Source organism: Macrotis lagotis, chromosome 1 (assembly GCF_037893015.1).
Source record: "Macrotis lagotis isolate mMagLag1 chromosome 1, bilby.v1.9.chrom.fasta, whole genome shotgun sequence".
Lineage (NCBI taxonomy): Eukaryota > Metazoa > Chordata > Mammalia > Peramelemorphia > Peramelidae > Macrotis > Macrotis lagotis.
Genome location: NC_133658.1, coordinates 899,691,880 through 899,763,968, shown reverse-complemented (window position 1 = coordinate 899,763,968; position 72,089 = coordinate 899,691,880). Strand labels below are relative to the sequence as shown.

The 72,089-nt window shown below is 43.9% G+C and overlaps 1 protein-coding gene and 1 long non-coding RNA gene across 2 annotated transcripts; both read right to left on the bottom strand.

Annotated features, from left to right (window-relative positions):
• Positions 1-20,375: 20,375 nt before the first annotated feature.
• On the bottom strand, positions 20,376-49,336 carry LOC141509340 (uncharacterized). Its single transcript, XM_074218804.1, is given in 9 exon segments — positions 20,376-21,061; positions 23,870-24,382; positions 24,384-25,663; positions 31,184-31,297; positions 38,875-39,001; positions 41,854-41,948; positions 45,418-45,510; positions 47,360-47,799; positions 49,271-49,336. Coding segments are annotated over 7 exon segments (2,523 nt in total). The 5' UTR covers positions 47,667-47,799; positions 49,271-49,336; the 3' UTR covers positions 20,376-21,061; positions 23,870-23,875.
• Positions 49,337-55,914: 6,578 nt separating this feature from the next.
• Positions 55,915-57,387, bottom strand: LOC141491599 (uncharacterized). Its single transcript, XR_012469662.1, has 3 exons — positions 57,232-57,387; positions 56,852-57,092; positions 55,915-56,175 (listed from the first exon to the last, which is right to left on the bottom strand). It is a non-coding gene; the product is annotated as an uncharacterized LOC141491599 (long non-coding RNA).
• Positions 57,388-72,089: the final 14,702 nt, after the last annotated feature.

Below are 72,089 nucleotides of genomic sequence, written 5' to 3'. Positions count from 1 at the left end.
CTATCTACTACGTCACCTAATCACCCAAGAATAAAATTTCTCACAAGTTTTGTAGGGCTTTGGAGAGAATCAATAATGAGGGAGATGCTCTACTTTTAGTAATTTAGTAATTTATAAAACAATATCATAGATGATTGCCTTTGAACCTAGTGTGAATTAAGATTTTTTTTTTTGCAAGGCAATGAGGTTGAGTGACATGCCTAAGGTCACACAATGTGTGTTAAGTGTTAAGATTAAGAAGTAAGCAGTACCTGGGTTCAAATCCAGTCTCAGACACTTAATAATTACCTAGCTGTGTGGCCTTGGGCAAGAAGTAAGTGGTGGGGCAGGGCTAGGGCACTTGTTCTTGAAAAATGTTCTCACCTTCTGATACATATTCTCACTATTGCAATGGTAAGCTTATGATCCTATTCCATGTGGCTACTCATCCCATTACCTATGAGCTGAATGTTTAAAAGCCTAATACATATGCAAAACACTTAAAAAAACTCCAAAGTGCTGTTTAAATGTTAGTTATTAATGATGTCCTTATGGGAGAAACCAGACAGCAGATGTCAGAGAAAGGGAGGCTAGAGATGCCAACTATTTATTTATCGGTAGTCAAGTCACAGAGATTGGGTTGGCTTAGATTTTCACTTTGAGCAAGACCCCATTTGAAGCTTTTTGGTTTGTCATTTCCTTCTCCAGTTCATTTTATAGATGTGGAAGCTGAGGCAATCAGGGTGAAATGACTTGAACAACCAGCAAGGGTTTGAAGCCAGATTTGAACTCGGGAAGCTGAGCCTTCCTGACTCCAAACCCTGTGCTCTATCTTAGCTACCTCAGACATTTGACATTTACCAACTGTGTGACTCTAGGCAAGTCATTTAACCCTGATTGCCCCCCCCCCCAAGGTATCTATTCTCATTATATTTTGAACAAGTTGCCCTATTCATTTGTCACTAGGCTGGCAAAAAGAGTCACCATTCTTTCCCTTGGAAGTGAGTATATTTATTCAAGGATGATTCTAGGGTGAATGGATGGAAGATAGATAAAGGGGACAGAACAACCTTTATAAATTCTTAGCTGAAAGAAGATGCAAAGGGCCAGGTCCTACCACCTGGATCCATATCAAGTCCAAAGCAGCTCTGAGACCCAAGGAGAACCTCAGTCAGTAACACATTCATAGATTGCCTGCCCAGTTGCTAGAACTGAAGTGCCACTGAAGTGTTCTTTGGTTAATAACACATTTTCAGATTGAAGAAAGACACTTATTTGAAAAAGAGGAAAGGATCAGAAGGGGGGGGGTAGGCAGTCCTGTCAAAATGCAATGAATCCCTCAGAAGTGACTGTAGAAGAGAGCAAATTAATGAAATCTAAATGATGATTGAAGCATAATATTTTCACTTTTTCATTTTTAAATGGTTCTTTTTGTTCTACTTCTCTTACAACATGACTAATATAGAAAAATGTTTTATGTGATTACTCACATACAATCTATATCATATTGCTTGCTCTCTTGGAGAAGGGGAAGGAGAAAAAAGATCTTTCAGGAAAAATGAAGTTTGGAAATTGTAATTGGAAAAAAATAAAATACTATTAGAGCTGGAAAGAAATAACTGTGAAAGTCAGGGTTGGGGGGAAGGGGAGAAACATTGATTAAGTGCCTATTGTGAGACCAGCATAGATTCTTTTTTTTTGAATAGCATCAGTTTATTTTTTGAGACAGTTATTTTAGAGATGATGGTTTATAAGCTCACTTTTTAAAATGTTATGAAAAGTGGTGGAATGAGAAAATTAGGTATCAAGTTTTTTGTTCTAGATTAAATGCATCTATCATTAATTAAACTGTGAGGCTTTGAAAACAAACGAAATGAGAATGACTAGAAGAATTATGAATTGTTAAAGTTCTTGGGAATCTTCAGCATTTTGCTTTGGAAAATGTCCTGTATTCACTGTGGATTTAATTCTAATTATCCAGGGGCAGCTGTACCAGCATAGACTCTTTTTTTTGTTTGTTTGTTTTAAATTTTTTTTAATTCTCATTTTGTACAAATGTTTTTTTTACATTAATAAAATATTCTTGTTTACAAGTAAACAAAATACCCCTCCCCCCCATGAATATAGATAGACTTGCTTGGGTGAAAAAAGTAAAGGGGAGAGAAAAAAAATTAAAATAGCATAGACTCTTGATAAGCACTTTGCAGACATCCTCCCATCTGATCCTCACCGTAATCTTGGGAGACAGACCACAAGACAGACTCCTGTTTTCTCTCCCTCCAGGATCCACAGGTATTCCCCTTACTCTGAGGTTTCTGTGATAAGGAAAAAGAGCTCTCTATTTTCTGACTTATGGGCTTCCCTACAGGCGATCCCTCTCCTGGGGTTGAAATAACCAACGGCAGGGAAAATCTAGGAGGAAAATGAATTAGCTTAGTGTACCAAGCGAAAGAATGAAACCCTGTCTTCTAAGAATCAAGAGGCCTTCTATCCTTTTCAGAGTTAACGTGGAGGTTCTGACTCCTGGAGCTTCCACTAACTTATGTATTACACCCTGTAGGGGTTGGGGGGGGGTGTTCAGAGATATGGTTCTTGACTTTTTTAATAGAGATTCCCTCTTCCTATCAAAAAGAGCTTCTAATTGGCCCTGGAAGCCAGAAGGGGGGTCTGATCTCAAAACACCGGGGATCCTGCATGAAAAGGAGAAAGCACATTCAGAACCCTGGAGATGGGGTCCCTTGCTTAGTAAATGATCCAAGCACCAGACTAAAAACTTAAGGGGAGAAGAAGGGTCCCATGCTAATAATATTTCCCCTTATGACAGAAGCTCCCTGATTAGCCAAGGGGAAGCCAGCGAGACTGACTCCCCACATTGCCCTAATTTCCAGACAGGCAGGTTATAGACGCCTGCAGCCGAGAACAGAAAACCCCCTGATACACAGAGCATGCAGTGTCTGGCTAGTCTCCTAGATCAGGAAATGTACTTTCAACGCCCTCTGGGATCAGTTAAAAAAATCAAAACTGCTGAGAACACTGGGATAGTGTGAAAGAGCTACCTAAAGAAACAGCTGCCAGGAATTAATGTTCCCATTTGTGGAGAACTGTTGTTCTGTTATACTGGAAGAAAGATTCATCTCAGAGCTCAGTCCAGATACCTTAGTCTTCAAGGAAGAGAGAACAGGATAGAAAATTCTGAGTGTTGGCACAAAGGGGCCTGGATGGGCACAGAGTCCCACTGCCCACCCCATCCTGACTGGCTATTGTAACACCCAAGGCAAGTATCACAAAATGTGACCAGGGACATGATGATGATGAGAAGCCGTCAAACTAATTTTTAAAGATAATTTCAATTGGACAGAGCTAGGGGAAGAGACCTCAGATGTGGGAAGAAAGAGGGCATGGGGAGCAAGCTGCCAGAACATCATCCTAGAGTGAGGGACAGACAGAGGCTCCCTGTGGGTAGAGACCCCCAAGATATGGCTGCTATGGAGGCTTCTGTAGGTGGATGGAGTGGGCAGGGTCAGTGAGGACTTCATCCTGGCTGAGAAATGGTCCATCTGGCAACTTCCTTTCCTTCTAAATTTCAGGCTAAAGTTCAAAGAAAAAAAACTGGATCACTCTGCCCTAGTTACCAGGTTACCAGGCAGAGGTGGTTGGCTAAGGAGATGGGGTAAGCTCAAACAGATAATACAGCCGCTTCCTTATAGCAACGTGGGAATACGCCTTCTTCCCCCCTTTCTTTCCATTTGAATTCCTCTGGCTCTTGGGAGAACTCTGAGGAAAACTAGCTTGGGCACCAGAAACCTTAAAGGGACAGAGGATGACAAAGGGACTGTTTCAAGGGAAGCTTAAGAATGCTGCCCATTTCCTGTTTTACAAATCACAGAATAGTTTTTGGGGAACAGACCACAGAAATGCCCTCTTCTCACCTTGAAAAGATTAAGAATGATTGCTGAAACATGGGGGTGATGATCAACCCTGATGGACTTGCTCATCCCTTCAGTGCAACAACCAGGGACAATTTTGAGCTATCTGCAATGGAGAATACCATCTGTATCCAGACAAAGAATTATGGACTTTGAACAAAGACCAAAGACTATTACTGTCAAATTAGAAAAAAAAAGCATTATATTATTATGTTATTTTTCTCACAGACTTTATTTTTCTTCCTTAAGGATATGATTTCTCTGTCATCACATTCAACTGAGATCAATGTATAACATGGAACCAATGTAAACACTTAACAGAATGCCTTCTGTGGGGGGTGGGGGAGGGAAGCAAGAATGGGGGAAAAACTGTAAAACTCAAAATAAATAAAATCTTTCTTTAAAAAAAAGAATGACTGCTGAACCCTCAACAGACCACAGTGATATCAATACTTATGGTTACTATCCTCTAACGCTAACCCTGGATGAGAAGTGGTCCTTACCCAACAAAACCATGCTCTTGTAATTCTCTAGCATCACCTCCCTGTACAGATCCCTCTGGCCAGGGTCCAGCCATTTCTCCTTTTCCTGGGTGAAGTCCACAAACATATCCTTCAATGACATGGATCCCTGGAACACCAACAGCATTCTTACTCATACCTTTTTCCTTGCCAAAGCTCCACCCCACCTTTCTCCCCCTCTATTATTGCTAATGAAAGGATTCTGTATCTTGTGGGAAGTTGAACTAAATAAAAACTTCCAAAGAAGAAGAATAGACTAAACAACCTTCAAAATTCATTCTAATTCCAAGGTTCTAAGATGGGGCTAGTTGGAGAGTACAGTAAAAGTGGAAGCAAGGGAAACGAAAAGCACATTAGACTAATGTGGTTTTGATTTTCAAACCAAGAAGGGATTAAGATGAGAAAGAAAACTGGAGACACATATTATTATTAATGGATATTGTTATATATATTGAACATACTGTCTAAATTATAGGAAAGGCATTATAGCAATATATCTTAAAATATACTCATTAGGACCTAGGAAGATATAGAATAGAAATTCAAGGATAGTTCAACATTAGAAAGACAATTATCACAAGAAATCTTATTTTTAAAAACTGCTAAGATCCCATGATTACGTTGATAGAAGCAGGAAAGAATTTTATAAACTAGTCATAATTTTTTTTAAAAACACTAAAAAGTTCAGAAAGGAAAGATTATTTCTTCAGATACAATCAAATTTATTTAGTTAAAATTATGTTCAAAAGCTATGTGTAATGTGGAGAAACACAAAAAGCTTTCCTAATAGAATAAGAAATAAAAAAGGATGCTATCATATCACTATTATTATTTGACATACTACTTGAAATGCTAACTATAGCAATAAGAAGGAAGAGAAATTAAGGAAATAAATATTATCAAAGAAAAAAAATTTTAAAAATGATAATTTTAGAAAACTTTAGAGAATCAAAATGAAAATAAATCAAGATACTAAATAAATTCAGCAAAATAGCAGATACAAAATAAACTCACAAAACCATTTATGTTTCAGTATTAATAATAAGATTCAGGAAAAAGAGAAGAAAAGAGAAATACCATTAAAATGCCAATGAGATTCATTAAATTGTTGAAGGTTAGCTTAGCATATCTTACATGAGGCTTAACAATAAAACTATTGGGGAAGCTAGGTGGCACAGTAGATAGAGTACTGGCCCTGGAATCCAAAAGACCTGAGTTCAAATGTGACCTCAGACACTTAATAATTACCTAGCTGTGCAAGTCACCTAACCCCATTGCCTTGCAAAAACAATAAAACTATTATAAAAAAAAGGAAAAAAAAACGATTCAAGATGAATTTGGTTTTCATGGCTGGTATGAGCCAACAAAGTAAAAATGTTGTCTCTTAAATTAATTTACAAATTGAATACTATAGCAATGAAACTGTCAATGGGATATTTATGAAAATGGACAAAATAATAAAGTTTATTAGGAGGAACAAAAGATCAAAAGTATCAAGAAAATTCAATGATAGAGTATCCACCCTGGAATCTGGGCAAGTCAACCCCATTGCCTTGCAACCCCCTCCCACAAAAAAGAAAAGAAAAGAATGAAAAAGCAAAGAAAGAAGGGGTGAGTATCAAATTATATGAGAAGTAATTGTCAAAACCAATTGAATTGGATAAAAAAATAGAAAAGATGGTAAACAATAGATTAGCTAAGAAAGATTTTGAATACATAGAGCATTCAATGAGAGTATATCACAGTTTAGGCTTTGATAAATCCAAGAAACCAAAATACTGGTCCAGTTGGACCTTTGGACAGAACTAGGTAGTAATTTGGTAGAAAATTAGTTCAGAGGGGCAGCTAGGTGGCACAGCGGATAAAGCACCAGCCCTGGAGTCAGGAGTACCTGGGTTCAAATCCGGTCTCAGATACTTAATAATTACCTAGCTGTGTGGCCTTGGGCGAGCCACTTAACCCCATTTGCCTTGCAAAAGAAAAAAAAAAGAAAATTAGTTCAGACCAAATGTAGACCACATCTTATACCATATACTATGATAAATTCCAAAAGGATGCATAACCTAAATTTGAAAAGTCCATTCTTCCTCAAATAAAGGGAAGGGAAGATTGCATCTTTCAGAATGGTAGATAAAGAAAAATTCCTAATCTGCCACCATATGGTGATTAAATATTTAAAAAATATAAAACCGCATAACTCTGATATTTAAAAAATATACAGATGAAAGCTATGCAGCAACTACAATCAAAGGTATAGACTGCAAAAGAAAAAATTAGAGGAGAAATGAAGGTGGTACCTTTCATAGATATGGTTAGAGGGAGAATTCTTAAGTAAAGATTAGAGGAGGTCATAAAAAATAAAATGCACAATTTCAATTACAGAAAATTTAAAAGTTTTTATATAGACAAAATTAAAATACTTTATATAGAAAGCACCTTATTTGATACCACACAATATGTGGTAGGTATTACAGTTATATTTATCCTCAATTTATGAATAAAGAACCTGATAAGACCTTTCAAATCAAATCAGCATTCTGTGACACTAAATGACTTCAATGTAAAGGTGGGAAAAGGTAAGGATGAGGAGAAATATAAAAGAAAAGATAATGTGAAACAAGAAATGGGATAAGACTTGTAGATTATATAGAATTCCTTAAACCTTTACATCATGAATACCTTTTTTTCAAAAAACATGTTGAGGGGCAGCTAGGTGATGCAGTGGATAGAGCACCGGCCCTGGAGTCAGGAGGACCTGAGTTCAAATCAGACCTCATACACTTAATAATTACCTAGCTGTGTGGCCTTGGGCGAGCCACTTAACCCCATTGCCTTGCAAAAACTAAAAAAGAAAAAAAAAACCTGTTGAAGGAGCTAGACATGACAATCATCTGATAGTATTGCAAGGAGACATTGCTGATATGAAAGTCCTAGAGTCATCTCAGCTAGTCATCTCAACTCCAGGGCTGGTAATAAACTTTATTATTTTGTCTATTTTCATAAATATCCCATTGGCAGTTTCAGTGCTGTAGCATTCAGTTTGTAAATTAATTTGAGAGACATTTTTACTTTGTTGGCTCATACCAGTCATGAAAACCGAATTCATCTTGAATCAATTTCTTTCCCTTCATTTATTTATTTATTTGTTTGTTTGTTTGTTTGTTTGTTTATTCATTCATTTGTTTGTTTATTCATTTATTCATTCATTCATCCATCCATCCATCCATTCATTCATTCATTTGTTTATTCACTTATTCATTCATTCATTTATTTATCTATCTATCTATCTATCTATCTATTTATTTATTTATTTGGATTTTTTTTGCAAGGCAAATGGAGTTAAGTGGCTCGCCCAAGGCCACACAGCTAGGTAATTATTAAGTGTTTGAGACGGGAATTGAACCCAGGTACTCCTTGACTCCAGGGCTGGTGCTTTATCCACTGCACCACCTAGCCGCCATCCTTTATTTTTTTATAATAGCTTTGTTGTTTTGTTTTTGTTTTTGCAAGGCAATGGGGTTAGGTGACTTGCACAGCTAGGTAATTATTAAGTGTCTGAGGTCACATTTGAACTCGGGTATTTCTGACTCTATCTACAGTACTCTATCTACTGTGCCACCTAGCTTCCCCAACATGAGTGTTGCACCTGGAATCAAGAATACCTGAGTTCAAATTAGGCACCAGACATTTATTAGCTGGGTGACCCCTGGGCAAGTAACTTCCACCAGTTTGACTCAGTTTCCTCAATTATAAAATATGCTAGAGAAGAAAATAGCAATCCACTCCATTCTCTTTGCCAAGAAAATCCCAAATGGGGTCACAAAGAGCCAGATGGTGAAAATAACAAATAAGAATTAGCTCTTTGCTCAGAGTCAGACAATGGATTCTTTAGAGCTAAGTTCAGAACTTAGAATAACCAAGAAGAAGACTAATGAGAAAAATATGTTATGTACAATTAAAAAGACTTAAGCATGATTTATTTAAAAAAGATATTGAAAAATTTTCAAAACTGAAATGAACTACAGAAATAACATCAACATCCAGCAGTTTAAGCAATATAAATTAAATGCCAAGACAAGGAGTCCAAAAAAGTCCTGAAAGTCTTGTTTGATCATAAATTTCTTCCATTTCCATAGATCTGACAAATAACGTATTTCTTGGTCTGTTAATTGGTCTATGGTGTAACACTTTATGTCTAAATCCTGTGCCCATTTTGATCTTAGTTTGATATAGGGTGTGAGATGTGGGTCTATGAAATATTATTTTTTTTCCAAGGCAAATGGGGTTAAGTGACTTGCCCAAGACGACACAGCTAGGTAATTATTAAGTGTCTGAGGCTAGATTTGAACTCAGGTCCTCCTGACTCCAGGGCTGGTGCTCTATCCACTGCATCACCTAGCTGCCCACCATCCTTGATTTTTAAAAGAATTTTTTTTATATACTTACTGATATATCACATTTGATTTAGTCATCTCTCTAGCTTTGGTTCCTGAATTGGGTCTTTGATCCTGCACCCCTTGCAGCACTTTTTAGATGGGATTGATTTCTCTCTTTGACCTTAGCCTGGGATACCTGGGAGCTTAAATGGACTTCTACCTCCTAGGGTAGAAGTCCCCCACATCTTAGTGCCTGGTTCTGTCCTTTGGGGTCAAAGAGAACAGAGTCAGTCCCTCCTCAGCGTGATGGCTCTTCAAATACTTGAAAACCTATTTTTTCCCTCCAGATTAAAAACACCCAATTTCTACAAATGATACTCAAAGGTGATCAAGTCAAGACCCCTCACCATTCTGGCTGTCCTCCTCTGGACATTTCTGGCTTATCAGTGCCCTCAATGTTCTGACATACTCAGTACCCCAGATGAGGTCTGTCAAGGTCAGAGAACAGTGGGATCATCCCGTCCGTATCATAGAAATCATGACCTTCCTAACATATCCTAAGATGGCACTGATCTTTTTGGACTGCCCCTGCTAACCCCCACTGAGCATTCATTCATTCTACAAAAATGCTCCAATCTTCTTCAGAACATCTATCTGAAAGTTGTCTATACATGGCTCTTCCAATGGTGTTTATTTTTTGTAGTCGAGTATATAACTTTTCATTTATCCTGGTTGACTCCATCTTATTGGATTGATCTGAAATCTTGAGCCTGCCACTCTCCTTTTGGAGTATCCCTCTGCTAGGCAGTATGCTAACTAGTCCTTCTAGATTTGTGTCATCTGTTTATTTGATGATTATATATCAAATTATACAGTCACTGCAGTTGCCCGGGGAGATCTTGTCCCTGATTGATGAGCATGTGGTGGGACGAGAAGGAAAGAGGGAGTTAGGACATGAAGACATTTTTGCTGTTGTTGTTGGGAGGGGGGAAGGGAGTCTATGAAGACTTTAAATGTCAAACAGAGCATTTTGTATTTGATCCTGGAAATGATAGGGAGTCCTGGAATTTATTGAGTGTTTATTGAGAAGGGACTGACATGATCATATTTGGGATTCAGATATCTTCTCTTTACCAAGACACATACAGGGACTATATAAATTACATAACATACTTTATATAAAGAAAAATCACCCTAAATAACTGAAGAAATACTAATTGCTCACGAGTAAGCTGAGTCAATATAATAAAAATAAAGACCAAACCAAATTAATATCAAACTATTAGATATTATATAGAGTTAGAAAAAATAATGAAGAAATTCATCTGAAAATACAAAGAGGTCAATGCTCTTAGAGGAAACATGGGGAGGTGGGAAGTGTGAAGGAAGGGCATTTAGCAGGACCACATCTCAAACTGCAGTGATAGTCATCCAAATAGAAATAAGACAAGGAATAGAAAATAGAAGACATGTAAAGTGGAAGTCATCTGTGGAAGAGAATAGGTATAATCACAAAGAGAAGTAAATGAGCACAGTAGTAGGCTAATAATCCCAGACACCAACTACTGGAGGGTAAGAACTCATTCAAGAATTGTTAAGAAAATTGGAAAACAGATTCTTTCTGGCAGAAACTAGTATTAGTTAGAACAGTATTTCACACCATGAACTCCAAATGAGTACATAAGTTAGAAATAAAGGGTGAAATCATAAACAAATTAGAGGAATGAGGGAAAAAACCTAACAAATCAACGACCTTTCAAAATCATGAACAAATAATAAATAGAAAGCAAAAAAGACTAAATGGGCAATTTTGATTATATGAAATATAAGTTTTTGTACCAATAAATTCAATTCAGCTAAAATTAGAAGGGAGTAAAGTAACTGGAAGGAAATTTTTGCAAGCAAGTTTCTCTGATATACAGGAAACTAATTTAAACTTATCACAATAAGAACCATTCCCTCAATTGAAAAATGATAAAACAAGGAGCTTCCCCAGGAAGAAATCCAAGCTACCAACATACACATTTATCTAGCTAACTAGCTACAACTCTGAGGTTCCACCTCACAGCCATCAGATTGGAAAAGTAGACAAAAAATAAAAATGAAGAATGCTGGAGGAGTTGTGGGAAAACAGGGATGATAATGCGCTGTAGTTTTGACTTGATCCTCGGCTTATGGGTAGCCAAGCATGGCTTCAGGAAGCAATGCTCCAAAAAGTTATTAAATCAGTTATTACTGGATATTATAGATCCAAGGTAAATGGAAATATATGTTCAATAGTCCTTGATCTCTCAAGGAGCCACATTTTTGCGTATATTTAACAATTTCGTGTTTTAAGAATTTATTTTGGGATAAAAGAAATAAACATTTGTCCTTTATCTGATACTATTTTCTACAGTGAGTACCTTTCTACAAAGAACCCTGTATACTATGTTTTGGAGAAATCCCTAGACATGAGCCATACTTAAGTTATGTTTAAGAAACTGTCACTGAGAAAACTTCTATGAGCTGATGGAAAATGAAGTAAATAGAACCATTTGTACACACTAACAGCAATATTGCATTGATGATCAACTCTAAAAGACTTAGCTATTCAGATCAATGCAACGATCCCCAACAATTCGAAAGGACTCACATTGAAAAATGTTATCCATTTCCAGAGAGAGAAGTGATGGACTCTGAATGGTAAATAAAAACGTTTTTTTCTCCCTGCAATAAGGCAAATGTGGAAATAGATTTTGCATGACTTAATATGCAAAAATGGGTATTGTATTTCTTGCCCTCTGAATGGGGGAGGAGGGAGAGAATTTGGATCTGAAAATAATTTTTCTTTTAGAAAATTTAAAGGGGCGGCTAGGTGGCGCAGTGGATAAAGCACCGACCTTGGATTCAGGAATACCTGGGTTCAAATCCAGTCTCAGACACTTAATAATTACCTAGCTGTGTGGCCTTGGGCAAGCCTCTTAACCCCGTTTGCCTTGCAAAAACCTAAAAAAAAATTTTAAAGAGAAAAGAAGGAAGGAAGGTAGGAAAGGAAGAAAGAGAAGGAAGGAAGGAAGGAAGGAAGGAAGGAAGGAAGGAAGGAATTGTTCCTGAAATTCTGGGATGGTGATGATGAACCAGAAAGAGTGAGAAAACAAAATCTTTCTCTTTCTTTTTGGGGTTAGGCTCCAAAAATGATGTGAGTCCATGGAAAGGTACTCCTTGACAAAATGAAAAGTATATTAAGTCCCCATGATGATAGGAACTCAAAGCAAAACAAATCAAGTTACCCCCAAGGAGTTTATTTTCTAATATGTCTCTAGCCCTAATTTCCCTTATTTGTAATGGGAGATAATTTGTCTACACTTAAGACCAAAAATAGGAAACATAAAAAGCTAAATTTAGATACCAGTAATTAAGATCAGGGTAACAAAAACCTTTGAAGGGTTTCATAAAAGGTTAGGTCTAGCCCACCCAACCTTATTGAGAATAAGATTTTTTTTTTAGATTTTTGCAAGGCAAACGGGGTTAAGTGGCTTGCCCAAGGCCACACAGCTAGGTAATTATTAAGTGTCTGAGACCGGATTTGAACCCAGGTACTCCTGACTCCAAGGCCAGTGCTTTATCCACTATGCCACCTAGCCATCCTGAGAATAAGATTTTCAATAGAGAACATTCTCCCCAACAAGATATTCATGGTTAACTGTCTACACAGGTCATGACTGGATGGTATAGACTAAATCTCCAGTCCTTCACCTTCTGTCTTTCTCCTCTTTGGATATTTGCTGCTCTTCCCTCATATCTTTCTACATTTCCCTTTTCATTCGGCAATACCCTCTCCTAGCAAAGCCTACTCATTGTGCTCTAGACACCGTGACTTCACGTAAGTCTCTGCCTTACCACGTCCAAGAGGTCAGAGCCTGCTCTGCTTTTCCACATGAATCTGTGGACTCTATCCTGAAGCCTTGGTAAGAGGTTGGATTATCTCCTAGGATGAATGATGGTCTCTAAGGTCTTCATCCTCTATCTTCACTTCCAGGGGTTGGTTCAATCTTGTCAGGTGACCAAAATGGGCATCCTCCAATACTGGAACAGCATTTCTTATAGGTGGCAATTCTGCTTGGTGGTGGGGTGAAGGCATGGCAAGGATTCAACTCTGAGACATTCCAAAATGGGTTTTTCTAAGGAATTCAGCATCTTTAGCTACAGACCTAGGACCTTGAATAAACAGACAATTCTTGAGATAGAAGAAAGGATCCACAAGAGGAGCACCAAGGAATCTCTAGTAAGCCCTCATAGAACTCCTTCTCTCTTAGTTTCTTGGTCATACATGGAGATATAGGTATATACATGTCAAGGAAAACATGTGCAAGTGGGCAAATGAGAAGACACAGTTCCCAAGGAAGATACAGGTTTATGCACACTCTAAGGCCCTAGCTTTCAGGTCTTTTCTCAAGGGATAAGGGCACAGAGATTGACCAACTCATCCAGTTTCTCAGAATCAGATTTCCCCAGTGGGCTCCCATTTAGGATTCCATAATTAGACACAAACAACATTCTGGTGAGGGCCTGGAGAAGGAAGATAGCAATCATTTATACTAAACATTTATAAAGAAATTTTGAGGGAAAAAAAGGAAAGAGAATGTCTGGAATCTCAGAGAAGGAAAAGAAGAGGAAGAGGAAGGGAGGGTTAGAAAGAGAAAAAGAAGAAAGGGGAAATGGAAGAAAAGAGGGGAAGAAGAAGGAAGAGGGAGAATGAGGAGAGGAGGGAGGGGAGGAGAAGAGGGAGAGAAAATGGGAAAGTGAAGAGGGGAAGGGGAAGAAAGTAAAGAAGGGAAGAGAGGGAGAGGGAAGGGAAAAGATGGGAAAAGAAAATGGGAAGAAGGAAAGGGGATGGGAGAGATAGGAGGAAAAGAAGAGAAGAGGGAGGGAAAGAGAAGGGGAAATGGGAAGGGGAAGAGAAGGGGGTAAAAGAAGGGGAGAAGTGAGTAGGGAGAAAGGAAAGGAAAAGAGGGAAAGGGGAAAAGAAAGCAGGAGGAGGAAAGGGAAGGAAGGAAGGGAGGGAAAGGACAAAAAAAGGAGGAAAGGGGGAATGATGGAGCTGTGAGAAGAGGATTGAAAGAAGAGGTGAAAGTGGGGAGAAGGGGAGATGAGAAGAGGGAAGGGCAAGAACAGGGTCACTTCTGGGGCTCAGCCTAACTCTAAGAGCACAGGCTCAGGTTTGGGATCTCCACCCCGGAACCCCCTACCCCAAGCACACAAACTCCACTGCGAGTCACTTCATGTCCCGGATCAAATAAAAGCAGCCTGATGAACTATTATTCCTGGAATCCTTTGGTCATCTCTCAGTAGCTTCAGAGACCACGGAGGGGTCTTTTCCAGTTTCGGGTATGGATGATCACCTCTGGATTGAGGAGGCAGGAGATGGGATTTAATCCTTGGAAGGCAGGAATGGGGGTGCGCTGAGGGCTGGAACCTGGGGCTGGAGTCAACTGTGAAGGACCATAAATGTCGGGGTCTCTTCTACTATACATGGGAGGCAGTAGGGAGTCACTGATGGTCTGGGAGCAGGGGAATGCCTGGAAAATTAATCTGGAAGTTTTAAATTGCATCAGACTTCTCCCTACCTTTCCAGGCATATTGCTTCTAATCAGGGGAGAGTTGATTCACTTCCTCTTCTTCCCTCCCTCCTATTTGCAGGATCTCTTGTCACAACAGGTTTCCTCATCTTTGGACAAGCCCCGGGTTATGTCGACAGGAGCTCCCTCCTTGCCCCTCCCTCGCAGAATCCTAAACTTCCTTCAAGGCTTCCTTCATGACCAACAGAACTTGGCCATCATGGAGCCAGTCTCCCTTTCTTAGTTTACCTTTTGTCTGGTTCACCTCCCGACTATTGGCAACATCCTTCTTAGACCGCCGGCAGGTTCCTCAGCCGGATTCAGACCCCTCTGTTTAGCTGAACATCATCAGCCCCGGACCTTTTAGTTCCCCTCATTCCTCTCAGAGTGACCTTGTCAGCTCAATGAGCTTAACCCTCTCACTTAGGAGTGTCGTCCTCTCTACTGGCTCCTTCTCTTCTGCCTGCAAACATCCTCCATCCTCAAAAAATGCTGGCTTGGTCCTTCTATCCCAGCTAATTATCACCATCCTAGATCTGCCCTTTGTAGTTAAACTCCAAAAGACTGTCCACAATTGCTGTCACTCTCTTCTTAACCCCTTATGCTCCAGCTTCTGGCCTCACACCATGCCAATGACACTGCTCTCTCCAAAATGACCACTGATCTCTTAGGTGCCAGATCCAATGGCCTTTTCTCAGTCCTCGTTTACCTTGATCTCTTTACAATCTCTGACACTGTGGATCATTGAGACTCTCTTCTCTCTAGGTTTTCATGACACTTCTCCATCTCTCTGTCTCTCTCTCTCTCTGTCTCTGTCTCTCTCTCTCTCTGCCTCTCTCTCTCTCTCTCTCTGTCTCTCTCTCTCTCTCTTTCTTTCCTCTTCCTCCTAAGTCTGACACTCCTTTGTCTCCTTTGCTGAATCTTTATCCAGGTCAATCCCAGATCTCTGCCTCTCTGTCTCTGTCTCTCTGTCTTTGTCTTTCTGTCTCTCTGTCTCTCTGTCTCTCTCTCTCTCTCTCTCTCTCTCTCTCTGTCTCTCTCTCTCTCTTTCCTCCTAACAGTCTGACACTCCTTCTTTGCCTCCCTTGCTGGATCTTTATCCAGGCCAAGCCTGTGGATTCCCCCCCCCCCCCAGCAGTGCTGCCCTCTCTCCATGCCACTCCACACGATGCCCTCACTAGCCCCCATGGATTCCATTTCATTCTTCTGGAGCAGTAGCTAGAGTGTAGGGTCTGAAGTCAGGAAGAGTTGCAATCCAGGCTCAGTGCCAGGCAAGTCACTTAACATGGTTTTGGGACAGGAGAGGTCTGGTCCCTGAGTCCTGAGGCTCCCAGGTGTCCTAAGGCATATTGGTCTCATTCTAAGAGAAGCAGCAGCAGATAGGAAGGGGATGCTAGCTAGGGAAGTAGCAACAAGGAACTGTAACAGTGAGGAGAGTTCCAAGCAGGACATGGCAGGACTGGGCAATGGGAGTCACACAGGCTGGAGACAGTGGGCAGTGATGGAGCTCCAAAGAGACAGAGCAGGACAGGAGGGAGCCACAGACTCAGCGACCAGACAAGGATCAGGAACTGTAAAGCAATGACATGACCCCAGAAGTAGAGCCTAACTGGGCCTTCCAACTTGTTTTGTGAGTCATAAGGACTAGGCATGTTTGGGGAAGGGGCTCATCTCTCTGGTGACCTTCTGACATGAAGCCAGAGTGGTGCTAGAAGTCTGGAATGATTGTTTAGTTCCCTGGGGACACCTGAATGTGCAGTTATTTAACTGATTGGGAGTGGCCCCTCAGGTGGCACTATAAGGCTAAAGTGACTGTGCAGATCCCAGAGGAATGTAGGGATCACCAGAAGGATTGTCTCTTAAGAATCCCAAGTTCAAGGTGGGGCAGCTAGGTGACACAGTGGATAGAGCACCGGCCCTAGAGTCAGGAGGACCTGAGTTCAAATCCTGCCTCAGACACTTAATAATTATCTAGCTGTGTGGCCTTAGGCAAGTCACTTCACCCCATTGCCTTGCAAAACCTCCCCAAGAATCCCAAGTTCTTTTTGAGAAGATAGGAGATAGCTCGCAACTCCAGGATGTACACAGATTCAAAGAGGTGCTTGGGGGAAGTTCAGTCTTGGGGCTTGGATAGCTTTCTTCTGTATTTCTGGTTTTGTATAACTTAAAAGTTCTATATCTCATTCCTTGCTAGCTTGATGCTTGCAGGGGGACTGAGAACCACCCCCCCCACCCAGATAAGAACTAAAAATGCACCCAATTCCATTGTTCTTAAGGACTCTGTAGAAACCAGCCAGAACAATTTTTTTTTTTTTTGCAAGGCAATGGGGTTAAGTGGCTTGCCCAAGGCCACAAAGCGAGGTAATTATTAAATGTCTGAGGTCTAATTTGAACTCAGGGACTCCGGACTCCAGGGCCGGTGTTCTATCCACTGTACCACCTAGCTTCCCCCCAGAACAAATTTTGATGTCTAAAAAAGACTGGACCCGGTATCTGTGACTCTAATGCCTCAGAAATGGGTCACGGAGACAAATAAAATACTGTAATATAGCAAACATTTATTAACTGTCTTATTGTTCTGAGAACTGTGCTCAGTACAGCAGAAATACAATGTTTAGATAAGATACACCCCCAGCCCTTAAGGAGCTCACAATCTAGTTAAGGGCTGGGACATCAACACAAGAAGCCAAAGTACACAATATCACACAAGGGCTTTAGAGTAATGGCATCCCAACTCAAATAGAAATGGGCCGCAAAGCTACACCTAAAGATCCCTGCTGGCCTTAGGGATTTAGCTTTATAATGTTTTATCTATACTTTAGGGTGGCTTGATTTGGTCAAATATCTCAATTATATCATCTACTTGGGGCGGCACTCAGGAGTCTTGGACATCTCCACCTTGAGGTTAAGAGAATTTTAGAACAAGGTGTTGTATGAGGTCAGAGAGAAGGTTGTGACCGTCTTGAAGGTGTTTGATTTGGCCATTCCAGACTCAGAATAGGCGACACAGAGGCCTGGGGTATTTGAAGCCCAGAGCATCCTGGGTGGGTGGTGGGTGGAAGAATCAAGTGTGTAAAGGGGAACACCACGATAGAAGCCTAGAAAGCCTGGAAGAGCTGCCGAGGTCCTCAATTACCAGGCCACTGAACCATTTTTGTGGAATGAAGCCCTTTGGCAATCTGGTGGCCTAATTTTAAACATTTTGAACTGAAGATGTCAAATTTCAGAAGTTAGTGAAAATGGAAGGTTTTTTGCATCTCAATTCATGGCCCCAAGCCACTAAAGTCTATCCATGGTGGACCCCAGGTGAAAAACTGCGGTGTTTTTGGAAACAGGCTGGACTTCGGCCTGTGGTCGGCAGGGGGCACTCTTTGATTAACTAGGAATGACTGTCACTAGATGAGTGTGAGTAGGGTGGAGAAAGCAGTCGTCCTTCAGAGGGGCTGGTTCAACATCAGCATCTGGGGGCTCGCTATTGGCACTTCCCTGCTCTCCAGATTCAGGGCCCTGATTTGGGGGAAGACTGGGTCCATTCATCCAGGCAGGGAGGGTGGGAGGAGGGGAGGAGGCTGTGGAGCCCCGGTCAGGGCAGAGTCATGGTAGGGAAGACCCTCACAGGTCATTGAATCACTCCTAGAGCCTCCTCCCCAGCTAGTCACCTTTGGGGACAGGAAACTCGCTATCTGTAGAAGCAGCCTCACTTGCCTTTAGATAGCTCTAATGAGCAAGGTTTTTCCTCACATAGAGCAAAAATTTACCTCTTTGCAATGTCTAAACACTGGTCCTAGCTCTGCCCTCTTGGGTCAAGCAGAAGGAATGAAATCCCTCTAAGTCTCTAGTCCCATCCCCTTCTCCTCAGGAAAGACCCCAGAACTGCTTCTCCCTGCTGGCTCTGGGTCATCAGAACATTTCTGGGTCTCCTGGTTCCTGTTCCTAATCATTCTATGTTCATATCTCCCAGGAACTGAGGCCAAACTCCCCTTGGTAATGAACAGAAAAAGGCCAGGCAACACAATGGGGAGAGGAAGACACAGACACACAAACATAGATGAGACAGAGGAGACAGAGATGAGACACATGAAGATAGAGGAGAGACAGAATCAGAAAAAGACAAAGAGACTGAGACAAAGAGAGAGAGGAGAGACAGAGACAGAGAGATGAGATAGAAACAGACATAGAGACCAAAGACAGAGAGACAGGGACAGACAGTGAGAGATGGGCAAGACAGAGAAAAACGGAGAGAGGAAAGAAGAGGAGGAGGAAAGAGGCAGAGAGCTGGGACAGAGAAAGCAAGACAGAAACAGAGACAGAGGAGAGACAGAGAGATGATACACACATGGAGAGAGAGAGAGAGAGAGAGAGAGAGAGAGAGAGAGAGAGAGAGAGAGAGAGAGAGATCACACTAGTTAGAGCCTGAAGCCCCCTCACTCTCAGACTGGCAGACTGGGGAGGGGGGTGCGCAGATCAATTCATCTCTCTGTGCCCCAGGCAAGTCTCTAGATTGCTCAGAATTTGCTGATCAGCATCAGGATTGTCTATACTGAATCACAGGAGCAGACCAAAGATGTTCCCCCCAAATTAGCCAAGCACAGCTAGGGGAAAGACCCTGAAATGAGGTGATAATAGCTAGTGTTTATTTAGTGATTGAAGCATTCTCAAGACAACCCTGTGAAGTGGGTGCTGTGATTATCCCTGTCTTGCAGATGGGGAAACTGAAGCTGAAAGGGTGACTCAAGCTCAGGCTGAAACTTGGGTCTTCCTGACTCTAAGTCCAGCGTTCTAACCACATCATCACCTAACACTGAATGACAGTGGATACCCCACCAAAGGAAGTAGAAGCCCTCCATGCAGCTTTGGCATGGGTTCAACATGAAGCTAATCCTCTCTCAAGCTCTCCTGGGGGGAAATAGAAGAGGAAGTGGGACAAGGAATCCCTTTCTTCTCTAAGGCCTGGGGCTCTGGACTCCTGACATCTGGACTGTCATTGAGGGGTCACTTGTTACCTGCCAATGATGCAGACGTTCACATCTGGAGAATCACATTTCTGGGAGGTGTCCCAATTCAAGACTCTAACGGGGGGGGGTGACAGTGACAAAGAGGTCACTCTGGGTTCAGTAGGAGAGAAGAGCTTTTCGACAATCCGACAGAGTCACCCCAAGAAAGGAACGAGCTGTCTTGGGGGGTCGTGACCTCCCTTCCCCCAGAAAGATTCAAGCTGGAAATGACTAATTGTCTTTCAGGGAGGTGAAGGGGGATTCCTGCAAGGGGGGACCCAAGATGGCAATTAGGGTCTCTTAGAGTAGATGAGTCAGAGTGTGAACTGCTCTTAATCAAAGAAAACATCCTTTTCCCTAACTCTCCCCCCTCCAACCACACCCAATCCATTTTCTGGGTTCTCTGGAAAAATCCATTCTGGGGGAGTCATGGAGGATCAATGGAGAGAATTTACCCAAAGGAATTCTTTCCTGGCTCTTAGAATGTCTTATGGTCTCAGTAGCCTCAGTTGTCATGTTGTAAAAGGGGCTAATAGCACCAGCCTCTCCTGCCTCCCATGACTCTGGGAAAGAGAGAAATAGGATCACAAAAGGGATGGGTGGAGAGCCATTGATTTAAGGTTTGGACAACAAAAGTGGTTGGAAGGAGGCTGGGAAGGGGATGAGAAACCAGAGAAATTCATCTCCCAAAAGGGGAATGATCTCAATGAACATGTATACTCCTAAATATGGTATCAGGACATGACACTGGAGGGGAAAGACGGGATGCAGAGGGTTCAAGAGAAGAATCCAAACTTTTTCTCCCTCTCCTTTTTCTCTCTCCCTCTCCTCCCCTTTCCCCTCCCACTGTCTTTCTCTTCCTCCTCCTTTGTTCTCTTCCTCTCTCCTTGCCCCTTTCTCTTTCTTTCCCCCTTTCTTTCTCCCTCTCTCTCTCTTCTCCCCTCTGCATCTCCCCCACCCTTCCCTCCCACCACTGCCTGAGGTCAGAGAGATGTTCCTTTCTTATCTAAGGTCCCTTCCTCACCAACCTTATCATGACCTGGACAACATGTCCTCCCCACACCCATCAATATGTCCATGTTCTCGTTCTCTCTCTCTCTCTCTCTCTGCAAGGCAATGTAATTAAGTGATTTGCCCAAGGTCACACAGAGCTAGGTAATTATTAAGTATCTGAGGTTAGATTTGAATTCAGGTCCAGGACTGCACCACCTAGCAGCCCCACATCTCATCTCTCTAGTCTGGTTTTTGAGTCAAACCACCACCTTCTCAATAGGCTCTGGCCATTGGGACTTGGCCTAGGTCTTCACCTTCCTGTTCTGGAAAGCCAGGAAATTCTCTGCTTTGGGCTCTGGAGGACTGCCTCAGCAAGAGGGTTTTAGAGTCATTTGCCTCCTCTTAGGAGCCCTGAGTCCCAGAGGCATCAACCCATATTTTCACTCTCAGGAGCTGGGGGAAACTTGAGAAGGGGAGGGGAGGCAACCAGAGCCAGGTCTTTGGGGATCAGCTGTCAACCAGTGTTTCTTCAACTGGGAGTTTGTCTGAAGGGCATTGTCTCCTCAGGAGGAACCCAACTCTCTGAGGGTCTCAGGAAGGGGCTTCATTCAAGAAAATCCGCAGCTTCAGTCACACTCTTAATCCAGGGCCACATAGAGGTGGCAAGAGACTCTGCAAGATACAAAAGTCAAAGGTGAGCACCAGGAGGGAATGAGAGAGCATCCCCGGGGCTCCTGGAGCTGACTGTTGTATATGAAGACGCAAGAAAGAACCTGGGGAGCTGGAGAGTTACATGAGGACCTAGCCCAGCACTATCACCCCCACCAATAATGTATGTTGAACTGAACTATGTAGACCTTTCCTCATACCAAAGGGTCACAGTCCATCTCATGTGTTCACTGGGAAGGGCAGGAGAGGAGGAAGTCGAAAGAGGAAGGGCTGATGAAGGATGGGGAATCAGGGTAGAAGGGATAAGAGTTGGGATGAGGGCTGGGCTGGAGGATGAGGGATGGCTAAAAGGGGGATTGTGGGATTAGGATTATCATTGTGGAGGGCATCACATTTTCCCAGTGTCCCAACCTAAGGATCCTCCACATCTTTTCTCTCTCACCCTCCCAAACCAATCAGTAGTTAAGGCCTATTGATGATGCCCATGAACTAGCAGTCTGCTGCTAACCTGTGTAATTTAATCATCATATCTCCTTTCTACAATTAACAATTGCAGTCTGATCAATGAAGGGACAAGCTTTGTGAGGCCTAGGGGCTGTTGGTTTCTGGCTTTGTTTTGGAAGTCCTTTGATTCCTGAAAATTTATCCTGGCAGAGCTGGTTGACATGATAGTTTTACTCTACTACTCAAAGAAATCCCATTCTACTCTTCCTAATCTCCCTCTAGTATGAACTGGGAGATGAGTCCCAATCACTTGGTTTCCACCTTCTTGTCTCTAATGAGGGGAGGTACTGCCACATTTTTAGGTGACCTCCACTTAGACTCAGTAGATCCTGTGTAGAAGATGCCCATCCAAGGACATGATGAGCTGGGTGGCTAACAAGGGGCAGTTTTCATCTACCAAAACTCCCAAGTCTCTATCATATCTCCTTCCCACTATTCTCAAGTAGCACCCCATTTCTTTCATCCTATTTGAACATACATTTATATGGGCCTTCACTACAGCACCCAGGACATTCCAAGCTGCTGACTATTTCCATCTACTGACCAATCCAGTGCTCTTGGTCAAGCTTGCTTCTAGGGCTACTAGCAGCTCATATCTAAATGCATTTGCCTCCAGTGTCACTAGTTTTTGCACAGGAGACTAAAATTCCTCATTCAGAGACAGAGAGGCTTCTCTGCTTGAACTCTCTAGTCTGCCATGAATAATAACTGAGAATCTAAATTTCTTTGGCCAACTGGAACAGTCAGGATGGCAGAGGGGTAGCTGGAAACTCCAATGAAGAGTTCAATACAGAGGTTAAGAAACAAGATAGAACCCTATTTGGTACAAGACAGAAGGTGTGGCCAGCAGCTGGGGATAGATAGTCAAGGATAGAGAGAATAAGATATTCTCATATGCCATCCAAACCCTTCAATTTTATTGGAGTCCCAGATCCCTGCCATAGGGAATCTGGGTAGTCCCATGAAAGTAGGGATCCCTGTGGACTTCTTCCAAAAGTCACATAGAGACCCTGCAGAAGCAATTTACTCCTCCTCTTCATGTAAAATACTCCGAGGATCTCTCTGCTGAATTTCATGTGAAATAACAAGAGAAGATAAGTCTACATTTCTTTCTCAATCTCTGTCTATTCTTTCACTCTCTAGCTTCTTTGCAAATTTGGGGAGATAGACCCTCTTTCAAGCAAAGATATAAGAATATAAGCCAGCAGAAAAGGAACTGAGAGAAAAGTTGTGTCAAAGGGTCATGGACCCATTTCCCTTAGAACTTAATCCAAAATACTTGAGAGAGCAAAAGAGAAGGAAGCAAGAAAGGAACAGACTGATATAGAGAAGAAGAGGTTATGGGGTCCCTGTGGCACATTAATATACAGAGGGGGGTTGGAAAGGAGATAAGGTTTTCAATCTTTGTGCTTTTTTTTTCAGGTGGTTTTTTTTTTGCAAGGCAAATGGGGTTAAATGACTTGCCCAAGGCCACACAGCTAGGTAATTATTAAGTGTCTGAGGCCTGATTTGAACTCAGATAATCCTGACTCCAGGGCCAGTGCTCTATCCACTGTGCCACCTAGCTGCCCCTAATCTGTGTGCTTTTTATATCAAATACATACCTGGGGGTTGGGGATTAGACACATTAAGTAGAAAAGAAAAAGCTAAGTAATGGGTAGAAATTAATGATTCATTACTTATTACTTTAACTTCCAACACAGATGTTACTTAATTGTTTCAACAGTGATTTCTTTTTTCTTTCTTTTTTTTCTGTTGGGGAGGGGGAGAGAAGGAAGTTAAATTTTGGTGATTCATATTTTAGAGACCAGCTCTCCTTGCTTGGACTCATCATGAAGCTCATCATCAGGAGTGGTATAGGGGGATGTTGGGGTATTTCAAGACTATGAAGCCAGTGGAATAGGTGAATGAGAACAATTAGTGCCAATGGCCATAAAGGTGACTGAAGCAAGCACTGGAGAGTTTAGAGACTGGTTGGGTGTCAAGGATGCCAAGGTCATCCTGGGCCACTGACAATCATATCGACTTTTGTTCCACTGCTGGACTTTGGTGACACAGAGAGAGTGAGGCTAACAATTTTGTCTAACTCTGCCTCACTCAAATCCAACTCATGAGCAAGTTAAGACATCATCCTGTGATGTCATTAGCCCTCTCCAAAAATGAAGGACAACCATCACCACCACCACTGCTGAGAGGCAACTAAAATGCATCTACAGGGTACAAAGAACATTTTTTAAAAATCACTCAATCCTCCCACGACATATCGGCATCTACCAAAGTATATTTGAATAAGCATTCATTACATACCTAGAATTACTTTTCAGAATGAAGTTTCTGGTGCTTGGTGAGGGCTGCACGCCTACTGAAGGTATTCCCACATTCTCTGCACGCATAGGGTTTTTCTCCAGTGTGAATTCTCTGGTGCTGAGTGAGGAATGTGCTCCGGCTAAAAGACTTCCCACATTCAAAGCATTCATATGGTTTCTCTCCAGTGTGAGTTCTCTGATGGTAATAAAGGGATGACCTCTGGCTGAAGGACTTCCCACATTCATTGCACTCATAGGGCTTCTCTCCAGTATGAGTTTGCTGATGACGAGTAAGGAATGTACTCCGGCTGAAGGCTTTCCCACATTTACTGCACTCATAGGGTTTCTCTCCAGTATGAATTCTCTGATGTTCAGTAAGGGATGAGTTCTGACTAAAGGTTTTCCCACATACACTGCATAAATAGGGTTTCTCACCTGTATGAGTTCTATTGTGTTTGGTAAGGCATGTGCTCCGGCTAAAGGTCTTCCCACATTCATTACACTCAAAGGGTTTTTTCCCCAGTATGAGTTTTCTGATGTTGAGCAAGGATTGAGTAATACTTAAAGATTTTCCCACATTCATTGCATTCATAGGATTTCCCTCCAGTTTTAATTCTCTGATTTTCAGGAAGGGATGAGCTTTGGCCAAAGGTTTTCCTCAGTTCTTCAATTTCTTGGCATTTTTCTCCAGTGTGAACTTTCTGGTGTTGGGTAAGGCAGGTACTCCGAATAAAGGCTTTCCCACATTCAGTACATTCATAGGGTTTTTCTCCAGTATGAGTTTTCCGATGCTGATTAAGAGCTGAATAGAAATGGAAGCCTTTCCCACATTCTTGGCATTCATAGGGTTTCTCTTCTGTATGTATTTTCAGATGTTGCGTAAGTGCTGAGCAGTATCTGAAGGCTTTTCCACATTCCGGACATTCAAAGGGTTTCTCTCCAGTATGAATTCTCTGATGTTCAATAATATATGTGCTCCGACTGAAGGTTTTCCCACATTCCCTACATTCATAGGGCTTTTCTCCAGTATGTGTTTGCTTATGTTGAGTGAGTGATGCATGGTAACTGAAGGCTTTACCACATTCATTGCATTTATATGGTTTCTCTCCAGTGTGAGTCCTCTGATGGTAATAAAGGGATGAATTCTGGCTGAAGGCTTTTCCACATTCATTACATTCATAGGGCTTCTCTCCAGTGTGAGTTCTTTGATGCTGGGTAAGGCACGTGCTGTGGCTGAAGGATTTTCCACATTCATTACATTCATAGGGTTTCTCTCCAGTGTGAATCCGAAGGTGTCGAATAAGGGCTGAGCAGTAACTAAAGGATTTCTCACATTCGTGACACTTATATGGTTTCTCTATGTTATGAATGATCCGATGCCGAATAAGGGTCGAACTGTCGCTAAACGTCTTCCCACATTCACTGCATATATAGGGCTTTTCTCCAGTGTGGATCCTCTGATGTACAGTAAGACATGTGCTTTGGCTGAAGGTCTTCCCACATTCACCACATACATAGGGCTTCTCTCCAGTGTGAATTCTCTGATGTCGCATAAGTGCAGACAGGTAAATAAAGGCTTTTCTGCATTCACTGCATTCATAGGGTTTCTCCTGGTTTCTTCTTTTATTTTTTCTCTTCAACCTGCCACCACACTGAATAGCTACACTTATCTTGGAAATCAAGGGACCAGCCCTTGTGGATTTTTCCATTATTGGCCCCCAAAGGGACCCTTTCTCAGAAGTGCCTTGTTTCAAAGAAGATGACTTTGCCTGATTCTCAGATTGTGTGTCATGGTCTGAAAGAAATGAAAAACAGAAACATTCTCTTTTCCTTGTGCTGAGAGAAAAGAAATAACAATAGAAATAAAGCTGAAAATACTGTCTAGGAGGAATCTTTTAGAGATGTCAAATGTAGCCCTGCATTTTGGGGAAAGATGGGAAAAGCGCAATAAAGATAATTAGCAGAAAGAAGTAAAAGGAATGCTCATCCAAACCATGAAAAGAGTCTAGCCAGGAGAATGTGACAAGTCATAGATTGGGGACCAAGAGTTGGAAGGGACTTCAGAGGCCTCTTCATTTTACAGGTGAGGAAACGGACCAAGGGAAGTTCAGTGACTTACCCAAGGCCACAAAGGCACTCTTAGGGGATCACTAAAACTAGATTGAGAAACTATGGATCAGTATTGGAATTTCACTTTAATTCTCACCACTCCTTCTATAATCCATTATGCTAATCCATTTACCATTGCTCTGTAGGCCTTCATTTGACTAAACACTGGGACTCTGTCCTGGCTCAACAGACATACAATAAAGGGCCTCCTGGATAAGGCAGAGATTTCCAGTTTCAGGGTCTCTTGTTAGGAATGTCTCATAGGAGCTGTCCTGATCACCTATCTACTCTCTGGCTTTCAGTTCCTATGAATTTCTTGTTCCAGACAGTGGATCAGTCCTAAAGATTCCCAACTTAAGATTCCTTTCTGTCATACCTGCTACTGTCCAGTCAACTGGATAAAGAGAGTGCAATCATAAATTCTGGCAACATTTTCAATGGATTAACAAGAGAAATCTGCTTTAACCCTTAGTTAGCTAGAAATTTAAATCAGGCCAGAATGGTGAATTACCCCACCCAATCCCATATTTTAGCAAATGGTATTTTTATGGCTCTTCACCATTCATGAATTGGTTATTCAGCTTAGGAATGATCTTTTCTCTTTATTTCATTTCCTTCTTGTCTTTGATCATGTCAGAAATTTAATTTTAGCAACTGCTATAGTTTTTCTTCTTTCTTCCTTTAAACCTATCCACAAAATTGCCAATTTTATAAACTTTCATGTCAACTATGTTTCTAAAAAGTATTTGAAGAGCAGCTAGGTGGCACAAGGGATAGAGCACCAGCCCTGGAGTCAGAAGTACCTGAGTTCAAATCCTGCCTCACACACTTAATAATTACCTAGCTGTGTGGCCTTGGGCAAGCCACTTAACCCCCTTGCCTTGCAAAAAAAAAAAAAACCTAAAAAAAGATAGGAAAAAAATATTTGAACTACTGTTACATGTAGTTGGAAAAACAAATAAAATTTTAAAAAAAGAATTTGACTACAAAAATTTGACTAAAATCAGTCAACACTGTGGCGGTATCTATAGAAAATTAGTCAGTGGATATAAAAGTGCTCATTCATTTTATTGATTTTTTAGAAAAGTATTACAGACAGTTGTATCCACTGATGAATTTGAGTCCACACACACAGACACACACACACACACACACAGACACACACAAAGATATTAGTACTCTCTTGAAGTGAAATATGGAATAGTAAAAAGAAAGGAACCAACAAATGGAGAATGGTGATCATTTCTATGCTTAGTGAGATGTTTTTAAAAAATAATATTTCGGGGCAGCTAGGTGGCACAGTAGATAGAGCACTGGCCCTGGAGTCAGGAGTACCTGGGTTCAAATCTGGTCTCAGACACTTAATAATTACCTAGCTGTGTGGCCTTGGGCAAGTCACTTAACCCCATTTGCCTTGCAAAAAAAATAATATTTCATAGACCCACATCTCACACCCTATATCAAACTAAGATCAAAATGGGCACAGGATTTAGACATAAAGTGTTACACCATAGACCAATTAACAGACCAAGAAATACGTTATTTGTCAGATCTATGGAAATGGAAGAAATTTATGATCAAACAAGAAATAGAGTACATTATAAATTGCAAAATGGATGACTTTGACTATATTAAATTTAAAAGTTATATACTAATACAACCCCAATGCTGCAAAAATTAGAGGTAAAACAGAAAGCTGGGAAATAATTTTCACAGTTAGGGGTTCTGATAAAGATCTCATTTCTAAAATATACAGAGAACTCAAATTTATAAAGTCACAAGTCATTCACCAATTGATAAATGGTCAAAAGATATGAACAGATTTTTTTCAAATGAAGAAATTAAAGCTATATAAAATCATATGAAAAAATGTTCCAAATCATTACTGATTAGAGAAAAATACAAATTAAAACTATGAGGGTCCACCTCACACCTATCAGATTGGCTAAAATGACAAAAAGAAAAATCAATCAATGCTGGAGAGGTTGTGGGAGGATTGAGACATTAATGCATTATTAGTGGCATTGTAAACTGATCCTAACTTTCTGGAGAACAAAATGGAACTATGTCCAAAGAGCAATAAAACTGATCATACTCTGACTCAGCAATTCTAATCCTAGGCCTATATCCAAAAGAAATCATAAAATTTGGGAAAGGTCCCACGTGTTCCAAAATATTCATAGCAGCTCTTTTTGTAGTGGAAAGGAACTGGAAATTGAGGGAATGCCCATCAATTGGGGAATGACTGAACAAATTGTGGTATATGAATATTATGGAAGACTATTGTTCTATAAGAAATCATGAATGATTGGACTCTAGAGAAGCATGGAAAGAATTACAGGAACTGATGCTGAGTGAAGGGAGCAGAACCAAGAGAACACTGTACACATTAACAACAACATTGTGATTTGATCAGCCTTTATGGATGCTGCTCCTTCCCAGCAGTTCAGAGCTAAGACAACCCTGGGAGCTATGGACAATGCTACCCCATCCAGAGGAAGGAAAAAAAAACACAAAGAAACCCCTACAGAATCTGTCTGAACACTATATTCACTTTTTAAAAATTTCTTTTATGTATTTGTTTCCTATCTCATAGATTTCTTTCTTTTCCCTTAATCCTAATTCCTCATACAGAAAATGACTAATCTGTAAACAATGTTAAATATAAATGTGTATTATACAATATTCACCTAATTGTTCACTTCTAAAGGGAGAGGGATGAAAAGGGAGGGTGAAAGGAAATCATGTAACTTAAAAATATGCATATGGATTAATGTTGAAAAACTTTCATAACTTGTAATTAGAAAAATAAAATAAACTAGCAATTGAAAACATTAAATAAAAAACCTCAGTGTGGAAAAAAACACTAGTTGTGTAATTTTGGGCAATCACTTAAAAAATAATGTGCCAAATTAATAATTTCATTGTCTTCTTTAAAATATTCCTCTCCACATCATTAAAGTGTAGCCCTCCTCTATCCCAGTTTCAGTCAATTCTGTACCTTTCGATCAGATACCACATACACAGCAGGTGCCTTTCTGTGAAAGATCAGCCCATATTCAGTATAGTTTCTTTGACTATTCTAATAGATTAAATGTAGGTTATGATAGACTTTACCAAAATAATATTAAAGTTATGATGGTGCTTGGGTCTTGTTTTAAAGTGTGCATGAGAAGGGCAAGGGACAATAAAGAGTTTTTGTTGTTCAGTCATTTTTCAGTGCTATCTGACTCTTCATGACCTTATTTAGGATTTTCTTGGCAAAGACATGGAGCATTTTGCCATTTTCTTCTCCAGTTCATTTTATAGATGAGGAAACTGAGGCAAAGATGGTGAAGTGACTTGCCCAGGGTCTGAGCCCAGATCTGAACTTAGGAGGATAAAGCTTCCTGATTCTAGACTCAGCCCTCTATCTTCTGTGCCACTCCAGTATCTTCATCTTTGTATATGTAATTATGAAAGACTAAAGCAGCATCATTGGCTGGGTGAGAAGGCAGGGCAGGGCTGTGGAGCAGCAGAAATTCAGTAGAGCTGGCTTTGGACTTAGGAGATTTGGGTTCAAATCTCAACTTTCCTATCAACGGTCTTTGTGACCATGTGCAGGTCACTTCCTCTCCAGGGCCTTATTTTCCTCATCTGTAAAATGAGGAGGCAGGTTAGATTGATCCCTGAGGAAAGTGCTGAGACTACTTGCCATTCCCCAAAGTTGGCTCATCCCAGCTAAATCCAGAGAGGCCCATGCCAGAAAGGCTGGGCTCCGGATGTCAAAAGTTTGTGGAGCTGGAGGATAGTGATCAGAATCAATGGGGACAGTTCCCACAACTAGGAGTCCTTCAGGTAGAGGAGCCCAAGGCTCGTTCTCCTAGGTACTGGTATACTGCCTGGCATCCTTGTCAACTGGTGTCTAATAATCAGACATATCAACCAATCAGCATACATTTATTAAGCGGTTACTATGTGCTAGACTGAGGGAGAACAGTTCAAAAAATGCATCAGCCCCCAGAAACAGAGTTTTTGTTCTGAATAGGGGATGGGGCAGAGACAGCTGTAGAGGAGAAAGGTAAGCAAAGGTAGCAGGATTAAGAATAAAGAGGAATGTCAAGCAGGTAGCCATGACTTTGGGCAGCAAGGACACAGGCAGCAGCTGGGAGGGATCAGGAAAGGCTGCCAGGAGATGCCATGGGGTCTGCAGCAGCCAGGGAAGCCTTCCCAGAGGGGCCCAAGCTGTGATGGACGAGTACATCAGTAAGGCAGAGAGGAGAACACTCTTTTTCTGGCATCTGCATAACTGGAGGAGGGGTCCTCCACTGGGATCTGTGAGTTCCTTGCCAGAGAATTGAGGACACACAAAGGGAGAAGACCAGAAGATATAGGTTAGGGGAACAGCAAGCAGGCTAAGGGAGGGCGGAGAATGGGAGATGAGGCCAGACTTAAAGAGGATCCTGGGGCGGTCAAAGGGAGCCACGGGAGGGCTCTGAGTATGTAATCAATATGACCAGAGTGGGCCTTTAGCAGAGTGAATTTGTTGCTCGCCACTCGAGGTCCCCTTGGGCCCATCTCACTGGGGTGTCTGAGTGGTCCATGATCACCGGTGCCTCTGGGAGGGTCTGTGGTTCTGGGAAGGCTCTGTGGGGGAGGGGTGGGTTGCCCAAAGATCAGCCTCCACTGGGCTAAGGAGGCTCCTCACCAGCATGGTCTCTGAGTGATGAGGAATTTTCCAGTCACAGCAAGTCTCAAAAGTTATTGGCCAAGTTATGAGGGGGTGGTGATCAATGAGGGAAGAGCCTACCCCTACCCCACAAGCTGTGAACGCTTCAAGTACAGAAGTAGATGCAAGGGACTGCAGGGGATGCAACAAAGTTGGGAATAGGAAAGCCAAGACATACACAGAGGTCAGAGGGCTAGCCATTAGAAATGAAGAAGCACACAGGAAAGCAAAAAGAAGTAGGGTCAGTTCAGGAAGCCAGAAGCCAAGCAAACATTAGACGCCATTGACCTCTTAAGAAAACATTGAAACTGAAGAGGAGAACAGAAGTGATTTCAGGATCACGGTAGGATTGGGGGTTGGGGAGGGTAGAGGGAAGGGGATGTCTTACAGGGGGGAGATGATTCACTGATGGCTCCCTAGTTAATATTTCCAAAGGAGCCCTGGCACTCCCTAACTAGTTGGCTTCCAAGAATGTGCCACCTGGTTATCTCCACTCACCTGGACAGGTGCCTTTTAGTACCTTTGTCTTGGCAGTTCCCTGTAGATCCAGTATCCATGGCTCTTTCTTTTGTTCCAAATGATAGATGACATTAGGTTCAGACACCACAAGTCCTGCTCATGGGAAAAGAGACCCCCATTACTTGTCAGGAAGCTTGTTTCTCTAAGATTGTACCAGCCCTGTTAAAGTGAGGGGGGGCTTCTGTTCCACACAGGAGTTCTTGGAAAGGTTTCTTCATTTCTCAGGGTATTTCAGAACATGTGACCTGCCTTGGCCATGGCTAAGTTCCAATAGCCCAGGTGCCCCCAGACATGCTCATGGAACACCTCTAGCTCACGAGCCTGCCTGAGGATCTGGGAAAGAAGAGTTCCTAACCTAGTACTTAGAGAGAAGGAAGGAAGGCTACCAACTGACTGGGGCTGGGGGATGTCTTCAGAAAAACAAGCTTACCAAAACGTAACTGGGATTACCAAAAGATGGGTGGATTTGTCTCTTGAAGCAAGAATATCATGTACTTAAGAAGCTGGATCCCAAGGAGGTGAGCAGTGAGGTTATGAAGGGCCACTCTACTGAGCATAGATCCTACCAGGAAAAAAAAATGAACCTTTAATGGAATGGAGGGCATCCAAGCATCCCTAACCAAAAAGAGCAGAGCTGAAGAGGAACAGGGAAATATTGACACACGAGTCCAGAGAAACCGGGGTGGGGGGTAAATATAACAGAAACTAGGAGCTACAGGAACATGCAATACTAACATTCTAATAGGAGGAGAAGAAACATGTCCTTGAGAAACTTAATGTTTTCAAAGGTAAGAAAAACAAAGGAATTGATTCTCTTGTGTTTTAAGAAGGAAAATAGAAGGGAGGGTAAAAGGAATACACTGGCATAGAAAGGAGGAAAAGGGGGGTAGAACAGGCTATTTTTCATAATTGGAATTGTGAGGAAAGTATACAATAGATGGAGAAAGGGGTGGGTGGAATGAGCATTAGATGATCTGAGGTGGACAAGGAGTAATCTGGTGTAGAAATACATCAGAGTCAACAGGGAAACAACTAGGAAGAGGGGCAGGGGAGTTAAGAGATTCTCAGTCAAGGCTAGGTCTAAATAACACTTTATTATGAAAATTGTAGGGGGAAAAATCTACAAAGTACATAGTAAAGTGACTCCTGGGAACTGATGCTATAGTCAATCTGGGCCAGACTATGCATCCTGTAATCCAACCTTATTTTGAAAAGTTTTTATGGAAACAATAGACAACCTATTTTGATTTGCCATTTTAGTGAGAGCTCTGTAGTAGTTCGTCTTCCTTTACTAAAGCATCTAGCAAACCCACAGGCAGCCGCATAAAATCACCCTGGGTCACATTTTGGATAGCCCTGCTGTAATTTATGACAAGAAAAGATGTTCATCTTGCTTAGAACAAACCTGACCAGGGAAGGTTCCTACATGCTGGCTAGCCCATTAAGCAGGCAAGGAAGCATTCTTCCCACTGCTGATAGAAATGCATGCTTCCCTCCCCCCCCCCCCCCCCCCAGGATGGAGAGGAAAACCTTCCCAATAGATAAATAGATGAACAAAAAATGAAGCCACACTTCCCATAGGGAAGTAAGACTTCTATAGCTGGCTAAGATACAGGGAAAATAATGATGTCTTTCTGTAGATGAAGGTCAGGCACCAAGAAAGGGAAGTTCTTTTGGTGAGTTCTGAGGGAAGCTTTGGCTGTCATAAATTCAAAAGCTGCAGAGTATTTGAAAGCACACCAGAGAACCTGGGATCTAATTAAACTAGCTTTATTCTGAGCAATTCTCTCTCTCTCTCTCTCTCTCTCTCTCTCTCTCTCTCTCTCTGTCTCTCTGTCTCTGTCTCTCTGTCTCTCTCTCCCTACCTCCTTCCCTCTCTCTCCAGAGTTTCTTGAGAAGTGGCAGGGTTCATTGGAGTTCAGTCAAGGGCTTGCCCAGTGGTCTAATTTTTGGGTCTCCTGCCTTGGAGCTGCTGTCCTCTGGTTCAAGGTTGGCCTGGCTTTAGGCATATCTACCCCCCCCCCCCCCAGTGAGTCAGAGACCTTTATTTCATTGCCTCTTTCAACTGCTTCCCAAGATCAATGGTTGGGGGAGCAGGATAACTGGAAGTTTGCCTGATGTCACTTCCCAAGGATGCTTGGATGGGGGGGTCTTCCAGGTAGTGGTAGCACACTCCTATGATCCCCAGGGCTGGTGGATCTTGAGCCTAGAAGACCCTTTTCTGAGCTGCAGTGGGTTAAGCTGATCCATGATTCCATTTCATCAGCCATCAATATGGTGAGCCCCCTGGGAGCTAGGAGGCCACTAGGCTAGGAAGGAGCAAACCTGCTCAGGTCAGAAATGGAGCTGGTCAAATCTCAGCAGTGAGATCAGGCCCAGGTGGAGCCCCTCAGCTGGGTAAAATAGAGGCTTGATGCTTGTCTTTTGGTTTCCCCAACTGTCATTATCTAAGTTTAATGGCCCACAGATCAATGTTGATGGAGCAGTGAGGATGTTTTACCTGAGAACCTTGATCCAAAGATGCTGTGTTTCTTCCAGCCTACTAAGAATGACTTCACAGAGAGGAGAACCCGATGTACTGCAAATCTACAGACATGGGGTATACTGGTAGAAGGTCACTTGGAGAGTCCCCTTCTCTAAACTGTTCAATATTAGACGGGGAACCATAGACAATGAACAGTAGTACAAAACTTAAGTGTTTGGAACAGGGATTGTCTCTTATGGGCATGAATTGGGAAACAGTCTTCCCTGGAAGGGCCAATGGGCAGCCCCTGGGGTGAGGAAGGGGGCCTGATGACATTTGAGTATTATCTCAGTGGGCAGCTAGTATTATAACCTGGACTGGAAAGTGGAGAAGAAGACCCTTCCCTTGCATCTGAGCTCAGTCTTGATCCTCATTCCTCTCCAGGCGCTACTCCTGACTTTGGACTTTCTCTACCAGTCCTTGAGGCCAGAGATCCTCCTCTCTTCCCTTCCCATCCCCCATCCCATCTTCAGCTTCCTTTTAAGTGTTGTGTTTCCCCATTAGTTAGCAAGCTCCTAAGGGGCGGCTAGGTGGCACAGTAGATAGAGCACTGGCCCTGGAGTCAGGAGGATCTGAGTTCAAATCAGGCCTCAGACACTTAATAATTACCTAGCTGTGTGGCCTTGGGCAAGTCACTTAACCCCATTTGCCTTGCAAAAAACCTTAAAAAAATTGGTTCAGTAAGCAAGCTCCTTGAGGACTGGGCCTGTCCTTATATTTATATTCTCATTGTTTAGCACAGTGCTTATAGACTGACTTTCAATCAATTCTACTCCAGAGATAAAACTAGCTGGGCCCTTTTGTGTATGAGTAGATGCCTCTTGTGACAGAAGGCTCTAGGGAAAGGAGGGGCTGGATGGTGAGGGAGGATCAGAGGAGAGAAGGGTAGAAAAGCCCTTGGAAATGGTACAGTGACAAACAAATGTGGAATATCACATGTAGAGGTGAGGAGAGAAGAGTCATCATGGCAGGTAGTGAGGATGGAAAACAGAAAAGGGAACTCTTTCCCTGGAAGCAGGACTGAAGGATATTCAGTGTCTTGGTCAAGGGCACTCACCAAATAAAACTCCTTTCCCTTCTCCCCAGATTAGCTACAGAGATCTTATTTAACAGCAACAATAACTCATTTACTACCAGAAGCCTGAGTTTCTTAAGTTCCAAGAAGTGAGGGAGGTCAGTGCAAGGCAAGGTCTCATTTTTGAAGTCCCACCGAAGATGGGAGTTAGAACCTGAGTCTCTTCAGAGAGCCCTAGGGTTTCTATCTTTATGGCAGATTAGAATTTGGAGACTAAAGACCTCTCATCCTTTGGGTTCAGAGACCATTAATTGATGGGTTGATTTCCCATCTGTGCTGAAGGAAAGACAGATGAAACTATCCTTAAGGGACACTCGATGAGATTGAAGGGGTGACCATAAGGAATAGTGGGTTTCCCGTTTCTTTAGGATCCTATCAAATTCCTATCCAGATACCTATCAGTCAGCCATGAGAAATATCCTTTTCTTGGGAGCCACATCTAGATGGAGCTCAACACACCCCAAATCAGTGCCTCTAGTCTCTGCCCTGAGGGAGAGGGTTGGGAGCAGGATTAATACACTGAATTCGTTTTTAAGAGGCTGGTTTTGACCCAGGAAAAAAAGCCTGTCCCCAGAAAAAGGAGTGTTTCCCTACAGGCAAGTGTGGAGGGCAAGGAAAGAGGGTATTTGTGATAGAGGGGAAAAGACAGACAAGGTGGTAAGACTCAGGCCCTATAGACAAGGGCTATCCAATGTTGTTGCTGTTGTTGCTGTTTGTCTTTGTTCTGGAAGACCATGACATCAGGGAGGTGATGCCATACAAGCGAGTTGGCTTTGAGTGAGGGGGGATGTGTAAAGTCACCAGCCTTACTTTCGGTGATGCCATACAAGCGAGTTGGCTTTGAGTGAGGGGGAATGTGTAAAGTCACCAGCCTTACTTTCGGTGATGCCATACAAGCGAGTTGGATTTGAGTGAGGGGGGATGTGTAAAGTCACCAGCCTTACTTTCTTCTCCAGAGTCATCTGGGTCCAAGGATCAGATAGGAAAGAAGACAACCAGAGATGACCCTGGATGTGAGGCAATCAGGGTTCAGTGACTTGCCCAGCTATCATGTGTCTGAGGCCGCATTTGAACTCAGGTCCTCCTGATTCCAGGGCTGGTGCTCTGTCCACTCTGCCACCACGCTGTCCTCCAACCATTTAGAACCCCAACGCAATCCCCACTCAGCAAGTCACCTGACCTCTCCAGACAGGGTGGGCTTTGGAGAGCTCTCACCATTAGCATCAAGCCCTTTGGCTTTGGCCCCTCCTCCACACCAATCGCAGTTCCTCTTGCCCCAACCAAGAATCTCTTCTCAGTCCCCTTCTTCATCACCCACTCAAGCCTCTCCTCCACCCTGGCTGCTCTCCTCTGGTGCCTATAAGAGAAGGAGCTGAGGTCTCCCTGAGGGAGACGGGAAGGAGGCAACTTGGGTCCTGCAGGTCAAACCACTATCATCACCTGGACCAGACCCTGACAGACACATTCCAGAACCCTTAACCCAAGAACCCTGGGAATAGTAGAGCTGCCCAAACCACTGACTCTGCTTCCATTCCAGCCCCAGAGCCTTGGGAGGGACAGACCCCTCCAAACATCAGCATTGTCTCCACCTGCCCTCACAACCATCCCCTGGGGAAGGGGGCAGCCATTCCCACCAACTGCCCACCAACTGCCCCTCCTAGGACAAGAGGTGGGTTCAACCTAGCAGAAGTAGGGAGGAATCTTGAAGGGGACATAAGGAGATCGAGATCACTACCTCAACCATCATCTCCGGGAAGACCCTGGTGGAGCCGGTCCAAGGTTTTGAAGCCAAGGGAGCCCAGCATCCGCTGCCATCCACCTGAGAAGTGGCCCCTGGGGAAAGGCAGGGGCCCCCGCAGAGGCCACAGTGACTCCCAAGGACCCACAAGGGAATGGTCGGGGCCCTGACAAATGGCTCAACATCAGAAACAGATTTGGTTTAATCCCAATCTGTTTTACCCCCACCCCTAAGAAGCACGAGACCTTTTCATCTGACTTGTAGCTGAAACCTTCCCCATGCTGTCTCTCCAGTCTGAATGTGAGCGCCTAGAGGGTGGGGACTGTCTTATCTTCTTATTTGGAGTTCTGCATCTAGTAAATGATTGATAAATGATTCATTTATTTATTCCCTCATTCATTCATTCATTCATTCATTCATTCATTCATTCATTCATTCAAGGGCCTGTTTTAAGACAGATTTCCTTTCTGGAATTAACAGGAGAGTCCCAAAAGTCTGGTCAGGGTCTGTGGGTATGGCTACTGTTTTCCTGGATACAGAGACAGTTATGTTCTAACTTTATCCCTATGTCCAGGAGGAAATGGAGGAGGATGATGTGGGTTCAAATTCTGATTCTAACACCAACTGCTACAATCAGTTACCAGCCAGTTTCTTGATTGGTAAAACAGGGAACACAGCCTATTTTGCTGCATGGTTGCGAGGACATTTTGTAAAGCCTCAAAGTGCTGTATACTTGAGTTCATTAGTTAAAGTAAATTGTCTGTGGCCCTTGGGAAGGTGGCCTAACCTGGAGTCCTTGGGGATCTTGGTCAGAGGCCTGGAGCCAGGGTCTGAGGCCCTCACTGCCTGAAGGAGGAGGAGGAAGGCTCCCTGCTGATGGTTCAGGAGGGAAAAGAGAACTGGGGTTTGCCAAGGGGAAATAGGGAGGGCAGCCCTCCTCCCTGTCCCCCCAAACATCAGTACTGTCTCCACCTGCCCTCACAACCATCCCCTGGGGAAGGTGGCAGTCATTCACACTAATGGTGGGAATGCACTCATCTACACTTTCAGTTCAGCTGGAAGAGTAAGAATGGAAAGTCGGAGGGGATGGAGTGGACTCGCCTACACTGGGAAGTGCTTTTCGTTTGTTCTGTGTCACAAGAGGATGGTTTGACAGCAACAAAGGTCAGTGGGGTCTCAGGTTCGAGGGCCCAGGGCATGGAAAGTGAAGGCCCCCTGGCACTCTCATGACCAGAGGGAGGGTTACACCTGGTAGAGGTGGGCCTTGAGGTCACTCATAACTCCACTGCAGGAAGATGCAGTGGGGGACACAACGGCTACCTTCAAGTATTTCAAGGCTTATCTGAAGTGGGCAAAGGAAGGCGGAACACTTCCACCTGCCCCCCCCCCCCCCCATGCACAGTAGTTTGGTGTACAGAAGCATCAACCTCTGTGTTCACTGTTCCATTTGGCCCCAAAGTTCAGGGGGCAGAAATAGTAATAATGTGTGAAAAGTACCAAGACTCAAATGCTGTCCCCTAGTGAAATGGCCTCTGCCCCCAGATGCTGGGGGTGCCTCTTGCTTAGGTCTTTGAGCAGGAGTCGACTGACCCCTTTTGGGGGACGTTGGAGAGGAGTCTCCTGCCCAGGGACAGACTGGCACAGGTGGTCATCTCCAACATTCTGGGATTCTGCCCCAAGGGAGGAAGCCCTAAGAACCTTGGGACCATGTGAACTCCCTACTGGCATCTGCCAGGCCCATGTTATGCCCTCGGAACAAGAGAATGGGAACTAGGTTGTATGTGCTGAGGAGCTCCTCACCCATGAGCCTGTGGTCTGTAGGGAAGAAGAGGACATGACCCCAAGCACTCTGCAGGGGTGGCCAGCCTGGGGCTCCAAAAGATAACTGGCACACTGGCAGAAGGAGAGGGACCCAGTCTATGCTGAAAAGGTTTTGTCACAGACCAGCCTCTGAAGAAGTGTAAGAAAACTTCCCATTCCTAACTCTACCGAGCCCAACAAGAGAACAATGTTCCCCAAAGCAGCCAGCGAGGTGGGGCAGTGGACAGAGCTCTGGGTTTGAAGCCAAGCAGACCATACCCAGTTGGGTATCTATCCCAGCCTCAGTTTCCTCATCTGTAAAATGGGAATAAACAGCACCTCCCTTCTAGAATTGTTGTGAGGAACAAATCAAATCATACACATAGAAAGCCCTTTGCAAATATACAAAAGAGTGGTTTTTAACTATCTTATCCCCAAACCTGAATACCAAACCAAGCTGAACGATTAGAGAATGACCATGGAGACAAAGATGGGAACCCAGCCTGGCCCCGTAACGCTCACCCTGTCCTTACCCAGGGAGACAAGATTGCTATAGTTTTCCAGCATCACGTCCCGGTACAGGTCCCTCTGTGCAGGGTCCAGCTGCCTCCACTCCTCCTGGCTGAAGTCCACAGCCACATCCTGGAATGTCACTGGCTCCTGAAAGACAAGAGACAGCCCTGTGGTATCCTCCACCGTCCTTCCCCCTCCCCACCCTGATCACCACCTTAGCAGTGAGCTGGTGATGATGCTCAAGATGGGTAAGAGATGAGCCTGGACATCTCCAAAATCTATGAAATTTTCTGATGGAACCAGTCCACGGGAATGATGCAGTGGTCATTCCAGGGGCAAGCCAGCTGAGGCAGGAATGCAGCTAGCAGGAACAGGCCAGGAAAAGCCCTGGCTGGACAGTCCCAGGAGTCCCCTTCCTTGCTTAGCATTTGAGGCTGATTCCAACCTCCCTTTGCAGCTTCTTCCCCCATGGGCCCATGGAGATCACCAGCAGCCCTTCCAGAGCTGGTCTCACCATCACCAGCTGAGGAACCCTCAGGCCAACATGTGTGAGTCACTGTGCCAGGAAATGGGGGCTCAAAGACAAAGAACTCAAGAGTCCCTGCCCTCAAAGATCTTACATTCTATTTCCCCTAGTAATACAAGGAAATGTGAAGAGAAGGATGGGTTAACAACCAAGGGAGTGGGGGAAGGAATTCCTAATTTGGAGACGAAGAGGTGGAATCTAACTGAATTATATTTGTCATGGCAGAAATGAGAAGGGAGTGGCTTCCAGGAACAGCAGGTGGCCTAGGCATGGGCATGGGCAATGGAATGCTGAGTTAGGGGAAGAGCCAGGAGATCAATGAGGCTGGAAGGCAGAGAATGTTAAAGGGGGGATGGGAAATAATTCCAGAAAGCCAGGAGGGAGCCAGAGCAAGGAGGGTTTTTGATGCCAAAGCAAGGAATCTATATTTGATCCCAGGGACAATGTGCTATGGTCACACTTGGATGAGCTGGAGAGGGGAGAGATCAGAGACAGGATGTGAGCGGAGGAGGAGGGGGAGCTGAGTACAGGAGATGACTAAGTGGAATCCACAAGCCTACAAAGGGCAGAGGAGAGTCAAAGATGGTGCCAAGGACAACGAAGAAGATGGCACCATACTCAATGGAAGCAGTAAGACTGGAAGAGGGGAAGATGATGAGATTCACAAGACACGATGAACATGAGGCAGGATAGCTAGGTGTAGGCCTCCAGATCTCAGAGAGTCACCTGTCCAGAGATGACACCTAAATCCATGGGAGCAGCTGAGATCTGCAAGGGAGGAGGAGAATGGCAGGACTGAGGAATGAAATAGCCTGGTACACTCTGGACTGCTACAGAAAGTCCAAGAAAGGAGCCTGGTGTAGAGAGCTGTTCTGAAGCCAGGAAGACCTGGGCTTGAGTCCAGTCTCTAACTTTTATTGCCATTACTACCCTGTCATGTAATTCCCTTGTGTTCTAGGGAAATTTAGGATTATGAAATGTGCAGAAGGTGGTGACCTACATTAGGAGAGCAAGAGTCCTTACCTGGGAGTCCCTGATATGGGGAAAATCCCAGGCACAGCCTTTATCTCCATCCTCAACATCCAAAGGAAGTTATATGTCCTAGGGAAGAAGGTCCAATAATCTAGTCCTCAAATATCTATTAGAATCTTATCTAACTGTGTAGGTTAGTTTTTTTTCCTGATATATCAATCAGTTCTAGAGTCTTCCATTTCTAGGTACCAGAACAGCATGGACAGACTTCAGCCCTGGAGAAGACAATAACCATTCACTGCAACCACAACACAAATTCTGACCCTTATCTTCTTCTGCCTCAACTACTGCAAGGGTCTCCTGGCCAGTCCCTGCCTCCAGGCTCTCTCCTGCCCACGGTTGCCAAAGGGACCCTAAAGCTTAGGGTCCCATTGCACCACCCTGCTCTAGTGGCTCCCATTGCATCTCAGGGAAAACACAAAATCTTGTGCATGGAGTCCTTCCCAATCTGGCCTTAATTTACTTTCCCCGATTTTGGACATGGTTCTTGTCCACATACTGTATATTCCCGTCAAACTGGCCTAATTACTAGAGTAGATACACAATATACTATCACCTAACTCTGGGCTTTTTTTCCTGTATTCAGCTGTCAAACACTCCTTCCTAAAATGCAAATCTGCCTAGGTCACTGCTCTCCTCCATTAACTCCAGTGACTCCCTATTGCCTCCAAGATCAAATATAAAATTCTCTGTTTGCCATTCAAAGCCCTTCAGAACTTCGTTCCCCTCCTGCCTTTCTAGTTGTCTTACATCATCCCCCCATATACCCTTTCCCTAATCCCCCTCAATCAGTACCTTCCCTCTGCCTGAATTTTCAATCTAACCTGTCTTTTTTGTGTGTAGTTGTTCATGTGTTCTCTCTCTCCTTCAATTAGACTGTAAGCTCCTTGAGGGCAAGGACTATTTTTGTCTTGGAATCCGAGGGCTGGCTCCCATGGAAAGCCTTTCCTGATCCCCCAGCAGAGCCTCAGCCTCCACACTTCTTTTACATTGACTTACCTCTGCACTGGCAGCTTCCTCCCCTACCCCCCCAGCCAAATGTAAGCTCATTGAGGGCAGGATCTGGCACACTGTGGGAGCTTATCGAAACCAGTCACTTGAGACTGACTAGTTGTGAGAACTTGGGCAAGTCACTTTACTGTGATTGTCTCACATCCAGGATCATCTCCAGTCTTCTCAATTCATATCTGACCTCAGGACCCAGATGGCTCTGGAGGAGACAATGAGGCTGGAGACAGCACAGCCCCCCTCACTCAAATCCAATTCATGTGCTTGAATGATGGTTTGTGAAGGCCAGTGTAGAGGAGGGTGATCTGAGGGGGGGTGGGGGTGGGGGAAGGCTGAGGACAAGGATGGCCCTCAAATCCCTGGCCTGGGTTGGGTCTGGTAAAGACGTTGAAAGTGAGGAGGGGGCCTGGGGAGAGAAGCAGCTGTGCCTCACCTGGGACCTGGAGGCCAGGAACTCAGCAGCCATCTCCTCCAACCCTTCCTCAGGATTCCACTCCTTGTGAAAGACGGGGTCCCGATACAGCAGATCTAGGACACAAGACAAGGACCAGGCATCAGGCCCCCCTATCTAGCCTCACCCCAGAGGGGAAGACAGGGCTAAGGGCCTTCTGGGGCCTTCCCACCCCAGCTCTGTCCCCCAGTGGTCATAGGCCAGAGAGTTGGTATCTGTCTAAAGGGCAAAGGAGCAGCTCTATGCCTCCCACTGGCAACATGTCTCCAGTCCAGGATTCACCTAGAACACAGCCATCACCTTCCTGCCATACCTGCACCGATCAGGACCCTGGAGAGTTGTAGGAACTGAGCAGGTCCACTGGATAAATCATCTCTGAGGATATTTGTCCTTCACTCTTGAAGGCTGTGACATCAAAGTGGTGATGCCTTGACAAGAATGTGAATTGGATTTGGGGGAGGAGGAGATGTGCTAAGTCGTCAGCCTCATTTTCTCCTCCAGAGTCATTTGGGTCCAGTGGCCAGATATGAATCAGGATGATGGGAAATGACCCTGGATATGTGGCAGTTAGGATTAAGTGACTTGCTCAGAGTCAGTGAGTGCTCAGTGAGTGCCAAGTGTCTGAGGCTGGATTTGAGCGTAGGTCTTCCTGACTCCAGAGCCGGTGCTCTATCATATTTATGCCACCACATTTATGAGGTCCTAGAGTCTACCTCCATCACGTCACTTACATGGGTTCCTTCCTCTCCATTCCAACTGCTACTGCTATACAATTTACAAGGATTTAGTATCATTCCAATTCTCCTCCATCCCCTTCATATGAATCTTAACTAAGTATTGGGGGGGCAGCAGTGGATAGAGCACTGGCCCTGAAGTCAGGAAGACAGGAAATCAAATCCAGACACTTGAGACTGACTAGTTGTGTGACCTTGGGTAAGTCACTTCACTCTGATTGCCTCACATCCAGGATCATCTTCAGTCTTCTCAATTCATATCTGACCTCAGGACCCAGATGGCTCCGGAGGAGACAATGAGGCTGGTGACAGCACAGTACCCCCTCACCCAAATGCAATTCATGTGCTTGTCATGGCATCATCTCCCCAATGCCATGGTCTTCATTGAGAACAAAGAACAAACATCATCATCATCAAATAAGTTTTGGACAATCAAGGATTTTTTCCAGATTGACTGAGATAACCAAGTGGTTTGCAATTTTCTTTTTAAGTTTCTTTTTTTATCTTATGTTAAGCCATCCATCCTTGCATTCCTGGTTTAAGTGCTCCATTTCATTTTGCCAGGAGGGCACAGAACTAGGACTGGGTTAGACACTGGAAGGCAAGCTCCCTGAGGGCAAGGGCTTTGCATTTTTGTCTTTGTATCTTCAGCATTTGACCACATCTGGGACATAGTAGGTGATAGAGGAAAGAGCAGAACAGGGAAACAATTCATGTCAAACAAGAATGTAAAGACAAGACTCAACAACTGACCCAAAGAGCAGTGAATCATAACAGTTCCAAAGGACTCGTGATGGAGAGTTGATAGACTAAGACAGACTTTTCTGTCTTTCTTTTTAGATACTCTTAATGTGGGAATTGGTTTTATGTGACTTACATATTTATGATAGACTTTGATTTTCTTGCCTTTCCAATGAGTGGTGGGGGGAGAGAATTTGGAACTGAAAAGAAAACTAAATAAAAAACAACAGCAAATCTGTACTCTCTCTGGTCCTGCTCTCTCCTTCTCCAAATGCTCTCCAGTCATTTCCACCTGGCTCACCCCCCAGCTAGCACCTCAATCTCAGAGTAAGGGACCAATGGGTTCATTGGATTTCCCCTTGTCTTTGCGCTCTCTCTCTCTCTCTCTCTCTCTCTCTCTCTCTCTCTCTCTCTCTCTCTCTCTCTCTCTCTGCAGTGTCCCATTCACCCTGAATCCTGGCAGGGTGGGTAAATTGAACTCCCTGCAAGCACAGGCCATTGTTCACCTTCCTTTGTGTTCCTTCAAGGGGTTTGACAGTCAGTGCTTAAAAGATGCTCATTTGACAAGACTATATTCTTTTTTTATTTTTAGGGTTTTTTTTTTTTGCAAGTCAATGGGGTTAAGTGGCTTGCCCAAGGCCACACAGCTAGGTAATTATTAAGTGTCTGAGGTCGGATTTGAACCCAGGTCCTCCTGACTCCAAGGCGGTGCTCTATCCACTGCGCCACCTAGCCGCCCCCGACAAGACTATATTCTAACCAAAGGATTGACCCTCTGTCTGGAGACATGCACTTGGTTCACACTTCTTTCCTTATACTTGGATGTACCTCTCTCTCTGTGTTTGATAAAATACTACCGTGTTGATTATTGTGATTATGGGTCCATTTTCAAAGTGGACCAATCACATCACAGGAGATGTCTTGACTTGTGTTTGAACTGAAGGGAGGCAGGGGTGCACAAACTGTCCGCCTCACTCTCTTCTGGTAATTGAAGTCCAGTGAGAGGACAGAAGTCAGGATAACTGATGATGGTCTGAGATGCAGTGGATAGTCTTGGAGTCTTCTATGGCTGACCAAGCTTTAAGAGTGCCATGGACCCTGCTTCAGCCACCTTCATGGCTGTTGGAACAAATTATTCTCATCTGCTGGGGGAATCTTCACACATAGGCATGTCCCTAACTCACCAAAGGGTTTGAGGCCCCATTAGTTATCCTCAACCTAGTTTAGTCAACCTGCCCAGACAGTCTGATCCGGGTGTGGACATTATGCATGCTACATCTTGGAGACACGGGTGAGAGTTGGGTGACAGGTAGATACCCAAGGTGGATGGAGCAACCCACCTACCAGAGGTACTAGACCTCCCTGGACTCCCTATATGCCCTACCACAATTTCCAAAAATGTATAGTAGTACACCTTAGGAGTCCCTTAGTGGATCACTTGAGCTTGGGAGTTCCGAGCTGCAGGCAGGGTAGATTATATTGGGGTCTGCAATAAGTCTGGCACCAGTAAAGTTAGCACCTGGAATTGGAGGTAGGAGAGAGAGAGAGAGAGAGAGAGAGAGAGAGAGAGAGAGAGAGAGAGAGAGAGAGAGTGTGTGTGTGTGTGTGTGTGTGTGTGTGTGAAGGGTGGGGAACTCCCAGGCTCCCTATGGAGTACAAGGCTGGCCTAGGATGGAAGTGGAGCTTATAAAATTTCTGTTTGGGATCAGCAGTAGGATTCCACCCATGAATGGCTACTGTACCTATAGCATGAATGATGAATGAGACAGAGAGAGCCAGTCTTTTAAAAAAATGGGAGAGGGAGGGGCATCTAGGTGGCACAGTGGATAGAGCACTGGCCCTGGAGTCAGGAGGATCTGAGTTCAAATCTAACCTCAGACACTTAATAATTTCCTAGCTACCTGACCTTGGGCAAGTCACATGACCCCATTGCCTTAAATAAATAAGTTTTTTTTTTTTTTTAATGGGAAGGAGCTTCGGTGGAAGGTGAAGTGCTAGCTTCCTACCACCTGAAGACTGGGTCCCGGTTAAAGGGATGAAGTGCAGGAGGACTGTCTGAGGGCCTCTTTACCTTCTCTGGGCTCTGGATCTGTTTGCAGGTCATCTGGTAGAGCCTGTGGACTCCTTCTCAGCACTGGACTTTTAAATGCATAAAATAAGTGACCTATCAAAGGATGAAAAGTGCCATGTTCATGGAGCTCTGGAAATTTATTCCTGGGTCTCTAAAGGGTTAAGAAGGCCTGGACTAGAGGCCCTCCCCAGGGACTCTCCCAACTCTAAGAATAAATGAGGCTAAAATTAAACTATAGCATGCCTTAGGCAGCTCTTCATTTAATGAAGGAAACTATTTCTGCTCCCCCTGATGACTCATGGGATAAATGAGGAATTAACTTTCTGATTCCTTGGAGACATTCCCTTTACTCTCAGAGAGTTCTGATGGCCTCAGAAAGGGATCACAGAACAAGGAGGTTGAGGAAGAACCTTGCAAACTGGAGAGGATCTGTAGAAGAAGAAGGACGGAGAAGGGCCAGTGGTTGGTAAAACTGGAGGACTTGTGGAGGGAATTAGGCCTCCTGAGCTTGGATAAAAAAAAATGGAAGGGCTAGGGAGAGCTACTCTAAGTGTGTGAAGGGCCAGTGGCTCAGGTAAAAGAGGGGCTAGCCCTCAGTTTTGAGCTGGGTACACAGCAGGTGCTTAATCAATGTTTGCTGATTGATAGGTCTTGTTCTGTTTGGGCCCCAGACGGCAGAATTAAGAGCAAAAAGGGCAGGGGTTATAGCAGGGACAGGGACTCTCCTGCTCTACTGGTCTGGCCACTGCCACAGCAACTGCAATAAATCTGGGATCTTTTAGGGGTGAATTAATAAGTTGCTTTGACCAAATATAGCCCTTGAATGATGGTTATTCAAGTGGCCCTTGGAAGAAAAAAGGTTCCCTACCGCTGGGTTACAGAAAGGAGGATCATACATAGTAAGATAAAAAACATGAGCACCCTCCCCAAGCAAAATGAGCCCTGGAGAAGATGGTGAGTTAGTGGCTCCTTGTGGGAAATCTTCATGCAAAGGTTGGACATTTGTTTGTGGAGGTTTTGCCAAAGGGATTTCAGGACAACTACATAGACACCCTCTCTTTTTTTCCAGTTTCTGCCAGCATATTATGAAATGCATTATGTAGCCTCAGTTTACTCATCTGTCCAATGGGGATAAAAGCACATGCCCCCCAGGGCTCCAGGAATCAGAAAATGTAAGCACAGGGGTGATCCAGAAAAAGCAAATTCACAAATTGAGGATTCAAAGCCAGGACAGGTCTAAACAGCCCATCTGTAACAACAGTGTTGGGGGGAATGTGCTCCCCAACTAGGCATCAGACATTATTAGTGTGACATTGAAGCCAAGAACCTGGGGTAGAGACCCCTCTGAGGGACTCCCTCACTGAGCCCACCCCATTTGGTTTTTTTTTTTCATTTATTTTTACTTATTTAAGGCAATGGGGTTAAGTGATTTGTCCAAGATCCCACAGCTATGCAATTATTAAGTGTCTGAGACTAGATCTGAACTCAGGTCCTCCTGACTGGAGGGTTGGTGCACTACACCACTTAGTTGCCCCTTGCCCACCCCATTTCAAAGCCAAGGAGAACATACTCCTCTCCCATGCTTTGACCATGGACACTCTCCCACCATATCCTCCCTTGGGCTGTTTTCTTTCTCTACCCCTAAACTCTTTCAGTTAAAGGCAGGCAATAGAACATAATGGATAGAGTAGGAGACGTGCAGTCAAGAAATCTTGACTCAGACACTTACTACTTGTGTGATGCAGGTAAGTGTTTGAGACAAGTCTCTGAGCCTCAGTTTCCAAATGTGCAAAATAGGATGATTATAATCATCTCTACCTCATATGGTTGTAGTAAAGTCCAATGAGATTTTGTACCCAAAACCCTCAGCCAACTTTAGAGTGGTCAAAGGTAATTGACAGAGTGTTCAAGAGGTGGGGTGGTTATCATTATGAAGCCTCACCTTCCTTCTCTAGCAGCTGGGATGGTGAGTCCTCCAGAATGAACACCTCCTCACTAGGCTCTAAATGCTGTAATTTCATCCACGTCTCCACATTTCCAAGCATGATGGTCAGGAACTGTTCTGCCCTTTCGTGTGGATCTCCAAGGTCATCAGTGAGTCCTTGGCAGAAGGCATCATAGTCAGTGTCAAAAGCCTCTCCCCCAGGGAGGAAGTCCTCGTCCCCGGGCATATCATCCATCACCCTCAAACTCAGGAGACCCGCTTGTTCCTGTGGACCCAAGACGTGGGAGTTCAGGGGGACGGCCATCCCCGATATCTGGGGTGGTGTCTCACTGGCTAGAAGTGGGGATCCAGGCCTCAGCACTCCACAGCGTCCGTCAGTGGAAGGGATCCGACAGCTACTTAATAAATACAGATGACCTGAGGATGTGGTCGAGACCCTGTAAAACAGAAAGCAGCACCTTGGATGGTGTGATCTCAGCTCAGTCCCCACAGATCTGGCTCCTGGAGCTGATGCACCTGCACAGTCATACTAGAAGACACACATGTGGGTGCTGGCCCATCATGCCATGCCTCCCCTCTGATCTACATGGTACACACACACACACACACACACACACACACACACACAGACTTGGTGTCTTCCCAGCCAGAAGGCTCCCAGCTCTGCTCAGTCCCACCCCAAGTCAGAGTCAGACCCCTTGGAAGACTTACTGTCCAGATACCCTTACTGTCGGACACCCCCCAAGACCTACAGCTCTCTGCTCAGTCCCAGCCCCACCCCCCACTGTCAGACCCTCTCCCTAGAAGACTCACAGCTGTGCTCAGCACACCCCACTGTTGGACCCCCCAGAAGGCTCATGTCTCTGCTCCCTCCCCCCCATAGTCAACCCCCCCCCCCAGGAGACCACAGCTCTGCTCGCCCCTCCCCCTCAAGGAAAAAAGAAGTGACCTGAGACAGGGAGAGCCACAGGAAGACTAAATCCTGCCCCACAGAGCCGGGCAGGAAGAGAGCAGGGCAGCGGGGCACGGCCCTCCTCCTGGGGAGGGGGCACACAGACAGCGGGCCCACCCGCCCGCGTCCCCAAGGACACACTTAAGGCGCCGGCTGCCTCGGGCCCCACTTGCCAGAAGCCTCCCCTAAGCCCGGCGCTGCCCGCGGCCGCTGGGCACCAAGCCCAGCTGTCACTGACGCCGCGGCTGACACGGACACTGACAGGAACACTGACACGGATACTGACAGGGAACCTGACAGGGAAACTGACAGGGAAACTGACAGGGAAACTGACGGGGACACTGACGGGGACACTGACAGGAACACTGATGGGGACACTGACGGGGACACTGACAGGAACACTGACACGGATACTGACAGGGAACCTGACAGGGAAACTGACACGGACACTGACAGGGAAACCGACGGGGACACTGACGGGAACACTGACGGGGACACTGACGGGGACACTGACGGGAACACTGACACGGATACTGACAGGAACACTGACACGGGCACTGACACGGACACTGACGGGAACACTGACACGGGCACTGACGCAGATACTGACAAGGAAACTGACAAGGAAACTGACAAGGAAACTGACAAGGAAACTGACGCGGACACTGACGCGGACAAGGACCTGCACTTGGCCGGGGGCCCCGCCTGGGACGGAGCAGGCCGGCGCCGGGGCCCGAAGCTTGGGGGCGGGGAGGGGGAGGGGGCCGGGAGGGGGAGGCCAGGCGAGGCGTGGTGGCCGCGGCATGACAACAGGTGACGTCAGCGGCAGGGCGGGGCCACCGCTGCCCCCAGAGAGAAAGGGGTAGGAGGGAGGGCAGGGGCAGGGGACGGGGGCGGGAAAGGGGCAGACCCCCCCCCCCCAGCTCGGCCGCCTGGGTCCCGGGGGTCGCAGTCACCTGACGCCGCGGGTCCGAGCCGACAAAAGAGGACACAGCTCAGGTCGGTCCGAGGCTTTGCTTGCGCCTGCGCGGAAGGACTACCTGCGAGGCCCCCTCCCCCACGACTCTCGGAATCCATTTTCCCAGATGCCTCAGCGGCGGGAGCTTGGTCTGGTTGGGGAGAGTTTCCTGGGGAGAGACTCTTGGCAGCCCAAAGGATCCTGGGAATCGTAGTTCCTCCAGCTCTCCTGCGCGCCCCCGCCTTGCTCTGAGACGGTCCTCTTGACTTGGGACAGATGAAATAAGTGGGGAGAGGGTCGAGATGGGGGGGTTCGGGGGCGAAGGAGCTTGGGAGCCCCTCACGGCAGCTGTGGGTTTTTTTCTGAAGAGTCCTGGCCGGAGAGAATTTAGAAAACACATCCCGGGGCGGCTAGGTGGCGCAGGAGGACCTGAGTTCAAATCCAGCCTCAGACGCTTAATAATGACCTAGCTGTGTGGCCTTGGGCGAGCCACTGAACCCCACTGCCTTGCAAAAATCTAAACCAAAAAAGATGGTGTGGTCGGTAAAGTAGGAATAATGTGAGGCGTCCTGGTGAGTCGCCCACAGAGACATAGCGTCCCTGACTTACTGATGGATGCTGCTGCTAACAGCCACCGTCACACACATGCGCACATGGGGAAGCAGCACCCTGGACAGGGACAGGGATGGGGCAGTGACCCAAGGCTTCGGAAAGGGAGAAAATGGTGGGGGGACGAGGGAAGTGGGGGGGTGTATGTTGTGATGTCATGACCGGCCCTGCCCGGGCAAGGCCGGCTCACCTTCCCCCCACCCCCAACCCAGGACCAGAGGAGGAAGCTTCTGTTCAGTCCTCCCCAACTGAAGATGATTTCTTTTAAATATTCTGACCTCTCCTTTGTTCCAATCACCTTCCAGTTTAATCATGTTTGTTTGTCGGTCATTTCCCCCATTACACTGTTCTTAAAAAGAGAATTAAACCACTTAACTTTCTTGGTACTGAAAAGCTTTTTTTCCCCTATCATCCCAGTGCTGAATATATTGTGCCAGATTAAATACAAATTTCACAAGAGATTGCTTATAGTTGCAGTTTTTGTTAGTTTCTTCCTAAATACTATCAATGAATCTAAAATAACCAAAAAAAACCTTGCAGAAAACACATGTTTTATTGCCTGTAAGGGTAAAAAAATCATTCCACACAACGTTTCTGAGTTACAACTTAAACTGTTGCAATATATGGGGGCACTCAGAGCAAACATTTGCATGCATGTTTACAACATGTGATACACTGATGTCCCATGTTTTGCTCCACCTAACAGGGTTGTCAGACGTGTCAAAATAAGATGCTGAAATGCCATTCAGGCAGCCGATTAGGAAGAGGATGAGTTGGTGGGCTGCTGGGTGTTCTGCATGTAACTGCACACCGGTGTTCTGCAAGGGGGCCATCAAAGACTCTGAACTTTGCAGCATCAGGTTTTGTTGAATTGTTGAAAATTTGTGAATAGATAATAAACCATTGACTGGAGCATTTTCCCAAACTTGGTAGCATAGTGGCTGATGCCATTTTACAGATTTATGAGTGTATACATATGATGTTAAGAGTTGATCAAAGGGCAGTTAGGTGGCGCAGTGGATAGAGCATCAGCCCTGGAGTCAGGAGTACCTGGGTTCAAATCTGGCCTCAGACACTTAATAATTACCTAGCTGTGTGGCCTTGGGCAAGCCACTTAACCCCATTTGCCTTGCAAATACCTTAAAAAAAGAGTTGATCAAAGAGGTTAACCCCACCATTTTCATAACATAAGCATAACAGGATTTTCTGTTTACCGTTGGAATTGCCAGGCTCCCAGATTACTTTGTCTCAAGAATTATGTGTACACACAATCGAACATGCTTCATGTCCTGCCAGCAACAAGCAAGCAAATTGCTACCCAATTGAGGCAATTAGCATTGGAGTCGACTTGTGAGCTTGGCTGTAGCTCCAGACCCCTAGAGGTTGTGAGAAAAAGAGTTCACTTTAGTTTCCACAGTATAAGCAGAATCTGAGTGATGAACACAAGAAGGGGGGCAGGGCAGGTAGACCCAGACAGGAAGAGACAAGAGAAAAATTCAACCAGAGCAAGATTCAAGGAGAGTAAGGTCGAGAGATATTTTAGTGAATAGAAAAAAGCTGGTGAGGGCCAGTTCTTAGGTTAAAAAGATTAGAGCAGCTGCAGCAGTAACCATGCATGGTTAATAGGTTTATGAATACTATTCAGCACACCCATAGGTTGTTCATTTAAATATACATGAGATAATATGATCAGAGAGGGAGGAGGTATCAAGGGAAAACATGTTTTGGGCAGACCAGAAAGATGTGTGTGTGTGGGGGGGTGGGGTTGCAAGGCAGTGGAGTTAAATGATTTACCCAAGGTCTCACAGCTAAGTATTAAGTGTCTGAGGTCAGATTTGACTCAAGTCCTCACTTTAGGGCCAGTGCTTTCTCCACCAGGGCCACCTGGGTGCCCCCAACTGAAAAGATTGTATCTCCTTATTGTTCATCTAATGATGATGTTTGTCCTTCATTCTCTCTTTTTTAAGATTTTTGCAGGGCAATGGGGTTAAGTGGCTTGCCCAAGGCCACACAGCTAGGGAATTATTAAGTGTCTGAGGCCAGATTTGAACTCAGGTACTCCTGACTCCAGGGCTGGTGCTCTAGCCACTACGCTGTCCTTCATTCTCAAAGAAGATAATGACATCAGGGAGGTGATATCATGACATGCACATGAATTGGATTTGAGTGAGGGGGTGCTGTGCTAAGTCACCTGCTTCACTTTCTCTTCCAGAACCACCTGGGTCTAATGGCCAGATCTGAATCAGGATGACTGGAGATGACTCTGGATTTGAGGCAATCAGGGTTAAGTGATTTGCCCAAGGGTACATAGCTAGTAAGTAGCAAATGTCTGAGGCTGGATTCAAATTCCCATCCTTCTGACTCCAAGGCTAGTGCTTTATCCACTGGGTCACCTAGCTGCCCTGTTCAATGAGCAGTAGGAGGAGGACTTTTATGGTTGGGAGTAGGATTAAAAGATTGATTGTTCCAAGCTGAGTGTGTGCCCCCCTTTTTGGGACACCCATTCTTAAGAATGTAGATAAAAACTTTTCCAAGTTTAATCAGCGGTCCAAGTCTGTGGAGTTTTGGGTGAGATATATGTTTTTTACTCCCAATTTTATTTCTCACAAGGTGAACAATACTGGCCTCCCAAGCACAGTCCCTGCCATTTCCTTCACCTCCCATGTCTAAAGAGTTAATAAGCTATTAGTGTTTTGCTTGACACTTGAAGGACCGAGGTATAGTTTCTATCCTCATCGTCAAAGATGACCAAAATGTTATACTAAATAGTCCCAGTGTAGCTGATCAGACCAATAGGAACTTGGAATGCTTTTTCTTAGGTCAGGCACAAATAGGCCATGTAGTCTCAGGAGTCAAAAAGATGCAAGTTCAAATCCAGTCTCAGACACTTACTAGCTGTGTGACCCAGACAAGTCATTTCATTCCTGTTTTCTTCAAAAGTGGAGGATGACACCCTGGGGAGATTGGGTTAGATAGGAGGTGAGTCAGTGATTGAGGGCAAGTCTGCTGTAGAAGTCTGGACAGTGAGAGCTTATTTCTTCTCTCTCTATCCATTTGTCCCTTGAAAGAAAGGAATATTTGGGCAAGCCACTTAACCCCATTTGCCTTGCAAAAAAAAACTAATTAAAAAAAGAAAGAAAGGAATATTTGATATGGTGGGAAAGTCTTATCTCTGGAGTCTGAAGCCTCCACCAAATTTTATCACTGTTTTCAAATACAGCCCCTGATGTTTGATATGGGTGTGCACGTACCCGTGCATGTGCCCGTGGGGGGGGGGGGGGGAGAGAGAGAGAGAGAGAGAGAGAGAGAGAGAGAGAGAGAGAGAGAGAGAGAGAGAGAGAGAGAGAGAGAAAGGAAACAGAGAAAAAGACAGAGACAAGGCCCTTGGTTAAGACACTCCTTGGGCCTGAGTTTCCTCTTTTATATAAAGGATTTGGCCTCCATGACTTCTGAAGACCCTTCTAGCTCCTGATCTCGGATCCAGGGACTCTGCCAATTATCTATGTGTGGTTACTGTGGGGAAGTTTTAAGGGAAAAAGGTAAAATAGATCCCCCAAGGATAAGTTTGGCAAGAAAGAAGATACAGAATGAGGAAAGAGGAAGAAAAGATGGCTTGGTGAGGAAGCAAGACCAATCAGAAGGAAAAGACTGGTAAAATTTCTTGCTTTTGTCTTGCACACTGAAAGATTTAGAGGTTTTATCTTTTTTGTGTCATGGACTCCTTTGGGTAGAGTTCAGGGAGGCTGAAGAAACCCCCTTCTGAGAATTTTTTTTTTAATACTTGAAGGAAATGCTAGATTTCTGCTAAAGGTTAATGAAAAAAAAATTTTTTTTCATCCAAGTTACCAGATCTTCTGAAATTTTTCCACAGAGAAGCTCTGTGGATCTCAGTTAAGAAATCCTTTTCTGGAGACTTCCGCCCTAATCTGAGAAGCTGGCAGCCTAAATACTACAGAATGTGATTTTTCAAGGGATTAGAGGGAAAGACAAATATATCTCTGCTCCCTTTCCCCTGCTGAAGGTCAGATAACCACAGTCTCAGACAGGTCAAAGGCTCCCTCTGAAGATGATACGCAGATTTGTAAATACCTGAGGATTTATCTGGAGTCTTGAGGGCTAATATTTATCCTGTTGGTATCCTCACTTTTGTTCCTTTCCTTTAAAAAAAACCAACAACAACTTTGTTTTGTGATATCATGGCCAACGTGACTTAGAGCAGTGGTGTCAAGCTCAGAAAGAAACCAGGGACCACTAGTCTGTACAAAAGGATCCCTGTAGGCTGCAAATTTTAAAATTAAGTGTTATCTATTTTATGATATTTTTATTTGTTTAAAAATATTTCTCAATTACATTTTAATTTGATTCTAGCTACTCCTGGAAGTGTTGTGAGCCTCATGTGACCCAGAGCATCTTGATTGACTCCACTCTGAAGCAATGAGATCTGTGGGAGCAGGGGCAACAACATAATTTGTCTCAGATTCCTGGAATCTGAGTATTATTATAGACAAGAGAATGAGAAAATTCCTGAAAGGATCCCTACACCCTCTATGGTCCTATGATTCTAGAGAATTTCTGGTACAAGGGTTGATTTTACAATCCAGACTTTTAGCTAAGAGACTCATGATTTTAAAAGTTTTTGTTAAATTGAAAGTGAAATACATTGGAGTGAATATCAAAGGAGAGAAAAACACAACTGATATTATCATGGAAATATTCTACAGACCACTTGAACAGAAGAAAGAAATAGCTAAGTTCAGGAAAAGGTCTCATCTAGAGAAAGAACTAATAGAGATTGAATAAATTGAAGCATATTTTTCCACTTTATTTTTTTATGTTTCTTTTTTCCTTTTGATGTGTTTCTTCTTTCACAACATGACTAATGAAAATATATTTTACATGATTGTAGATATAGAACCTATATCAAATTGCTTTTAGGGAGGAAGGGGAGAGAGAGAGAGAGAGAGAGAGAGAGAGAGAGAGAGAGAGAGAGAGAGAGAGAAATTTTTTTAAATGAATGTTAAAAATTGCCTTTACATGTCATTGAAAAAAAATAAAATGCTATTTTAAAAAAGGAAAGAGATCAAAAGCCTGATGCAAAGCTGTAATAGAGTAGGGATGTAGGGCATTCATGATTCAGACATCTGGAGTGCTCATTATCTTTGCCAAAATAAGTGCAGCTGGTCCTAACTTCATGATAATATCATCCTTCAAAAGGTGAAGGGAGTTGTTCTTTTGGACTAGGTTCTCACCAGAAAGGAAGGATGGGAAATGATGGAAATCTCAAGGGAAATGACTGTTCCAGCTTACAATGTGCGATAAAAGTAAACCCTGGAAGAAAAGGAAGCTCTCAAGAATAAAATTCTGTAAACACCAATAAAAACAGTTTTGATGATGAAAAAAGAGAAAGCTGCTTAAGAGAGACCAATGTGGAGGCATAAGGAACTCATCAGCCTGCTTGGGTTTTAAAATAAGCCTGTTAAAGGCAGAAGCAAGGATGGATGAATGCAATCAACTTTTTCAGGAAAATCCTTTTAGATGCCAGGCACTTCGGGAATTTAAAAAGAGGCAAACAAAAGACAGTCCTTCCAAGTGTTTATGTCAAATGGGAGAGATAACAGTGCAAAAGCCTGTGTCCATCAGTAAAGAAGGAATTAAAAGCAATTATTAGGAGCTATTTTGACCAATTATCTGCCAGTAACACTGTCGATCTAAGTGAAATAGATAAATGTTTACAAATTACAATTTACATATTATACACAATTAAACATATGTGTTTACCTAGATATATTTACACATATAAATTTCCCAGATTAACAGAAAAGGAAATAATTACTTAAATAATTCAATCTTAGAAAAAAGAAATTGAACAAGCAAAATGATCTAAGAAGAAAATCCTTAGGACCAGATGGATTCACAAGTGAATTCTATCTAATATTTAAAGAACAATTAATTCCAATACTACTGAAACTATTTGAAAAATAGGTAAAGAAGAAAAAGCCAAAACATAGAAAGAAAACTATAAACCAATTTTCTTAGTGATTATTGATACAAAAATTTTAAATAGGCTACCAGCAAAGAGATTAGAACAATACAGAGGTCACCTAGTCAAATCCCCTCATTTTCCATATGAAGAAACTGAATCCCAGAAAAGATAAGTGACTTAAAAGGTCACATGAGCAGTAAGTTTCAGAAACAGAATTTGAACCCAGGTCCTCTGGTTTCTTTCCACTTTCCAGCTTCTTTCCCAGTTTTCCTCCACTTACACATGCTGCTTCTCCTGGTTATATCTTGCTTCTGATAAAAAAAAAAAACTCTTCCTATTATTTTTTCAGCTGTTCCTGAATCACTTATTGCATTGTCCTAATGCCAATCGTCTCTTGACAATCTTCATTTCTGCATTATTCCTATAATTAGCCTCCTCTGGTCCCACGCACAATTTGCTGATTGCATCTAGAGGAAGTCTCACAGCCCTGTCATCTGAGTACTTCATAAATCCAACCTGAACTGGCCCCTTTTATTTTTTTTTTAGGTGTTTTTTTTTTTTTTTTGCAAGGTAAATGGGGTTAAGTGGCTTGCCACGGCCACATAGCTAGGTGATTATTATGTGTCTGAGGCTGGATTTGAACTCAGGGACTCCTGACTCCAGGGCTGGTGCTCTATCCACTGCACCACCTAGCCGCCCCACCTCTTATTCTTTTGAAAAAATTGAGAAAATTCACCATGAGATTCCCCCCCCCTTCAATTTCTTTCTCATAAGCTCAAAACCCCTTTTATGACCACTTCCCACTATCCCCTCTATTCCTTCAGTCCTCTAACATCTATGCTTGATCCTATCTACACCCCCTTGGTCCTGCCCTGTCTTCTGTAGCAATCCTACTCCTCTCTGAAATCTTCTGTTTCTCCTGATTCACCTTTCCCAACCTCTTTCTTCCTTCCTTGTTGCCTTCAGACATGCTCAAGAGTCTCCCACCTGTAAAATGAGGTGTTTTGCTTCTGGGCTCCCATCAAACTCTGACTTTGTGTTCCTCTCTGACTCTTGTCTCAACACAACTTGTCCAAGACTTACATGAATGTAAGGGTTGGTGATGAGGCTCCTCTGAGAGCACTGATGTCTATAGATGGGATCTCAGCAGAAGATTAAAAGGAGTTCCTTGGCCAGCTACAATAATGTATTCATGTTTGATTTACTGGTTCAGGATTTCTGGAAGGTTCTATGAAAGAGGCACAAGGGATAGAAAACTGATACTGGGGTCAGGGAGAGTTGGGTTTAAGTCTAGAATGAAATATAAAAAGCTTTTAAAATTCTTCACAACCTGTCTCCATTCAGACTTTTCAGTCTTATGCACTCACCCTCTTCCCGCACTCTGCAAAATAGCTCCATTTACCTTCTTTCTTCTTCGCATGGTGTCTTTGCATTGCCAATACCCCAAATCCAACAAACATTTCCTCCTTACCTCCACCTATAGAGTCCCTCTCTTAAGGTGAACGAAGCCTTTCCTATTTCTCTCAGCTCCTTGTACCTTCGTTCCCAAACTGCTAATTCACTGTGACTCTTGGCAAGGTCTTCCCTCAATGAGTCTCAATTTCCTTATCTGTGACTTTGAACCGGCTGTTTCCTGTGCCTGGAATGTATTTATTTCTTCCTTGCTTCAACTAATAAATGCATTTCATTCACGTATTCATTCATTCATTCCTTTCTGTCTCTTAGAATTGCTGGTTTCTTGTGGGGCCCAGTCCCTGGATCAACTCCTGTGGAAATCCCTTCCTAATACCCATAGTTAATGCTTCTCCCTCTTCCTCCTCCAAACATCAGATATATGTCCATATGTTTACCCAGCTAGTCCCCCACCCCCCATCAGAGCATAAGCTTCTTGAGGGCAGACAGTATAATTTCAATTTGTCTTTATATCTCCAGCACCAAGGGTAGTACCTGCCATTCAGTAGTCACTTAATAAATGCTCATTGATTGAGGGAGAAGGGAGTGGAGAGATGGTGAATGTCAGAATTGACCAGGCTTAGATAGGGATAGGGCTTGAGAGTGAGAGAGAAGAAAGAGTGAGGGGGATACCTGGGATGTATATGAAATCCTTCCAAGGGACTGGAAGAATGGTGGTTCTGGGGAGTTTCTCCAAACCTCTTCCCTTGAGTTCTGGGTATATCTTACACTATGATAGAAAATTAGCAGCCACCCTTGAGTCTTTCCAGGCTCCTCATCCAGGAGCCCCAGGTAGCCTCCCAAAAGGTAAAAAAGACAATGGAAGGTGCTGCTGACATGGATTCAATCTTTCCTGTTTCTACAGAGATCCTAGTTCACCCACCACAGAGTGATAAGATTCAGGGCTCAATTTTTTACAGCAAATGTTTCAGGTTCAGGTAGTCTGCTAAGGAAAATTCCAGGGTAACAAAATCATGCAGGGACTCAAATCAAGTCATTAAACCCATACTAAGCACCTACCAGGTCCTCAAGGAACTTCTTATTCTCCTGGGGGAGGGAGAGGTATAACGTGTGTGTAGGTAAACATACAAAATGATATCAAGAGTGAGGGGGGAAAAAAGAGTGAGGGAAGGCCTCTTGCAGGAAGGGTCTGAACCTTGCCTTGAGAGCCCAGGAGCCAGGACTTCACAGACATGGGGACCTCCTGTGCAACCATAAAAAGCCAGGGAAGAAAAGAGAATGTTGTGTTTTGGGGGGAGAATCACTGGAGAGTTAGAGTACATGAGGTGGGGAAGAATATGAGATGAGACCGAAGACGTGAGATTCTACTAAGTGACTCCATGAAGAGAGTCGCTCCCTATGTCATCCCATGGCTAGTCACAACCTCTATCTGCCTTATTTTTCCAATCTGAAAAATGGGGGAAATAATTACATCTACATTCCCAGGATTATTGTTATATCTTCACAACAGTTCTGGAAATGTACATGCAATTATTAAATGACACAATATTTTTAAAGCATTTGGCAAATTCTTTAAGATGCTAGTTGGCATCAACATCATCATCATCATTATTATTTTATTGTTGGGGACTAAAAAACTAGAAAAATGACTGGTTTTCCCCAGGACTCCTTAATCTTAGTGTGTTTCTTCGCAGACAATTTCTGTTTATATTGTATATATGGTTGTTTGTTCATTATCTTCTGCATCAGACTGTGAGCTCCTCAAGGCAGAGACTGGGTTTTTTATTTGCTTGTTTGCTTTTGTTTTACTTTCCCTTCTTTGTACTTCCAGGGCTTAGTCAAGTGTCTGGCACTTGCAGATGCTTAATAAATGCTTATTAGGGTCTCGGGGAGCTGGCATCTTGAAAAGCCAAAGTTTGGAGAGTTGAGCTTCCAAGGGTTTCAGGAATTGAAAACCCAAGGACCTGGGAAGTTGGGAGGGCTGAGAGAAATCAGTTAAACGGCAGAGTGAGCCAGCACCTTGGAGAGTGCTTCCACCCAAGAGGCCCTTGGCCTCTTCTAAGGCTGAAAGAGAAGGCAGGAATTCTCTGTAGAGTTCCCGAGCTGCCTTTACCCTTACAGAGTGACCTCCAGGATTTGAAAACTTAGTGCTTCAGCCACTGGTCCTGACAATGATTCCACAACTGGACCGTCTTGTCCATTGATGAGGGAATTGAGCTTTGTTGGGAAGGGTCAGAGATTGTGCAAGATGGGGTCAATCACCACTCAGATGCCCTCTTAGATGTGCCCAATGTCATGGTTCTCAAGCAGCACCAGACCCTCAGACTACATAAACCACAGGGAAGCAGATGTGTCACACGGCTTCTGATTGGTTGAGCAGCCAAGGTCACAGACAGCACCAGCAGGGAAGAGAAAAGGGGGAGTGGGGAGCAATTAGTCTTCTCTTTACCTGTCTTACATTTCTCTCCTGTCTCATACAAGGGAGAGTTCCCTCCATGGCTATCACTGCTACGGGAACAACTGGGGAGGGCAGTGATTGATTCTCATCTCACTGGCTTCTTTAGGAGGAACAAGGGAGCTCTACCTGTCATCAATTTCTTTATCTTCTCACAAACAAGAAAGTTTCCTCCAAAATTATCTCTGCTGTGTCCTGCATCTTAAGGAAGAGGGCACACCAGTCCAGAAGGAGGTGAGAGCTCGTTGATTCTCATTTCCTATGCCATCAATCTCTTATCCGTTTAGCATTTATTAGACACCGACTACTTTCCTGGCTGCTCAAAACAGTCTCTTCCCTCAAGGAATTTGCATTCTATTGGGAGAAAAAAAGAAATAGAAAATACCATATATGCAAAATCATTGAGGAGGAAGCACTAGTAACTGGAGAACTCCTGTAAAAGCTGGGCTTTGGAGGAAGCCTGAGATCCTAAGAGATAGAAATGAGGAGGCTAGGCATTCCAGGGAGCTCTTATACATAGCCGCAGTTGTTTCAGAGTTTCTCTGTCTTGTGTGTCTACCTCTTTTCTTTTAATCTTTTCAATATTTAGTGTCTAGTGGATGAAAATAATGATGATGATGATGATAAATAGAGAATTTTATAGAAGGGGCCATCTAACCCAAGCAAGTGAAGACTACCCCTATGGTCTTTATTCTGGAGGCCTTGAAGGCAACTTAAGCAGGTGCTGTGGAATACTTAGAACATAAAAGATGCCAAGGTCATTCACTGTTTCCTTCACCATTGGCAGTTGTCTTGACTCTTGTCCTGGACTTTGATGACTCACAGAGAAAGTGAGGCTGATGACTTTGTGCATCTCTACCCCACTTAAAGTCATTTTACTTACAAGTCAAGACATCACCAGGTGATCTTTAAAAATGAAGGACAGGAGCAGCCAGGTGGTGCAGTGGATAGGACACCGACCCTGGAGTCCGGAGGACCTGAGTTCAGATCTGATCTGAGGCACTTAATAATTACCTGGCTGTGTGACCTTGGGCAAGTCACTTAACCCCATTGCCTTGCAAAAGCAAAACAAAAAAATGAAGAACAAACAGCAATAACAGCAAATGTAATCCTATTTGATCCTCACGAACAGCCCATGTGGTAGGTGCTGTTATTATTCCCATTTTACAGGGAACTGTAAGGGGAGAGAGATTAAGTGACTTGTCCAGGGTCACACAGTTAGGTCGTACTCAAATTGTAGATTTCTGGGTCCAAGTCCTGAACTATTCCTTCTAAATTCTCCCCTGGACTGGGATGGAGGTGCTGTGAGGAGAGGAAGCCCTTTGCATTCTGAGACAAGGCAGAGCAGGATGAGCTTCAGGCAGGGACTATTTTGGTGGGAGAAAGGCTCATCTTTATTCCCCCCCCCCCCCCCCCCCCATTCTGGGCACCAGAATTTTGTTTTGTTGTGTATAGGAACTGTGATTCTTTGGCCTAATGAATCCTTAATCCTGATAGTTCCCTTCAGTTCATTACTCCCCTGCATCCTGTCTATAGATTGCTGTGAAAAGATTTGTCCGCATGTTGTCTCCCCCATTAGACTGTAAACGCCTTGAGAGCAGGAACTTTCTTTTTGTTCTTTTTGTTCTTTTTCTATCCCCGGCCCTTAAGCACCGGGCTCAGCTTGTAATAGGCACTTAAACCTAATGTTTATTGATTTGTGGATTGACCAATGAGGAAACTCCCCCTCCTCAGTCCGGTGTCCCACAGCCTAGTCAAAACAGAACGGGGAAGATGACCTGAGGCACTACGAAGTCCCAGGACTTGCCCAGGGCCCCAAGGCCAGCAGGTTAGAGACTCGGGTCTTCCTACCCCCAAGGCTTGTTCTGTGCCCACACTCCACTGCTTCTCTCAATAAATGCTTATTTAATTGAATTGAATCCTGGGAGATCAAGAGGCCGCAGCCTCAGCCTGGAAGCCGAATAGGCTGGATTAACAAGTCACCTGTGATGGACTGCTCCCCCTCCTTCTTTTAGGGGAGGGGGTGTCTCTTGGGGATCAGGCTGCTGCCTTCCCAGGGCCTGAATCAAATGATTATTTATATACATTAAGGACTCTCACTAATGAGAGAGTTAATTGGTAACAGGAAAGTGCCTCCAGGGGAAACCGAAGAGCTGGAAGGATGAATTAGAGATGCGAGCCAGGAAGGAGTCAGTTAAGAGCACGGCTTAGAAAACGAGGGCCATATGACCTCTCTTCTCAGAGGCAGGGACTCGGACCCCGGAGTGACCTGCTTTCAAAGGGGGGAGAGGGGGAGGCAGGGATGGGAGGAGAAGCTGGCCTTCCAGGCCAGGAGCAGGGCCTGGGTAGAGTCCTGCCTCTGAACCAGAAGAGGGGCTGGAGCATGGAGAACTCTGCCTCTAGAGCTAGGGTTTGGAGCCGGGGCTGGGGAGTTCACTCCCTTAGGAACCAGGATCTGACCCTATGAAAGAGCCAAGGATGGGGGCTGGGAAGGACTGCACCTCCAGAGCCAGGTGTTGGAGGCCCCCAGATCTCTTCAAATGAGCAAAGAGGAGCATCCGAGACTAGAGAACCCCATACAGAGTCAGGAGTAGGGGCAGGAGGGATGGGGGCCTAGGAGGGCAGTGGCGAAGTCTAACCATGGAGAAGCATGGAAGAAGTGGGGAGAAGGAAGGGGAGGTCTCTTTCTCTACCTGGAGGCCTGGGAGAGTGGTAGCCTTCCCTTTTCCCCTTCCCTCTTTCTCCCCCCTCCCCCCCCAACCTAAGACAACCACCAAAGAGTCTCTTTGGGGCCCTTGGGACTAGTGTGGTTGACAACTGGAAGTCCTGTTGTCCTGGAAGATGACAATATCAAGAAATAAATCAATTCATAAATTAACATTTAGAGTTAATTAACATTTACTAAGAGCCTGGTCTACAAATGAAAGGAATGAAACAGTCCCTACTCAATCCTCATTTGATTGTAAGCTTCTTGAGGGCAGGAATTAACTTTTGCCTTTTTTTGTACTTCTCAGCACCTTAACCCAGTACAGAGTAGGCACTTAATAAATGTTGATTAATTTTATCTTGCTTGTATCCTCAGTGCTTATCAGAGTACTTGACTCATAGTAAGTGCTGAATAAATGACTGGGCAGTTAAGAGGTGCAAAGAATAGAACACTGAGTCTGGAGTCAGGAAGACCTCTCTCTAAGTTCAAATCTGACTTCAGAAACTTATTAGCTGTGTGACGCCAGGCAAGTCACTTAACCCTGTTTGCCTCAGTTTTCTCATCTGTAAAATGAGCTGGATAAAGAAATGGCAAACTATTCCAGAATCTTTGCCAAGAAAATCCCAAATAGGGTGACAGAACCAGAAACAACTCAAACAACAATAATCTTTGCTGACTTACTTTTAAACAGTTTACCTTCTAATGAAGGAAGCAACAAGAACATATATTGATATATTTTTTTTTAGTTTCTTGTAAGGCAAATGGGGTTAAGTGGCTTCCCGAAGGCCACAGGGCTAGGTAATTATTAAGTGTCTGAGACCGGATTTGAACCCAGGGACTCCTGACTCCAAGGCTGGTACTTTATCCACTGCGCCACCTAGCCGCCCCCCCCCATATATTGATATATTAAAAGAAAATATAAAATGAAGAAACAAAAATGTATACAAAATAATTAAATACAAGACAGGAAGGGCACTAGCAATTGAGGGAAATCACAAAAGACATCATGTAGAATATTATGTCAGAACTGCATCTTAAAAGAAAAGAAGGATTCTGTGAAGTGGAGGGCAAGAGGAAGTGCCTCCTAGATATCTGAAATGGCCAATGGAAAGGTAAGAAGGTGAGAAATGGAGGATTGTGTGAGGGACAGAGAGAAAGCTAATTTGGCTGCATATAAAATGCAGGAGGGAGGCATAATGTCCAGTGAGGCTGGAAAGGTAGTTTGCAGTTGGGTTGTATGGGGTTCAACAGAGGAGTTTATAATTTATCCCAGAGGCAACAGGATGCCACTAGAATTGAGTGGGTAAGGGAGTCACGTGCTTAGATCATGTTGGCAGCAGTATACAGGATTGCCTAAGATAGGAGGGACTTCAGGCAGGAAGATCAGGGCATCAGATGTTGCAGTAATGTAGGTAAGTAATGAGTAGGGGCTGAATTAAGGTGACATTTATGTGAATGGGGAAAAAGGGTCATATGCAAGACTATAGTGAATGATGGTTGAAATAGCAAGATATGTCAACTAAACAGCTATATGGATGAGGGATAATAAGGAATCTAGGGTAATGCCAAGATGATGGCCCTGAAACACTAGCATGATGGGGAAAAAATAGAAAAGTTGGGAAGGGGGACAGTTTAGGCAGAAACAGTGAGTTTGGTGTTAGACTCACTTGTGTTTAAGTTGTCTCCAGGATATCTAGTTTGAAATGTCCAAGACAATTGATGACAAAGGACTGAAGTTCTGTTCCAGGTAAATAAACATCCAGGTACTGCAAAATAAACTGAATTTAGGTCTCAGTAGCAAAGGTTTTGGTGTTTATCCAGTTATATATACAGTTTGGAGGGGAAAACAGGTCGAAAGGATTGAGACTAGTTTCTTATTGGATGAGGAAATCTGGATCAGTGAAATGAGAATGAAGGTTGCCTGGAGAAGGCCAGAAGACAATCAGGAGACACCAAGGAGAGAAGGAAAAGGGGGATAGTTTAGTAACAAAGACAAAAATGAAATGGTCTCTACCCTCAGTGCTCACATTTTAGCAAGGAAGACAACATGTAAATATATAAGCATAATGGGGCCCTGGTCAATGGGAGTTGCCTCAAAACCTGTCCACTGGGGATGTTGCTTTTAGAAAGAGGTGAGCTTGTGTAATAGGAGGACCATGCTCTTTAGTCTGGAGCACATACAGACACCCTGGGGCTGATTCCAGTGTACTAACCACATGGGGGAGTGATAGCTAGGGTCTATTCAAAAGACACATACTAATCAAAATGAGACTCTTCTTCCTTCCTGGGTGCATTGGAGACAGGGAGACAGAGAGATAGAATAAGGAAAAGAAGGAAGGATGGAGAAAGAGTGGAAGAAAGGAAGGGAAGGATGGACAGATAGAGAGTAAGGAAAAGAGGGAAGGGGAGAAAGATAAAGGGATAAAAAAGGGGAGAGAGAGAAAAAGATACAGAGACAGAAAGACAGAGACAGAGAGGGAGAGATATTGTAAGCCTTTGGTTTAGAGGCCTTGGGCTACCCCCACTAAGGGTCCATATATGAGCTATGAACATGGACTTTTGTTCTTAGACTCCTTGGTTTTTCTCTTTCTTGCTTTAATGAAGGAATATTGGAGAAATCTGATCTTGTGAGCTGAAGTTGGGAGTTGGAGACAATGTCAGAATTTTCTAGAAGCTGGATGGTGATGGGCAAAGCCCCTAGCAACCCATTTGATTCATCATGTATTGAAAGCAATGGAGAGGAAACTACAGCAATTCATTCATTGGCTCTGCCAAATTTAGTTGTGTGACCCTAGACAAGTCATTAAATCCTGTTTGTTTCAGTTTCCTCATCTGTAAAATGAGGTGGTAAAAAAAAATGAGAAGCCACTCCATGATCTCTGCCAAGAAAATCCCAAATTAGATCACAAAGTATTGAACATGAGTGGATAGAGCATTGGCCCTGGAGTCAGAAGGACCTGATTTCAAATATGTCCTCAGATACTTGGTACTTGAAAGCTGTGTGACTTTGGGCAAATCATTTAACCCCATTGCCACATAAAACAAAACAAAGCAAAACAAAAGAGTTGAACATGGCTGAAAAAATGGTTGAACAACAATTTTTGGTGATAAAAAGGAAGGCAAAAAAAATAATACCAGCTTCTGCCTTCAAGGAGCTTACAGTCTAATGGAGCATGCAAATTTACACACAAACTATATACAAAGACTATACTGTATGCAGGATGCATTGACATCATTTCTCCCCCCCCCCTTTTCAACTTCCTTTTATGCAAGTAAGATCCTTGAGGACAAGGACCATCTTTTTGCTTGTGTTTATACCCCAATAGTGCCTGGGATATAGCAAGCATTAAATAATTGCCTCTTGCCTGCCTGGGTACCAGACTGTTAATGGGAAAAACATAACAAGATAGGTTTTCAAACTCCTAGCATTACAGAAGACTCACCCTCACTGCATCAGCACCTCTGCTATAAGCCTGAAAGACTGATGTTCTTTTCTTCAGGGACCTAAACTCATTTGTGAGAGCTCTTAGGATGGGCTCTCAGAGCTTAGAAGAGCTATCTAAGTTTGTGTAATAGATTCAAGCAGTACCTGATCCAAAGTCCCCCTCTAAAAAAAAGATCCTTCCAAATCTTGACTGTCAGCCAATGTATTAGCAGTTCAAATCAGTCATCCAACTTCTGCTTGAAGGCCTCCAAGGTTGGGGGGCTCATCACCCCCATGGAAGCAGCCCACTTCACTTCAGAGAACTCAAATGATCAGAATATTATTCCTCAAACTGAGTCTAAATATGCCGCTTTGCAATTTTTTACCCACTTCTCCAAGTAGCAGCCTCTTTGGACTAAGGAAGACAAATCTGCTTCTTACAAGTGAAAGACTTTCAAATATTTAATAGCAGTTATGTTCCCCCTTGAGTATTTTCTCAGACAGATTGAGCATTCTATGTTTCCTCAAGTCATTCTCATATGGCACAGACTTAAGACCCTCAACCATCCTGACTGCCCCCACTATCTGGTTCCTTCTCTAACATATGGTGGCTGTTCAAACCAACTTTGTGTCATTTGCATTTTGGATAAGCATCTAAGATTTGGGGGGAAATCATTAAGCAGAACTGATCCCTAGGGCACTTTACTGGAGACTGTCTTCCAAGTTAATTATAGAACCATTATCAACTGCTCTTTGAGTTGAACCATTCTGCCACTTCTAATTCATTAAATCCCCTCAATTTGAACCTTTAATTTCCTGGTTCCTTCAAGGCTCAACTCAAATTCACCTTCTGACCTTCTTTCCCAGGTCCCTTTCCCAGTTCCCTTCCCTGCTTTGCCATGCTTTCCCCTCTGATATCACCTTCCATCTCCTTGGTATATAATCTTATATGTTCATTATAATTTACAGGGACCGTTTCCATCAACATTTATTATGTATCAATCAGTGTTCTAAGTGCTGGGGATGCTAAAAGAGGAAAAAGACAGTGTCTGTCCTCAAGGAATTTACAATCTAACAAAGGAAACAACACAAATATAATATATATATATATATATATATATATATATATATACAAAACAAGCTAGATACAGGATAAATAATGAACAGAAGGATGACTCTGGAATGAGGAAGGGTTGGGCAAAGTTTAGTTGTAAAAGAGTATTTTAGTTGTGATTTATTTCCTTATATTTCTGGCACATAGGGGCAGATAGGTGGTGCAGTGGATAGAGTACCAACCCTGGAGTCAGGAGTCCCTGAGTTCAAATGTGACCTCAAACACTTAATAATTACTTAGCTGTGTGACCTTGGGCAAGTCACTTAACCCCACTGCCTTGCAAAAACCAAAAAAAAATTTATTTCTGACACATAGTAAGTCTTTTATAAATTATTATTGATTGTACAATTATTTAGCCCACATCTCCCATCTTTCCCACCAGAATAATGGGACAGCCTTTCTCAAAAAATATGCTAATGTCTAAAGAAGGTAGATCTAAAGCATTTACTATTAGAATGGAAACTCTTTGAGAGGAGAGATTGCTTCAGTTTTTATCTTTATTTTCCATCATCCAGAGGGTCCCTGGCACAACTAGTATCTGATCCAAAGTCTACTCTATAAACAAGCAGTCACTCACCCTGTTTAATAAATGTTTACTAGTTGATTGATTAATAATGCTATACAAAAAGAAAATTAAATTGACCTGACATGGTCTGTTTTCGATAAAAGTTGACCCAGATCTTTTGTTTTCATTTTAAAGGCCTCTATCCAACCCCACTCCCCATTTAAGATCTAACTGTCCTTCAAGGCTCAACTTAAGTCCCAGCAATTCCAGGAAGTCTCCAGAGTTAAAGATATTCTCCTTCCCCCAGTGTCTGGATCACTGAGAACTTTCCTTTGACCCTGAATTTGCCTGGTTATCTTTTCCTGAGTGATGTCTTGTCTTCCCAAGTGGCCCGAACACTCTCTGCAGAAGGGAGTCATGTGTTCTGTTTCAATATTTTCCTAAAAGGTACAATAAATACTTGTAAGACAGCCCAGGAAATGGAAAGAGTCCTGGACTGGAAGCCAAGAGATCTAAGTTCTAAGCTTCATTTTCCCATTAAATAGTTGTGCAATCTTGAACCACCCCTTCCCCCCTCTTCCCCTCCCCTTGCTCCCCCTGCCTTTCTGAGTTTCATTTCTCCATCTATAAAACTGGGCACAGTGATTATATACTGGACTCGGGGATAAGATCAGTTTTAGAATCTTGCCTGGGATTCCTGCTCTAGAGACAATGTGATAGAGGGTAAATCACCTCTCTGAACTTCAGGGTCCTCATTGGTCAATCAATTAACTTGTATTAAGCTCCTACTGTTTACCAGGCTCTATGATAGTTCCATGGATACAAAGAAAGATAAAAGATTGTCGCTGCCTGCAGGGAGCTCACATTCTAAAGGGAGAGGCCCAAGAAAACAACTATCTCACAGGGATATTGTGAGGATAAAATCATTAAGTCACTATGTACTGGGTGGCATGCTATCATATGGAAATTACTCTCTATAACGATCATATATAAATATGGCAGCATATTAATGAGAGGCAGCATGGGGGGGGAGCACTGCTAAGCTGGATACTTAAATTCCTGTGGATGCGTATTGACTTGGTTTTGAAATATAATATCATTTTCATTGAATTTTCATTTATTTTGCTAAATATTCCCTAATAACTTTTTAACCTGACTTGACCCCTCTCAGTAGTATTGTGGACAATAATCAGTCATAGGCTTGAGATTAGAAGTTGCAAGGAAGGCAATGACCTTCACTGTTGGAGGGAAGGAGCTCCCTTTCATCACTGAAATTCCAGGTTCAGTTCCTATATTAATAATAATTATTATTATTATTAATAATAATAATAATGAAAGACTATCCTAATGTTAGTGGAGTTACTGATAATGTAAGGTCATTGTGAGGAAAGTGCTTTGAAATCAGTACGCTCTATAGAGTGGTGTAAGTATTTTCTTTGTTTTTCTACACAAAAAGGATGGTGGCCCATGGACAGAGCACAGGTTTATAGTCAGAAAAACTTGAGTTCAAGTCCTGCCTGAGACACTCACCAACTATGTAACCCTAGGAGGGCAAGTCTCTTTCCCTCTCTAGATTCCCAGTTTTTTAAGGGTCCCCAAAGTCACTTCCAGCTCTAAGTTCCTAGGATTCTCTAATCTTGAGGTTCCCAATTTGATCTATACCCACTTTGGTCACAAGAGGGCAGCCTCTGCCCAGAAGATCTCTGGGCTGCGGGCACTATGAGTTGCTCTGTGCCCTCTGTCTTCCTCTCATGGCAAGCTCTAAGCCCCATCTACCAACATCCCGGGGTTGGTCAGGGTCCGTGTGGTCACCCTTATGAAGGAAGCCTGAGACGGGTTTCAGCTGTAGTAGAGGGGCTTCCCACAGACCCTTGCTGCTATCCAGTCGTTTCAGTCATGTCCAACAATTCAAGACCCCAGTGGGGACTTTGTTGGCAAAAATCCCAACATGATCTACGATTTCCTTCTCCAGCTAATTTTAGAGATAAGGAAGCTGAAGAGACTCGTCCGGGGTACAAATAGTAAGTGTCTGAGGCCAAATTTCAATTCAGGAAGATGAGTCTTCCTGACTCCAGGCGCAGCTCTCTGTGTACTGTGCCAACCTAACTGCCCTCTTTCTCCCAAGAACCCTCTCTATATAATCTCTCTCTCTCTTTCTGCTCTGTGAAAACTCTCCCTCTCTAAGACTCATGTAGTCATGTAGAGGTTTGCCATCTCTCTCCCTCCTCTCTGACTCTCTTTCTCTCTCCCTGTTTATCTCTCCTCCCTCTCCCTCTTCTTTCTGTCTCTGTCTCTCTGTTTCTGTCTCTGTCTGTTTCTTTCTCATTTTCTTACTGTTTCTCTTTTCCTTCTCCCTCTCTCTCTGTCTCTCTCTGTTCTCTGTCTCTATATGTCTCTGTCTCTGTATGTCTGTCTGTCTGTCTCTCTCTCTCTCTCTGACTGTCTTTGTCTCTCTGTCTCTGTCTCTACATGAAGAGAGATTCTCCTCAGCCAAGTTCCCCCTATCAAGATCTTTGGGCTTCTCTCTCTTTGTCCTCAGAATCCCCTTTCCTTCCAACATTCACCAAGAGGTCTCTTATCATCAGAAACATTCAAAGTTTCTGTTCCCCAGCATATGGACTCATTTCCCTTCCCCCAGTGCCTCCCTGGAATATCCCCCTCTGGAAAAAGCAATGACAAATCTGGTCTCCCCTCAGCGAAGCAGGGGAGGAGGAAGGGGCAGTTGTGCTTGCCTTTGTTTCCCTCCTCTAGGTGAGCTCTTTCTGCTGCTTCTTCAAGGTTCCTTAGAGAAAGAATAGACACCTCCTCCAGTCCTCCCAAGGGTTCCCAGCCAAACCAGCAGCTATCTTCATAATGCTCCCAGATCCCTGAATCACACAACAGCTGAAGAACCTGCTGCATCCTGGGACATCTTCTACCCATTCTGACCTCATCAGCAACTTTTTTTTAGGTTTTTGCCAGGCAATGGGGTTAAGTGGCTTGCCCAAGACCACACAGCTGGGTAATTATTAAGTGTCTGAGACCGGATTTGAACCCAGGTACTCCTGACTCCAGGGCCGGTGATTTATCCACTACGCCACCTAGCTGCCCCTTTCAGCAACTTTTTGAACAGGTCATGATGGTCATTTGTTCCCAGGTTGCTCAGTCAATAAAATGTATTTTAAATAACTAATATGTGCCAGCAACCCTGGAGATACAAAGAAGGGCAAAAGACAGTTCCTGTTCCCAAGGAGCTCATAGTCTAATGGAGAGAAATAGCAAGATGTTTACAGGATAATCAATTGAAAGAAGGCATTCAAATTAAAGGGGAATATAATGATGGAAGAATTTCTTTCAGTGGGTGAGATTTTAGTTGAACCCCCTCTTACAATTTTAGAACCTCCCAGATTCTCAGAGTCCCAGAGCTTTCAATCACAGCTCCAGAACTAGGTGGGGCATCATCAACCCCTTGTTTACCCAATACTAGACAAGAATTCCCTCTATGCCATCCCAGCTCTCAATGTTGGGGGGAAGCCATTCCCTTCTTCCAATTTTGCCAACAAACCATGGTGATTGAAAGCATTTCTTTAGTCAGTATTTGAGTATATTTGTAATCTTCCTAAAGTGACCCATCCCTTCATTGTTGCAAATCTCAATCTCTTAATCCCTCAGTCCCTTCCTTCTTATCCCATAGGAGGCATGGCTCTGGAGTCAGAAAATCTGGGGATGCTTACTATTTGTGGGACCTTGGGTAAATCACTTAACCATCCTAAGACTCAGTTTACTTGTCTGTAAAATGAGGAGGTTGAACTAGATATCCTTTCTAGGATTTCATTTCTCGTTTCCATGTCCTTCAAAAATCCTCTGCAGTAGAGGGATCCATCCCCCACCAAAGTTAGTGTGTCTACCCTTCCCTCATTACCACTACAATGCCTGGCTCAGAGACATCACACTGCTAGTCATTCACTTCCCCCTTGTGAGTTATTTGCTGGAACCCAATATTTCCCTTCCAAGGCCCTTTTGAGGATCTACAACTCTGATCCTTTAGAGACAGTGATGATCCCTGACTTGCCTCTAAAGAAGATAGGGTTTGATGTCTGGAAGAGGTTGTCCAAAATGCTGCCCAGCTTCCTAGCTTTGACCCAGGGGGATGATTCCTCAGGTTCCACACTGAATCCAGATCCCTGCCCATCTGCTACATCTGCCCAAAGATATATTCCTTTAGTTACTTCCCATTGTTTCTATTTCCTTTTTGGTTTTTGCAAGACATTGGTGTTAAGTGACTTGCCCAAGGCCACACAGCTAGGTAATTATTAAATTTCTGAGGCCACATTTGAACTCAGGTCCTCCTGACTCCAGGGCCAGTGCTCTATCCACTGTACCACCTGGCTGGTCCTCCTTCCATTGTTTCTAGAAGGAAGCACACAAGTCTCCTCAGGTTGGAATTTAAGATGTTCCAAAATCCAGTTCTCACCTCCCTTTCTTTTTTCTCCTTAAAGAAAGGTTTTATTTCACAATTACTTCCTATCCATTGAACCCTCCTTTGTGGAAAAAAAACACTACTAAGCAAAAATCTGATATTGAAATCTTGCTTGACTATGTATTCAAATCAACATCCTTTCTTATAG